Consider the following 72,089-nt stretch of genomic DNA (forward strand, 5'->3'; position numbering starts at 1 on the left):
ACTGTGGTATGGAATCTAGAATGGGTTACGGGACAGGGAAAGGATAAGATAGGCAGTGAGGAAGGGATGGGAATTCCTAATTGAGCATTAACAAGTTGGCGCTAAAAAAGGTGGCAAGTGTCTAAAAACACCTCTTGCTGTAGACAAAATTGAGGAAAGACTTTCATTCACTAAACCAGTCACAACCCTAACATCTCCAAGGAAATAATGCAGGAGGCTTAGCCAAAAAAAAATAGAAAAACATTAGTGAACAGCGCTCATATGTATCCTAAAATAACATCAAGGAATACGCAACCGGCTGTGCACCTATAAATCAACTCATGGAAACGCTAGTACAGACGGAGTTAATGCATATGAAAAAAGTAACATATAAGTGAACGGTACTTGCGTGACACGAAAGAAAAATAAAGGTCTGGAATCTTGTTCTTAAACCCAGCAACCAAACTGTAACAGCTGCGGCTGACAAGGATTATAGCCGCGAGTGACAGGAATATCAGCTGACTCTGACTGGAACTTGAGAAGCGGCTGACAGGAATCTAATGGGAATTGTAGCGGAATACTGAAAACTACGAACAGACTGGAAACTAAGGGAACATGGATAGAAACTAAAACTCTGACTGTAAATACGGAGATAACTAGGAATTTCTCTGAGGAAAACTCTGTGGAACTCGGAGCTTGCGGTAAGCATTGCTCTGCATAAAGCAGTCACGACCCGAAGCACGGACCTCCAGGGCGGCGGGGCTTATAAGGAAGGAGTGATCTGAAACCTAGACCTGCGAGATAGTAATACAGAGGACAATGCCGGCGGCCATGATGAAAGGACAGAGTATCTCTATTCCACATTAAAGCCTATGCCTACTCTGAAGCAGTTTGCAAAACATGCCATGCCAGAGCCCAACCTTTCAAGACCCTCCTATGCGAATTAACCCCTAGTGACCTGCCCGTGATCATGACAGGGCCATGGAGATCAACGAGGACAGGTGCCCCTTCTGACCCAAGGAAACCAGTCACATAGGAACGTGTGATGACCAGGTGATCCCCGAGCACTCAGCGATGTCACCAGGAAATCTCAGAGACAATTCATGATGTGGATACTCCTTAATCACAGCTGGCTCTTTTGCAGACATAGAGGCACTGGGCCAACAATACTAGCAATATGTTCTAAAACCTAGTTCCTTACTCAATGAGTACTTACTGTACTAGAGGTTGGTGCAAAAGGTACTTTATCACAGTTCGATGGACTTGGTTAGCATTGAGCGGATGCCCGCCACCCTGATCCTGAAATTCTTCCACGCTCCTGGAGCCTCTTGAAGCTGCCAGTCGGATGCCAGGTTGCCTGAACCGTATCACCTGCCACCACTGTATGTCAACAGAATGGAATCAAGGGATATCCATGTTCAGACTCAAGCTCCTTATTTAGACCTTAACCTTCTAGTTTGATTCAGCATCTTGTAGCCACCTGGCCACCAAAGGTACCACAGAACACCCTCTCTAGGATGAAGGCGAGCTGCGACGTGCCTGGCCTAATTGACTTGGGGGTCCTAATCCCTCAATGACAACTGTAAATCCTCTGGTTGAAGACCTACTGTCTGACAAGGATTTAAAAAGTCTTACACAGAAGCGAGAGCTGCACTTGTTTTCTGGATAGCTTGTTTACACGCCTCCTTAACTGGTAATGGTTAACATGTGTGAAATACTAAGGAGGAACAGATGGTTCTGGGCTGGACAGACTGAAAACATCAGTAACCAACAGTAAGCTGTCCACAAGCCAATCAAATCCTTGTCTCTTGCCACAGAGCAGCTGGCGATTAAAAGTCAGAGAAATCATGTTCACACAATGGGCATTCCAGACCTGTCCAAAGGTGGGCCTTTTGACCCCTGAGGCCTTGTGACTGATACATTTCAGAAACATCTCCTTGACCAACAACAAGAAATGTATCTGCTAAAGGATATCCAGCGCCCCCATTATAGGGTTTATAGTTAAAGTTTCGAAAACAAAGTTTGGAAATGCAATACTTTCGAAACAAAAGGATCTAAAAAAAAAATCGAATGCACTTTTTTTTTGGGGGTTGTCCCCCCTAAACCCCTGTTTTTTGGGGAAAACCCACACATTTTTCCTATACCAAAACCAAAAAATAAAAATACATTAAAAAAAAAAGCATTCAGTCATTTTTTTTCGATCCTTTTGATTCGAACGTATTGTATTCAACCCTTTTGAATTTGAAATAATGACTGGGCACCCATTATAGATATCAATCTTAAAGAAATTTGCAGCCGCAGAGTTATCCTGGTGACTTTTCCTGTTAAAAGCTGATTGGCTTCTCAAAAGCCTGAAGATTGGTCCAAACTGATGTGCACAGGTGAATTCAGTTACCAGATGCTGTTTATTGGGACCCCACCTGCTGGGTGCAGGCGAAGCATGGCCTGAAAAAAATATTCTTTCTTGGAACCATGAAACAGTGGGATGATATGTGACAGCCTAGAGCAGAATGCGGATTGGAGCCGGTCCTGAAAGTGTCAGGGAAGTTGGTGGGTACAAACACATGTTCATTCAGCGTTTTGGGGAGGGGTAATGAATGCCGAGGCCCACATTGCCCTTGAGCATATCACCCGGTGGCCTAATAGCCAAATCTCGACATTTATATGAAGAAGCCATCAACACCGGAGACATGACGAAGCAACAACAAAGCAGCATAACACGACCTGTGCAGGGAATGGGCCGGAACAAGACGGAGCGTCGCTCCGTCCCCCAGACCCAGTGGCTCCCAGACACGACTTTCACAGATCCTGCGTCTCATCGAGAAGACCGCTGTCAGAAGACTGGGCAGGAAGAGCTGCCTTTTCTTTGTGCCGAGTCGTTGTAGCGATGAAGAAGCACGAAGGCTTGTGAGGCAGTGATGTGGCCTAGTGGCTCACCTGTTTACCTTAGGAATTAGGCCTCATTACACGTAGTGCGGTAAGGGTTTACCGGTACCGGTAAGGGCACCGGTACCGGTAAACCCTTACCGCCTTACTACGAGGTCCCTTTGTGGGTTGGTACTTTAACGCCTGCTTTTTAGCAGGCGTTAAAAACCAACCCGCAAAGGGACCAGGGTGCTAATTACAGTACTGCAATTTGCGGCACCGTAATTAGCGCCTTCCCCATTCCCATAGAGCCCTATGGGCCAAAAATGGGAATGGGGAAGGGCAATGGGGGAAGGGGGAATTACCGCCCCGCCAACCTTGGAATAGGGCGGTAATTCCCCTTTCCTCCAAGGCGGTGCCGGTATTTTACTTTCCAACGCCTACCGTGTAATGAGGCCCATGGGCCTGATTTACAAAGCGTTTTTTCAATGGGATTGCGCCAGTGTGAGACACTTCTGTAAATTAGGTCCTTGGCTTATAATTTCAGGGTTGAAAGTTGATCACGCTCGTGGGCAAATCACGTAACCTCCTTGTGTCTCTAATTGTGAATATGTTTAATGTAAATATGTAAAAGAACAGCTGTACACTGTATTGTCTGAATTACATTTCCCTCTCGCATCCTGGTTTCTGTGATTGACAGGCAGGCAATTCATGAACAAATCGATCCCTTTATTAAATGATTCCTGTGAAGCACCCACTGCCCTTCATGCTGGGTCAATGCAATATTAAATATACGTTTAAAAAAATGCCTATCATAGATTGTGCAAAGCCTGCCGGCTTAGGTAAGGGTCCGAGGAGAGCAAAGGAAATGATTACGATGGCTGGATGATCGAGCCAGGGCTCGGCGACCTTTGTTTGCCATGCCAGATGTTTCGACATACAACTCCCATCTGCCTTTGTTAATGGTGAGTGATCATGGGAGATATAGTCCAACATATTCGGAGAGCCACATGTTGTAGCCCCCCGATTTAGCCCCTCTGTTGCATTGAGCCTCTCAACCTTCTGGCGACATGCTGTGGAAGTTGGCAGCCCCTTAGCCTGATGTGGGTGTGCAAGCGAGATGCCTGAGATAAGCGATATTTTTGACAATGATTTCATGCTACAAAGCGTGCAATGCAGAGGAATTAACCTTGCATATCTTCCATTGATAAGCAATATATTATTTGAGCAAATTTCATCTGGTTTGGCACAAAGGGAAAGAGGAATTTCCCGGTTGATGTTATTTTAGGGTTGCAAAGCGCTTCACTTCAGTTAACTCTCCTTCGATGCACTTTGACAAGGAAGTGTAAGAAGCACAGGGTTGAAAGATGTTTTGGTGGTTCTCAAGTTGAAACAGTTGCCCTATTTGTCCCTATTTGGTCATCCCAGTGGAAAGCTTGGAAAGCAGAGTTGCGGAGTCAAAGGTCAACATGACTCAAGACGTCGGAAGTTCTATGAGGCCTCTTTCCAGGTTGCACTGCCGCTCTGGCCTCCTTGCAAATCTCGTTGGTTTTAGTTCATAGTCTTGCCTGGAGCTCGGTATGCTTCAAATACACGATGTCTCCCCTTGTGCATGTGTTCCCTGTTACTCCATGCATTTCATTAGTCGCGTGCACAGGCATATATCAGACACAGTCATGGCAAAGTAGGGGAATGATGCCGCGCCGGCAGTAATGCGATGCGCCTCGTTCCTGCGCGCGCCGTCTGACAGCGGAGCATTATCCGCTATGGCTTGATTTCTTGTTACAGCATGTTGTCAGGAAAGAAAAAATATTTATTGCCACCCATTTTTTAGCAACCTATTCTTCAGAATACATTTCATGCTCCATCTCCCGCAAAAGTAAAACATTTTACTTATCAGCAGCAGAAAAAAAAATGCAGCAGGCCTCTGCGCGCGCGGGCCTTTGAGGGTTGCCATTGAATCTCTGCGGCCTGTGCACCTTGGAAGGGATGGTACATGCCGTGTCCTGGTGGTCAGTGGTAGAAGGGTGGGTTGAGTCTCCAGGGCCGGAATTTCGGTAGCGCACGGAAGGAACATGGCTAGATGTGACGGTAGCCTAACTCCAGAACTACTTATGCCCCCAGCACAGAGGCGGCGTTAGGGCCTTTCAAAGGTTTCAAATAAAAAAAGGGGCCTCAGGGGGGCCCCAGCAAATGCCCCCATGTTGCCAGTCAGCAGTATTGTAACACTGCAATATATTCCTTTCTCTATTTTATTTTGATTCTGGAGCTTTGCAGCACTCCAATTACAAGCTGCGTTTCCTGATGCCCTTCCTGACGTCACTTCCCACAGGACAAACAAAAGTGTTATCACCTCATTGCCTTCTAACACTGGTTCCTTCACATCAGCCACTTTCTGACAAAGAAGGCTTTAGAGCTCTTCAGTGGGCATGTCCTGTTTAAGTTCCAGTGATAATCGGTTGCTATTAACCGTATCTTTGACGCCATGTTATGTATGCACCCCGGGGATGCCTCTGACTGTTTTCGCAATAAGCAGGAGGCCCCCAACCATCATGTTGAAGCGGGCCGACAAATCTTCAGCCGGGCTTGGCCCAGCATTACAGTGTGGGAACAATAGAACTGTGGCAGTTTGATTACTACGTCAGCAATTCGTTTTGGAGTGTCCATGGGATATGGGCACCATGGATGGGCTTACGCACACCTCAGATTTAAATCCGGCCTTATTTAAATTTGAGTGAAATGGCGAGAAAAAAGATCCTGCAGAAGGCATGCAGTAAATGGTGGAAAATACACTTTCGCTTCTGTGATTATTTTGACCCATCCCTGGCCCGAAGATGTGGGCTTGTGGTTCATTTGTTGTTTTTTGTTTGTATTGCACGCTCTACAGTCGTCTCAAGTCGCGTACATGTGCTCAGAGGTGGCACAGTAATGGTGGGGGGGGGGGAGGGGTGCAGGCAAATGTGGCGGGAGGCACGGGTTAGACCACATTAAGCACGTTGTGGTCTATGCTCACTTTGCTCGCCAGGTACATGCCCGAGTACTTCGAATAATGTGACTCGTCAAAAGCTCGGTGGCATTCCCAAACCCAGCAATAGCATGCGTTTGCTGTTCCTTCTGGATCCTAAACCCCAACCAATACACTGGTGATATGGGAAAACCTTCTGTCACCACCACCCCAGCTGGCCTGTTTTTACAAGTTTGACGTTTGATCTCCCTGCTAGGCCCCTTACATGTATTGCAGGGGAGGGAGCCTCCCCTGGTTGCCGAGGTCACAGAAAATTGCCAATTATACTTCTGAAAAAAGACGCCACCGAGGCATCCAGGTACTGTCCCACAGGAATGGCGATCGCTTTTAATCCGTATATTCGGATTGTGTACCAGATACCACACGCTGACCCTCCTATGCATGTGCCGAATGGCCCCATGCAGTACATAGCCAACACGACCCAATTGCTATATGCCAGGTGGCCATGTTGAAGAGGGAAAACATGCCCCATTGCCAAACATTTAGTGGCCATCTTGAATGGGATCATCACGCCTCACTGCTGCCTACCTGACAAGCAGCTTCAAATGGGCAGTTGCATTACTTTGCTGCACAGCCGGGTGATGTTGTGAAACTGGCTTGTGCACCCAAATGCAAGGCCCCCAAATTGCCCACAAGCGCAGCTCCTGTGTGTCCCACCAATGCTTTTTGTGAAAACATCAGATTCTCATGGCTATGGGTATAGAGTGCCTCTTTGACCTCCCTGCACCCCCTAAGTCTGAGCAAGAAGAGTACATCGCTTCACAAAAGGATGCACATATATTGAGCAGCAACTGCCCTCAAAACTCCCACAATATATGCAAGTACTCACGCACATGTTAATAAAAACACATCACACAGACACAGTCTTGAGTTCCACAGTTGAAACATGCACATAGCATGCTACCTGGCCCAAAAACAGGAGGCAAGCTAAAAATTATACAGGTTTTTATTTACCACATTTCTCCCCAAAAGAAATCACAAGGCATGTCTCCCCTCATCATTCTTCCCCAGCACCCACATTAAGCATTCATATTACGACAGGTACATCATGCCCTTCCAGGCCCAAAATGTGTTTGTCTAGTCCTGGCAGTCCTGCACAACCCTGATCTACGCCCTTCTAATTACTGCACACCCTGCAACTCTTAGCCCAGACTGCCTGCTCTGACTTCATCTTGAAAAACTATTCTGCAGCCTGCAACATTCTTGACCCTATTAAGTATTAAGAAGAGATACATTCTACCGTGTGACTGCAACCAGTGGGCGTACAGTCCACCTTTTATCACGCTCTCTGGCCTATGCAAAAGATGTCTCTGGATATGAACTTCTGCCTATTCCAAGCTTGAAATAATGTTGTGTGAGGAATTAGACCATCTGCACGGGGAAAGTGCGCTCGCCTGGGCTTTCTGATTTTTTGATAAATGAAAATGTATGATAGGAGATCAACCTCTGAGGACTGTGTGAGGCCATTCCGCACACAGTTCATCGGCTTCCCACACAAAACGCATAGTCACATGTACTCTGGGAAGACACAGTCTACAGGTGCTGTCTTCTCCTGTCATATTCAGCTGGAATGTGACAGGCCCGGGTACATCAAAGCATATCAAGGAGGGGGAAGGCATACCTTCCTCTAGCATGGGCAGCCTAATTTAAATATCAAATGTTCCATGGATCTGCATTTCCTTTGTCTTCCGGCTGGTGGCAGTGCATACTAATGAGATAATTGAAGCAAGCCTAGAGGAGAGGCTTACACTAAACAAGTTGTTGGTTTATACACTGCGCATAGTCCAACAAATTGGCTTCAAAAGCTAATAGTCCATGTTCAAAGTCCTTCTAGATTATTGTGCACTGCTAGTTAGCACTCAGAATCCTCCTAGATTATTGTATACAATCTGTATCAAGAGTCTTAAACTTTTTCCAGCGTATATTTATTTGCTCACAGTGATTAGCTTATGCCTGCCAACACGTATTTTGACCTCTTTATGCACAGGTCTTCCTCCGGGCCAATACATCACCTTTCTCACATATTAATTGACCAATATTAAATGACAGATGTCCAAGTACATGCAGCAATCTTTCTTACATATTTTATTCATGGTGCTGGACAAATCCCACTGCCTAGTTGAATCTTGTGCCCTTCTTTACCTATATTGTGCTCCTAATAGCACTTTATGAAAATTCCCATAAAGATCACTGCATGTACGTGGATATCTGTCATTCAATATTGGTCAATTAATACGTGAAAAAGGTGATTTATTGGCCCTGATGAAGACCTGTGCTTAAAGAGTCCGAAACATGTGTTGGCAGGCATAAGCTAATCATTGCAAGCAAATAAATATATGCTGGAAAAACTTTGACTCTTGATACAGATTGTGTACCATAATCTAGGAGGATCCTGAATGCTAACTAGCAGTGCACAATAATCTAGAAGGACTTTGAACGTTGGCTATTAGTCCAACAAATTGGCTTCAAAAGCTATGCACAGTGGATAAAACAACAACTTGTTTAGTGAATACCTTTGGATTTAGACTCATTGGGGGGACCAGGTTTCTGGATTGGTAATCCCTGCATCTTGGAGGTCTATTTGTGTTTATACATTAGTTCATTATTAAGGAGCGCATGTTGAGCGGTATGCTCATCAGTGTACATGTCCCCCCTCCCTCAGTTTTCTGAGGTTGTCTGTTGTTAGAGGAGAGGCTTGGTTGCCGAAGAGACAACAGACAGGCGGGACTGACACCCTTTTGGTATGCAATGGGTCAACTTGAAGCTAGTTCCCACCTCTCTTATGAAAGGAAGTGAATGGCCGGTCTGGGTCCAGCAGTTACCGCAGGTGTCCCTGCAGAGCAGACCCCTTTCAGAAGGGGGAAGTATGTGGTTTCGGGGAGACAGGAAGTCTGCTCCCAGCACAAAATTCAAGGGACCCCAGCGCTTTAATCAAGAGTGACAGAGGGCTCAGTTACCCAGAGAGACACTTTGATCTACAACAGACAGGGATATGGGTGGGACTTGGGTATAAGTTGTCACCCCTTTGTCTGTCCTGTTGCAGAGCACTCTAGTCCTGACCTCATGCATAACAGAAGATTGTTGGTGGGGACCCAGGATTGGTTCATTAAGGTGGGCGTAGCCTGCACCAATCACTGAGGCCCATTTGGTCTTAAAAGAGGGCTGAACCATTCACTTAGCAGATCATCTAAAGACGTCGAAAGGAGTAAGAAGAAGGAGGACTCATTTGGACCCGAGCTGAAGGTATAGTCTACCTTATATCTTCCGCCAGTGAAGAAAGGCCAGTAGTTTCAAGAGAGAAGCAAGATCCCTCCCCTAAACATCTCCCAGGGAACAAAGGGAGATACGTGACTTAAAGGACCCAGCCAGCACACAGCGTGGTCTGCTAGGTTCTGCCAGCAGGATTCCTAGTTGGGAAGTTCCAGAGAATCTCTGGACAAAGGACAAGGTCATTGCCTGCAAACACTCTCCTGAGCTTTGGGCCATCCGACTTGAAAGGACACAAGCCCTACGAAGAAGCTAGGGGGTGTGCCACAACAAGTATCATCCAGTGCCCATCTTTTAAGGACATTTTCATGACAGTCGAGTCCTCAAACAGCATCAGGCTGCACTGCTGCCTGTTATCAGGCCGCAGTGACTAGAGCCGTCTGAGATGCCTCGACCAGCATTCCAGATCTGCCAACCAGCACAAACACAATGATTCTTGGCCCCAAGCCTCTGTGCGGACAGCCTGCAGGCGTCCTTCTAGCCTCGCTTGCCGAACTGCCTGCCACCTGGTACCTGCAGCTGTCTCCTGCCACTAACTCTGTCTCAAGGGCTGTGAAGCACCCTGTAATCGCCTTGATGCTGTCGAGCACCAAGAACCTCTTCAGCACCAGGTACATTGTGGTTCTGCACCCCTGGTCCTTCTCCGAAGGCCCCTAGAGATAGTTACGACCCTTTGCCCCCCTTGGTACTGAAACCGAATAACCTTGAACTGCAAGACTGATTACTTTACCAACTATCCTCCTGTCAGTATCCAGAGTGCATCTCTTTACTTCGTGAAACTGTGAGTCTTCTGTGTTGCTTTACAGGGTGGGTTGTATTTGTAGTGTTCTAGAACTGTCTGTTGTAGTAATAATAAAGCAGATATTTGTATACAACCTTGACTGGACAGTCCCTTTTATCATTGGGTAATAATTATATTTTCGCTGTGTTGCAACTAACCAAGGATGCATGACCTTACGGAGATAAGCCTGCCGTTCCGTCCTAGTTACCAAAATTGGACAAGGAGGTCTTATCATGTACTTGTATTCCAATCTGTTCGGATCCCTTCTGGTGTACTAAAGGTGTGGGGTTGATTGATGGTTTAGAAACCGTTATTCATCCCTGGACCACTGGTGCCCCAGAAGTTGATTCGTCACATGTTGACTATGAACCTTTTAATTATATAAATGCATGAACCTTCAAACCCCTTCCATGTCTAACTCAGACACCTTCCACTGTTGTGCAACATTGATAAACAAGACACCATTATTCGGTTGAAAATAATTTTGGTTGTAAAAACAACCGAATTGCCAAATGTTTAGACCCCCCGGCCCTTTGGACCCTGCACAAAATCTGCAACAACTCTAGAGTCCATGACATGTCAGCAACCCAAGCCACATATATTGCGGCACATTTCCAGAACTTGACAGCACCATCAAAATTAACTGGACGGCTGGTCAATCGTAGATACACAGCTCCAACCCTCAACAACCCTCTTGCACCCTTCAATGGGCTCGTCATGAAAGATGCACACGAATCAGCCAAAAAACAATGGAACAAACCGAAATATGCACTTACTCTGGAGTGAAGTACAGGCACAACAACCACTGTCCTCTACAGCAGTAGTTACATCTGGTCATGGACGTGGAAGACAGCACATCCAGCCTGGGAGGATAGCTCAGGGGCAACACGATCAACAATGCAGTGCAACGCGGGTTTGATCCCTGGTCTGTCCCTTAGAAGCTGGGGGAGTGTGGCATTAAGCCCGATATGAATTACTGAGCATTACAACTGAAATAATGCGTGACGTCCCGTTAGTGCCAGCACCACTAACCACCCAGTATTCGCTTGGCTATCAAGATCACAGTGATGATGACAAAATCTACATTTTGGGACTCGCAACCACACCCAATGTAGTGGCTACAAGAGCAAAGCCCCCGAGGAGGTAGACTGAATATTTGCCGCCTGAGACCCTCGTCCTACAGTTACCACGGGATGCTTCATGGAGACTGCTTTGCATGCTACATTCAGTAGTCTGAACCTTTTTTCCCTGATGTGCCCGCACATGACACAAGTCCTGGGGCAAAATGAAAAGTTCACCTGGTAGATGATAACTTCCAGACTTAGGTGTCCTTATTAGAAATGTACACCAATCCAAAATGGCTGCTGTAGTGAAACACATACTAATCATGTATCAGGGGACAAGTCCAAAAAATAAAAGTGGGGGTCTCATTCACATACCAATTGAATGTGGCATCACCAGTAATTAGCATATCAAGGTGCCTGCTGAAAAAAGTGGGGCTACTCCTGAAAAAAGTGGGGGGACTCAGTCCACCCGCCTGTTCTCTCGACTTGAGCCCTGTCATGTATTCAAAACACATGAAAGTAAGCAAAAGCATTACGTTCATCACTATTGAACCTATCCAAGCAGCAATTCTTCTCAGGTCATTTATGACAGACCCAGCGCCAGTACTGGAAGCAGTGGCAGCACTCGCTCCACCAAACTCAAAACAAACAGGAAAGGCAACGACTGCACCCCCCATTTTTTCCCCCTCCTTGTGGCTTGGCAAGGAATGTGTGCATCCTTGCCAAGCTACAAGGCGGGGCCGTCGCTTTATAAAATATGCCTGGAACTCCAGGGGAATGACAAGCGACAAAGGTATTTGAAAAATGGGAGCGATTTGAAGAGTTAGTTGCAGAGAGGGGAAGCAAATTTCTTAGAAAGAGAATGATCGGATTAAGGTAGAATTGATACATTTCAGGACCATGTTGTATTGAAAATATACAGTGCAGTGGATGTTTGTGTGCTTGTAATTAAATTGGTAAATATCAGTACTCACCTTCAGCTTGACCAAGTCAGACAAAGAACTCTGCAAAGTTTGTTGAGGTACCTATAAGATGCTTCTAAACGTCAACGGATGGTGAAACTGCTCTCACCTCTTACATAGTTACATTAATGTATGTTCTACTGAGATGAATGCAGATACATCTTCCCAACAGAAGAAGGGATGTCTGTTGGACCAAAGTCATCATTCATATATACCAAAGTAATTGGCGTTTCTATCAATCAATCTCTATTTAATTCCATACCTAACATGGCTTCTCTGAGCATCAAAAAGCATGCAAGGAACAGCCACGTGACCTTGTTCGACAAAGAAACAGACAATCAGACCTTCTGCAAAGGATCCCAAAAGAGGGTAAATGAAGGCACCTATTCTTCTGATGCTTAAAACTGCATTGGCTAAGGCAAGAAACCCCTGCTGTTCCAACCCATCTGACATGCAACAACTCAATATCCAAGAAAAGGATTTAGCTATGACTTCTGGCCACTCAATTCTCCATTGGACCAACCTGACCCAGAAAGGAATACATAATTTGCAATGCGCCTTGACCCACGGCCCAGAGAGGTAACTATTTGTTTAGCCAACTAACTACTCCGATGCTGGTGGTACAGGATTCCATATGTAAGGAAATCAAAACAACGCACAAAAAAATGGAGCAATGTCTGGATGACGTATCTCGAAACATAAACTATCTTAAACATCCAATTGCAATAATCGGCATCAGATAACCAAAATGGAGGAATTCAGAGGTTACTAAGACATTCTTCGTTTTCTTGCTTTTTTTACTCGCATTATTTAGCAACACTTTTGTTTCCTGAACCTACACAGTTTGGCCGTGTACCCTGGATTTTAGTTTTGGCTATTGGCACCATCTATCAATCAAAACTATTGCAGTGGAGTAGAGCTAGGTGGAAGATGACATGTGAGGCTGGACACACAGCTTGTTGGTTCAGTGTTGTTTGGTTATTTACCCACCCATTGACTGCCCATGGCCATTGTAATTCCTATGTCTATCCCCACCCACTACAGCACCTCCCCACCCAAAACACATCCCACTAGGTCTCTTTGAGCTATCACTATCAAGCAGTAAGATCAAATGTATACCTACCAGTGTTTGTCTGCTTGGAGCTAATGGTTGAATGGAATGGTTGAAGATGACATGTGAGGCTGGACACACAGCTTGTTGGTTCAGTGTTGTTTGGTTATTTACCCACCCATTGACTGCCCATGGCCATTGTAATTCCTATGTCTATCCCCACCCACTACAGCACCTCCCCACCCAAAACACATCCCACTAGGTCTCTTTGAGCTATCACTATCAATCAGTAAGATCAAATGTATACCTACCAGTGTTTGTCTGCTTGGAGCTAATGGTTGAATAGCAGCTACAAATGTGCAACTTGTGAAATAAAATATCTTAACCAAGTTTGCTTTTACACTCTTATATCTGTTCCCTACACTGCAGTTCTGTTAAAAACAAGCATTGACAAAGCCAGCAATTTTGGCTTGTGTGTCGGTATTGTATAGCTGTTAGACAGTGCCACCCAGATGCACTCTCAGTAAACTCCTATGCAATCTCCTTACACCTGTCTGGTGGTACATTTCAGAAACCTTCATGATGGTCTGTCTCTTTTCTCTTTCCTGTCTTTCCGTCTGTCTGTTTTTTTGTGTCTTCTATCCTAGTGCAGACCCTTTATATAGCAGCGATGACACCACCAATTTTACAATCTTGGGTAAGTACCCTGCAATAATCCCTGCCACTAGGATTGGACAGTTACCTTTCTCTCTCCTCTCAAACCCAGCCTCCAAGTCAGGATTGGTTTAGGTGTCTGGAGCAACATATGGCAATTCCCACTTGTAATCGCCCTTTGTTCTCCTTTCAACTTTTTGGCAAACACTAGTTATATATCACAACTTCATAATTTTACTAGCAACTGCCATACTAAAGATATTTTCTGATTCAGCTAATCATGGAAAATTAGATAAGCCGACCACTGGTACATAGATGGAATCCATCCGCTTTATGATGGATGAGAAAATGGGCTAAATAATAATAGTCCTTTAAAATTTATTGTGAATCTTGATGTGAGACAAATGGCACTTCTCATGCCTTCCGGCCATTTGTTTTTACTGAATCAGCCTGTACCCAGAGTTTTTTTTACCAGTCTCCTTTGTGTTGGAACCTTGCTCTTGGAAGTCGGTGCCCCCATTTTCACACATATTAGTCATGCTCCAGCCAAGGGTAACTTTTCTTGAAGTCAATGCTTTCAGAGCCAGCAGGTCTGGAGAACACTACATGTTGACACCTTTCGCAGGACATTTTATTGTGGTTGGTCATTAGAGGGGAGATGTAACACCCAGGCTCGAGGTGGGAGATTTCCTTGTGAAGTTTTTTTTCCACAGCCAGCATAAAGGTCTGCCTTGAGCTGACATTTTTCATGAAGACAAAGTGTCTCTTCAAATGTCACCAGAGTTTTGTGGATGAAACATAATATACCTTACTTTTTGTCAACCTGCACATTTTTATGAGAGCAGTGATATTTTTTTCACTTTGTCAAACTGCTTTTATTTGCACACACCTGTGCAGTCCGTTTTTGTTTTCAATGTTTAAAAATCCTGTTTTCCATGTACTAGGGATTTTTGATTCCTCCTTCTTTTGTAAATTAAAATGCTGCTTATCCATTGGTAGTGACAGGTAGGCCCCTTTCCACATTGCTCTTGTATTTAGCTTGAAAACCCTTCTTCCATGATTCTTTGTTGGAGAAGAGCAGGGCAGAGTGGGGTTTCATTAGGTGTAATTTCCTTCATCAGATAGTGGGCACTCCAGTCTCCCCTTCCATCTCTGGGTTGGGGGGTATGGCATGGCACCCTCTTTCTTCCTTCCATTCAAGATCCCTCGGGTTCTCACCGGACTACCCTCTCACCTCCAGGCTGGTAGTTAAGAAAGTTAGTTCTCTTATAAAAGATATAAAAAAGAGTTTCAATACTTTTTACACACATATTTCCCCATAAGATTTCCATAGAATTTACAACAACAACAACAAACAGTTATAACATGACATTTCCATTTCACAAAACACATTTTATTTATTTTCTTTGTTTGTACAATACACCAAGTAAATTACTCCCTGTTATATATATGTATATTCATCCAATTTTTTTCATCCTTCCTTTTCATGCTTCAGATGGTTCCTCTGCTCGACTTTCATTTGGCTCATCAATCAGTCGTAAAGCGTGTCTGGGATGACAGCTTTTCAACTGGTTGATGTGGACCCATTTTTCTTCTGTCTGTTCTCCTTTTGGGATGCAGATCTTGTAAGCAACAGATATTTTATGTACAATTTCAAAGGCACCACGCCAAGACGAGAGGAATTTCCACTCCTTGGCCTGATTCCTTTGAAAATTGTACAGGTACACCTTGTCACCTATTTCATTCTCTTCCTTGGTGGTCTTTAGATCATAGTTCCTTCAACTGATTTTTCTAAATTGCACAGAGCATAAGCAAAAGCATGCTGGAGGTGCTTCCTTAAATTTTCAATGTACTCATGAGTAGTGGATTCATTTATCAGTGTCTGCTCCTGCGTCCTATAGAGCAGATACTGCAGTAACACCATTATTCATCCGGTCATGAGCTCAAATGGAGACATCTTTGTTACAGAAGATGGTGCAGACCTAATAGCCATCAGGCTAGGTGGCAATCACATGTCCCAAATGGGCCCATAATCTGCCACAAAGTTCTTTAAGATACTCACAATTGTTTTGTTGTATCTCTCTACCCCTCACTTGAGGCAAGGTGGTAGGCAATGTGTAGTTTTCTTTTTACCCCTAGAATCTCCCACCTCTTCGACATCACCTCACTGGTAAAATGGCTTCCTTAGTACGACTCAGTCCTTTGCGGGTGGCCAAAACGAGAGAAGATGTGGTGGACCATTAGTGCAGCAGCTGTCTCTGCCTTACAATTTAGGGTTGGAAGACATTCTATCCACTTCGTGAACAAGCATGTCACGGTCAACAACATGTACTTGTTTCCTCTAGAGGAGAGAATCACTGGCCCAATGAAATCGACTTGCACATCTGACCAAGGCAGTGTCATTCCCCTTTTCTGTAGGGGAGCTCTGTTTGTGAGTGAACTGGCTTAGAATTGAGCACACACAAGACACCACTTTTGGTAAGTGTCGAGGTCCTGGTCCATGTGTGGCCAGTAGGCAACCTCGCGCAAGATTTCCAATGTCATATGAAGCCCCCTATGTCTGGCAGTGGCCGTGTCATGGGCATGGTTCAACATCAGGTCTCAGAAGGAGTTAAGTACCACCCACTGGTCACTGCCAGATAGGGCTCGCATTACCAATAAACCGTCTTGGATCTGGAACATCTTGGAAAACTTCACCAACACCCGGAGATTCTTTTTACCGGCATAATCCGACTCTGTTAGAGGAAAGCTTACGGGGTCTTCATTGTGTCAATACAGTTTTCCAATTATCGGGTCCTCTTTCTGTGCAGTGATCAAAGCTGCATCTGGGCTATCTTTACTCCACTGGGCTGTTGAGAGTTCACTGTTAGCCTGAGTTTGTGACCTAGTGATAGCTGCCATTTGGATTTCACCGAGTAGGGATTCCATTCCTATGAAATCCCCCTGCAGAGCTCTGGTTTTAGTCAGCTGGTCAGCCAGGTCATTCCCAGTCTGATCTGGACACTCTATGTTGGAATGACCTTTTATCCTCTTCCAATAGATGGTCATCTCATTGGAGCTCACCAGATCGTCGATTGACTGGATCAATTTGGCATGCTTTAGGGGTTTGTTGTTAGCATAAAGCACGCCGGTTCTGGGGTATCATTCACACAAGCATTCCCAATGCCAGTCACCGGTTATTTTTCCCCATTGTTATCAACATGGTTGGAGCACACATCCACATAAAGTGTGGGTATACCCTGACACATGTCTTCTTCATAGACCTTGTGTGAGGAAGTTAAGTACGCCTCCATGTTGTTGTTGGTCATTAGACTTTCGTCCTCAAGACAGTTTTCTTGAGCACAATCATGCAAGTCTGCCAACCCTTGCGCTAGGGGACTCTTTTTGTTTTGGCCACATCTTACCTCCACAGTAAAGCATGGAATAGACAGAATCCAGGAATTAATTCTGAAATTACTAACATTCTCCACCCTGATTCTGTCACTTTGTAGATATTGCAAGGGTTGATGAGGAGTTTCGACAATGATGTGCTCCCCCTGTATGAATGGGTGGTAATTTCTCAGCACCCACACCATTGACAGGAGTGCCTTCTCACAGTCATTGAATTTTTCCTCCACAGAGGACAAAGTCTTGCTCGCGTATGAGATGACATTGTTGACCTTGTCATGCTTTTGGTACAATACTGCTGTTAGGCAAGTATCTGAGAACCCTGTCTCCAAGAATAACTCCTTGTTCTTTATAGGGTAAGCCAAACTAGGAGCCTGGGAAAGGTTTCTTTTCAGTTGTTTAACTGTCTCAGATTGTTCTGGACTCCCACTTGACTCTGTCCTTTAATAAATGGACCAAGGGTCGAGTGACCTCTGCATAGCCTTCAATGAACTATTGACTATAATTAATAAGTCCAAGAAGTCTTCTTAATTACCGTGGAGTGGTAGCGTCTTTTAATTTCAATAAGGCTTCCACCTTCTTCGACTGGGGATTAAGACCCTAGGGTGTGATCTCGTGCCCCAAGAAGTTCACTTGGGTCTTACACCACTGTGACTTCTGAAAGGACAGTTCTGCTACGGCTTTCTGCAAATGGGTTAGAACATAGCAGATTATTTCTATATGTTCCTCCACAGTTGAGCTCATTAACATAGCAAATTCACAAGAGGGGTCTTGGGAGTCCCTCTGCCAGACATTAGTCCTGGTTACGAGAGACTTACCCAGAGTCTTTAACTCACTATCTTTCACAGAGAAGAAATATCCCAAACATATCAGTCTTTGTCCTGCCCTGGGGCAGTCCAACCCCGAAATGCTAGGCAATTCTCCTCTGAACAAGAGTGCCAACAGCATCCCCAGACACGTGTTTCGGTCTGGTTGGACCTCATCAGTAGGGAGGAGCTGTGCCTCTCTAAGAATAGTGAGCAAGGGGTCCACGTCTGGATTCCCCTAGTAACTTAGGATGAGACCCAAAGTTACTTACATATGCAAATTCACAAGGGGGGTCCTGGGAGTCCCTCTGCCAGACATTAGTCCTGGTTACGAGAGACTTACCCAGAGTCTTTAGCTCACTCTCTTACACAGAGAAGAAATATCCCAAACATATCAGTCTTTGTCCTGCCCTGGGGCAGTCCAGCACCAAAATGCGAGGCAATTCTCCTGTGAACAAGAGTACCAACAGCATCCCCAGACACGTGATTGAGTCTGGTTGGACCTCATCAGTAGGGAGGAGCTGTGCCTCTCTAAGCATAGTGAGCAAGGGGTCCACGTCTGGATTCCCCTAGTAACTTAGGGTGAGACCCAAAGTTACTTAAATATGCAAATTCACAAGGGGGGTCCTAGGAGTCCCTCTGCCAGACATTAGTCCTGGTTCCGAGAGACTTACCCAAAGACTTTAGCTCACTATCTTTCACAGAGAAGAAATATCACAAACATATCAGTCTTTGTCCTGCCCTTGGGCAGTCCAGCACCGAAATGCTAGGCAATTCTCCTCTGAACAAGAGTACCAACAGCATCCCCAGACACGTGTTTCGGTCTGGTTGGACCTCATCAGTAGGGAGGAGCTGTGCCTCTCTAAGAATAGTGAGCAAGGGGTCCACATCAGGATTCCCCTAGTAACTTAGGGTGAGACCCAAAGTAACTTAAATATGCAAATTCACAAGGGTGGTCCTGGGAGTCCCTATGCCAGACATTAGTCCTGGTTACGAGAGACTTACCCAGAGTCTTTAGCTCACTATCTTTCACAGAGAAGAAATATCCCAAACATATCAGTCTTTGTCCTGCCCTGGGGCAGTCCAGCACCGAAATGCTAGGCAATTCTCCTCTGAATAAGAGTACCAACAGCATCCCTAGACACGTGTTTCGGTCTGGTTGGACCTCATCAGTAGGGAGGAGCTGTAGCTCTCTAAGAATAGTGAGCAAGGGGTCCATGTCTGGATTCCCCTGTTAACTTAGGGTGAGACCCAAAGTTACTTAAATATGCAAATTCACAAGGGGGGTCCTGGGAGTCCCTCTGCCAGACATTAGTCCTGGTTACGAGAGACTTACTGTGCTGCTGGAAATGCATTGGAGGTACAGGGCCTCCGTATTTTTGTCCATTACTGCTTTTTATCGTGTGTTCTGTTGTGTTTTCCGCGCAGGAGTTCATGTGGGACTCCTGGCGGTGCAGCTCTCTCTCTTTTGGTTTGGTGAACGGACCCGTGGGATACCCTTATGGCACCCATGGGTGGGGGTACAACCCTGTGCCCCTAGTGTATGTTTTTGGGCACCTGTGGGTGGCCCACAGAGCAGGGTATGGGCTGGTGGCAGCTCCATGCTGAAATCGACAGGTGCGCGGAGTATCCTCCATTTTGGGATACCCGGGCCCTGCCATTGGGATCAGTTGATTCCTGATGGAAAACAAGATGGCCCCTGTGGTCTCTTGCTTTCTATTACCCATTACCTTGTTTTCCCAAAGTCCTGGGAAGCCCTGACTCTGTCCCTTCCCCCTGACTGGCTGTTGGATGGAAGTGCCATATATGGTGTTGTTGTGAAGGCCCGGCCAGACTAGCTGGAGCCTTCCCGGTGATGTATGTTGTGGGTACCTCCTGTGGGTGAGACCCGGGTGAATAGAGTGTGTGACGAATATGCATTCTGTGTTGTGGATGTCCGGTATCTGGTGGTTGACACAATGACTGAGACAGCCCTGCCCGAAACCGGTATGAATGCAGCTTGGAGTGTTGAATGGCTCGGTACTTTTCCCAATACACATAACTTGTTGTGAGTGTCTGGAGAGAAGTGAATGGCCTGAATACCTCGTGTGCCTGATTGGCTGCCTGCCTGCATGAATGCCCGGAGTCGGGATTGGAGGCTTGAGTGTGACCCAGCGGAATGAATGGGAGATCAACAGAATATCTGGGGACCTCTCACTGCTAGGAATCGTGTTCAGAAGCTGAAGTCCTCTACGACGAGTAACTGGAGTAACTGACGCTTGACCTTGAAGCCCTGCTGGACGAGAAGAATTGCTGTTGCTCTCCTTCACAATCTGAAAGCTGTTGTGCCTCCAAGAACTGACCCAGAGAGGACCTGGTAAGGCGCCCTCTTCCCGAGCTACGAGGGACCATTGTGCACAGCTGATCTTTGCCAAAGCTCCCTGGTAGACAGACTTACCACAGGCTGCCGACCCGATACGGGGACTGCTGGGGAACTCCAAGGAGAAGCACTCGACTGTTGTCCGCCACTGTTGACGACCGCTGTCGCCGACCGGAGCCGCCGTGCTCCCGTTTGCCTAAGATCTTCAATTGATCATCGGACGCTCTCGTCTGCATCGTCACCCGCTTGTCTCCCGCTGGAGAAGGCCTGACCGTTGACGCGCCGAGGAGCATCCACCGGTGGGTTTCTTGCCACCTAAAGACCACAGAGACGCCGACGACTCGACGCCCTTGCTGGGCCACAGTTCTTCATCATCTCTTTGCGGTCCAGAACTATCATCACCAAGGTTCCCCGCACGCCTCTTCCTTGCAGGACTCCAACGCTCTGTCGTCGATGAGCACCGCTAGGAACGAAGCTGTCACTTCCCTGCCGTAGTTCAACCTGTTCACCGTCCGACATTCGATGACCCGTGACTCCCGGCTTAAAGGGAGGGCACTCAAGAAGGGCCGTCGATTCCCTGACACCGAACGCCAAGTTCCCCGACACCTCTCGACGATCCATGGCTCCCGCCTGAAAGGGAGTCATTCAAGAAGGATCGGTCGACGCATCGTCGGAGAACTCTACTCCACCAAGTACATTGGGGGGGTAAAACCGTAATAGGAAGAAGTGAGACTATTGAACATATGGACTGGGCTTGTGCTATATATCTTTATTTACAGGTTGCCCAGGTGGGGGGATCTCCACACAGAACTGTGCCTCGTGGTAGGGGTCAGCATTCTGCCTACTGTTTCAACCATCTTGCGTTCCTTCCTATCTCTATTGCTGGTTTCTTCGTTTTTGATCTGTGTGACATTTTAACCATACAGTTGATGCACTTAAATGAGATTCGATAACATTGGTGGTACCACTTTAGAATTGTATATATTTATCATTATTGACTTCCGAGTACAAAGTGCGTTATTGTGATCGTGTACATACCTTTGAATATTAATTATATAAAAACTGTATTTTCAGCAATACAGTGTGTGGACATTCCTTTGTGGGCGTTCGGGGACGACACTGTACTTAAGAACCAGCCTGCATCACCTCCTGAGAAGCTAGGCCTTGATTGCTCGACCACGTACCAATAATAGAGAATCTTGGCTGGGGTCCTCTGTGCCTCTCCTCTACCATATAGAGAGCGGAAGTACAGACACCCCCTACCAGTCTTTAAACTTACCCAGAGTCTTTAGCTCACTATCTTTCACAGAGAAGAAATATCCCAAACATATCAGTCTTTGTCCTGCCCTGGGGCAGTCCAGCACCAAAATGCTAGGCAATTCTCCTCTGAACAGGAGTACCAACAGCATCCTCAGACACGTGTTTCAGTCTGGTTGGACTTCATCAGTAGGGAGGAGCTGTGCCTCTCTAAGAATAGTGAGCAAGGGGTCCACGTCTGGATTCCCCTAGTAACTTAGGGTGAGACCCAAAGTTACTTAAATATGCAAATTCAGAGGAGAATTGCCTAGCATTTCGGTGCTGGACTGCCCCAGGGCAGGACAAAGACTGATATGTTTGGGATATTTCTTATCTGTGAAAGATAGTGAGCTAAAGACTCTGGGTAAGTCTCTTGTAACCAGGACTAATGTCTGGCAGAGGGACTCCTAGGACCCCCCTTGTGAATTTGCATATTTAAGTAACTTTGGGTCTCACCCTAAGTTACTAGGGGAATCCAGATGTGGACCCCTTGCTCCCTATTCTTAGAGAGGCACAGCTCCTCCCTACTGATGAGGTCCAACCAGACTGAAACATGTGTCTGGGTATGCTGTTGGTACTCTTGTTCAGAGGAGAATTGCCTAGCATTTCGGTGCTGGACTGCCCCAGGGCAGGACAAAGACTGATATGTTTGGGATATTTCTTATCTGTGAAAGATAGTGAGCTAAAGACTCTGGGTAAGTCTCTCGTAACCAGGACTAATGTCTGGCAGAGGGACTCCCAGGACCCCCCTTGTGAATTTGCATATTTAAGTAACTTTGGGTCTCACCCTAAGTTACTAGGGGAATCCAGATGTGGACCCCTTGCTCCATATTCTTAGAGAGGCACAGCTCCTCCCTACTGATGAGGTCCAACCAGACTGAAACACGTGTCTGGGGATGCTGTTGGTACTCTTGTTCAGAGGAGAATTGCCTAGCATTTCGGCGAGGGACTGCCCCAGGGCAGGACAAAGACTGATATGTTTGGGATATTTCTTCTCTGTGAAAGATAGTGAGCTAAAGACTCTGGGTAAGTCTCTCGTAACCAGGACTAATGTCTGGCAGAGGGACTCCCAGGACCCCCCTTGTTAATTTGCATATTTAAGTAACTTTGGGTCTCATCCTAAGTTACTAGGGGAATCCAGATGTGGCCGTATTCTTAGAGAGGCACAGATCCACCCTACTAATGAGGTCCAACCAGACCGAAACACGTGTCTGAGGTTTCTGTTGGTACTCTTGTTCAGAGGAGAATTGCCTAGCATTTCAGTGCTGGACTGCCCAAGGGCAGGACAAAGACTGATATGTTTGGGATATTTCTTCTCTGTGAAAGATAGTGAGCTAAAGACTCTGGGTAAGTCTCTCGTAACCAGGACTAATGTCTGGCAGAGGGACTCCCAGGACCCCCCTTGTGAATTTGCATATTGAAGTAACTTTGGGTCTCACCCTAAGTTACTAGGGGAATCCAGATGTGGACCCCTTGCTCCATATTCTTAGAGAGGCACAGCTCCTCCCTACTGATGAGGTCCAACCAGACTGAAACACGTGTCTGGGGATGCTGTTGGTACTCTTGTTCAGAGGAGAATTGCCTAGCATTTCGGTGAGGGACTGCCCCAGGGCAGGACAAAGACTGATATGTTTGGGATATTTCTTCTCTGTGAAAGATAGTGAGCTAAAGACTCTGGGTAAGTCTCTCGTAACCAGGACTAATGTCTGGCAGAGGGACTCCCAGGACCCCCCTTGTTAATTTGCATATTTAAGTAACTTTGGGTCTCACCCTAAGTTACTAGGGGAATCCAGATGTGGCCGTATTCTTAGAGAGGCACAGATCCACCCTACTAATGAGATCCAACCAGACCGAAACACGTGTCTGGGGTTTCTGTTGGTACTCTTGTTCAGAGGAGAATTGCCTAGCATTTCAGTGCTGGACTGCCCAAGGGCAGGACAAAGACTGATATGTTTGGGATATTTCTTCTCTGTGAAAGATAGTGAGCTAAAGACTCTGGGTAAGTCTCTCGTAACCAGGACTAATGTCTGGCAGAGGGACTCCCAGGACCCCCCTTGTTAATTTGCATATGTAAGTAACTTTGGGTCTCATCCTAAATTACTAGGGGAATCCAGACGTGGACCCCTTGCTCACTATTCTTAGAGAGGCACAGATCCACCCTACTGATGAGGTCCAACCAGACCGAAACACGTGTCTGGGGTTTCTGTTGGTACTCTTGTTCAGAGGAGAATTGCCTAGAATTTCAGTGCTGGACTGCCCCAGGGCAGGACAAAGACTGATATGTTTGGGATATTTCTTCTCTGTGAAAGATAGTGAGCTAAAGACTCTGGGTAAGTCTCTCGTAACCAGGACTAATGTCTGGCAGGGGGACTCCCAGGACCCCCCTTGTTAATTTGCATATTTAAGTAACTTTGGGTCTCACCCTAAGTTACTAGGGGAATCCAGATGTGGACCCCTTGCTCCCTATTTTTAGAGAGGCACAGATCCACCCTACTGATGAGGTCCAACCAGACCGAAACACGTGTCTGGGGTTTCTGTTGGTACTCTTGTTCAGAGGAGAATTACCTAGCATTTCAGTGCTGGACTGCCCCAGGGCAGGACAAAGACTGATATGTTTGGGATATTTCTTCTCTGTGAAAGATAGTGAGCTAAAGACTCTGGGTAAGTCTCTCGTAACCAGGACTAATGTCTGGCAGAGGGACTCCCAGGACTCCCCTTGTCAATTTGCATATTTAAGTAACTTTGGGTCTCATCCTAAGTTACTAGGGGAATCCAGACGTGGACCCCTTGCTCACTATTCTTAGAGAGGCACAGATCCACCCTACTGATGAGGTCCAACCAGACCGAAACACTTGTCTGGGGTTTCTGTTGGTACTCTTGTTCAGAGGAGAATTGCCTAGCATTTCGGTGCTGGACTGCCCCAGGAGGGGACAAAGACTGATATGTTTGGGATATTTCTTCTCTGTAATGATAGTGAGCTAAAGACTCTGGGTAAGTCTCTCGTAACCAGGACTAATGTCTGGCAGAGGGACTTCCAGGACCCCCCCCTTGTGAATTTGCATATTTAAGTAACTTTGGGTCTCACCCTAAGTTACTAGGGGAATCCAGATGTAGACCCCTTGCTCCCTATTCTTAGAGAGGCACAGCTCCTCCCTACTGATGAGGTCCAACCAGACTGAAACACGTGTCTGGGGATGCTGTTGGTACTCTTGTTCAGAGGAGAATTGCCTAGCATTTCGGTGCTGGACTGCCCCAGGGCAGGACAAAGACTGATATGTTTGGGATATTTCTTCTCTGTGAAAGATAGTGAGCTAAAGACTCTGGGTAAGTCTCTCGTAACCAGGACTAATGTTTGGCAGAGGGACTCCCAGGACCCCCCTTGTTAATTTGCATATTTAAGTAACTTTGGGTCTCACCCTAAGTTACTAGGGGAATCCAGACGTGGATCCCTTGCTCACTATTCTTAGAGAGGCACAGATCCACCCTACTGATGAGGTCCAACCAGACCGACACACGTGTCTGGGGTTTCTGTTGGTACTCTTGTTCAGAGGAGAATTGCCTAGCATTTCAGTGCTGGACTGCCCCAGGGCAGGACAAAGACTGATATGTTTGGGATATTTCTTCTCTGTGAAAGATAGCGAGCTAAAGATTCTGGGTAAGTCTCTCGTAACCAGGACTAATGTCTGGCAGAGGGACTCCCAGGACCCCCCTTGTTAATTTGCATATTTAAGTAACTTTGGGTCTCACCCTAAGTTACTAGGGGAATCCAGACGTGGACCCCTTGCTCACTATTCTTAGAGAGGCACAGATCCACCCTACTGATGAGGTCCAACCAGACTGAAACACGTGTCTGGGGTTTCTGTTGGTACTCTTGTTCAGAGGAGAATTGCCTAGCATTTTGGTGCTGGACTGCGCCAGGAGGGGTCAAAGACTGATATGTCTGGGATATTTCTTCTCTGTAATGATAGTGTACTAAAGACTCTGGGTAAGTCTCTCGTAACCAGGACTAATGTCTGGCAGAGGGACTCCCAGGACCCCACTTGTTAATTTGCATATTTAAGTAACTTTGGGTCTCACCCTAAGTTACTAGGGGAATCCAGACGTGGATCCCTTGCTCACTATTCTTAGAGAGGCACAGATCCACCCTACTGATGAGGTCCAACCAGACCGACACACGTGTCTGGGGTTTCTGTTGGTACTCTTGTTCAGAGGAGAATTGCCTAGCATTTCAGTGCTGGACTGCCCCAGGGCAGGACAAAGACTGATATGTTTGGGATATTTCTTCTCTGTGAAAGATAGCGAGCTAAAGATTCTGGGTAAGTCTCTCGTAACCAGGACTAATGTCTGGCAGAGGGACTCCCAGGACCCCCCTTGTTAATTTGCATATTTAAGTAACTTTGGGTCTCACCCTAAGTTACTAGGGGAATCCAGATGTAGACCCCTTGCTCCCTATTCTTAGAGAGGCACAGCTCCTCCCTACTGATGAGGTCCAACCAGACTGAAACACGTGTCTGGGGATGCTGTTGGTACTCTTGTTCAGAGGAGAATTGCCTAGCATTTCGGTGCTGGACTGCCCCAGGGCAGGACAAAGACTGATATGTTTGGGATATTTCTTCTCTGTGAAAGATAGTGAGCTAAAGACTCTGGGTAAGTCTCTCGTAACCAGGACTAATGTTTGGCAGAGGGACTCCCAGGACCCCCCTTGTTAATTTGCATATTTAAGTAACTTTGGGTCTCACCCTAAGTTACTAGGGGAATCCAGACGTGGATCCCTTGCTCACTATTCTTAGAGAGGCACAGATCCACCCTACTGATGAGGTCCAACCAGACCGACACACGTGTCTGGGGTTTCTGTTGGTACTCTTGTTCAGAGGAGAATTGCCTAGCATTTCAGTGCTGGACTGCCCCAGGGCAGGACAAAGACTGATATGTTTGGGATATTTCTTCTCTGTGAAAGATAGCGAGCTAAAGATTCTGGGTAAGTCTCTCGTAACCAGGACTAATGTCTGGCAGAGGGACTCCCAGGACCCCCCTTGTTAATTTGCATATTTAAGTAACTTTGGGTCTCACCCTAAGTTACTAGGGGAATCCAGACGTGGACCCCTTGCTCACTATTCTTAGAGAGGCACAGATCCACCCTACTGATGAGGTCCAACCAGACTGAAACACGTGTCTGGGGTTTCTGTTGGTACTCTTGTTCAGAGGAGAATTGCCTAGCATTTTGGTGCTGGACTGCGCCAGGAGGGGTCAAAGACTGATATGTCTGGGATATTTCTTCTCTGTAATGATAGTGTACTAAAGACTCTGGGTAAGTCTCTCGTAACCAGGACTAATGTCTGGCAGAGGGACTCCCAGGACCCCACTTGTTAATTTGCATATTTAAGTAACTTTGGGTCTCACCCTAAATTACTAGGGGAATCCAGACGTGGACCCCTTGCTCACTATTCTTAGAGAGGCACAGATCCATCCTACTGATGAGGTCCAACCAGACCGAAACACGTGTCTGGGGTTTCTGTTGGTACTCTTGTTCAGAGGAGAATTGCCTAGCATTTCGGTGCAGGACAAAGACTGATATGTTTGGGATATTTCTTCTCTGTGAAAGATAGTGAGCTAAAGACTCTGGGTAAGTCTCTCGTAACCAGGACTAATGTCTGGCAGAGGGACTCCCAGGACCTCCCTTGTTAATTTTCTCATTAACATAGGCCATGTTTCCCCTTTTGCCCAAATTAGGCATGGCCTTATGTAGGAAGATGTTGACCTCATTGCCAGAGTTTATGTATCCAATGGGAGTTCGGGTCCACGTGTACTGCTGCCCCCCAAAGGTAAAGCAAGCTTGTACTGGTCTTCCCTACTCACAGGTACTGTCCAATAACCGTTGGTCAGGTCAATGGCAGTGTACACCTTTGACCCTTGGATCTGGGCCAGTCCCTGATCGATGTAGGGAAGGGGCCATGTTGACATGTGGACCCGTTGAGGATTCCTAGTACTGGGTTGTTGAAGGTACTGTGGGTCGGACGAATTATCCCACAGGATTTTAAATTCTTAAAAATATCAGTGAGTGACTTCCTGGATGCGAGAGGTGACTGGTATTGTTTCACAAATACTGGAACCATCTCGGTGTCCATGGGAATGGTGGTTGAATGAATGGATGTGCATCCACAGTCATATTAGTGCACTGAAAAGATATCGTGGAATTCCAGGAAGTCCTGTTTTAGCTTTTGTCTTTGCTCCTTGGTCTCACAGGCAGACCTCAGGTTTGGAAATTTCAGAGGTATCCTCCAGTTGAGTGGAGAGATGTCTTTTGATGGTGTTGACCTGGACAGGGGATTCGAGGTAGTGGTCTTTGACCCTGAACACTACCTCCTCCCTCCTAATGTTACAGGTCACCTCTTCCACACCGAAGGGGCATGAAGAGTACAACAGGAAATTCCCCCCATGCCTAGTAAAAATCTTTCCTGGAGGAATACTGTCACTGATGTCGAAACAGTTGTTTGGAATTGTTCCCATGATTTCATTACCTAAATCAATAGAATAATGTTGGGTGTCAACCACCATTCCAATAATGGTGTCTGCACCCAAAGTAATACTTCGAGGGTCGCTGTTATCCACCAATATTCAAATGGTGTTGTGTTCTAGGTCTACTGGAGGTGTCAGATTTAAATATTACTCTTGTTGTTGGAGACAGGAATTTAGATTTATATATGCGTCCTGATGTTTGAGGTTCTGTCCTTGCTTAATTTTGAGTGGAAGAGTAAATTGTCACACCTGTCCTGGGAAGGTACCCTCTTCTCGCACTTGAACTTCAACCGCATATGGCAGCAATTGAGCTGACCAGAATGCTTTTTCGATGTTGTCAAAGCCCATGGGGTTACTCCCCAGCTGGGACCAGGCTTTATTATTAATTAGGTCCAAATTGATTGCGAATCGGTTGAAAATGTCACTTCCCAGATAAAAGGCGGAAGGGACTGTAAAGACTGGAGGGGGTTTTCTGTACTCCTGCCCTCTATATGGCCGAGTAGAAGCACAGAGGAACCCAGCCAAGATTCTCTATAGAGTAGCAAAGGTCGAGCAATCAAGGCTTAAGCTTTCAGGGGGTGATGTGGGCTGGTTCTTAAGTACAGTGTAGTCCCCAAGCTCCCACAAAGGAATGTCCACACACTATGTTAGTGATAACATAGCTCTTTATATAAATAAGGTTTCAATTATATACACAATCACAATAACACACTTTGTGCTCCGACAATTATAAAATAGTAAATATGTACAGTCTCAATGTGATACCACAATTCTTAGATTCCATTAAAATGCATCAACTGTAGACAGTTTCAAATGGCATACAAATGAATTAATAAAGTGAACCAACAATAGACCTGAGGGGGAAAACAAGTGGGTTAAACAATTGGCAGAATACTGGGCCTGTACCACTAGGCACAGTTCTGTGTGAGGATCCCCCCACCTGGGCAACCTTTAAATAAGATAATAAACAAGCCCAGTCCATACATTGCCTACTAGAATCTTATTTCCTTCTATAAAAGTTCTACCACCCCAATGTACCTGGTTTAGCAGAGCTCGACGTCGGGTCGTCGATGGATCCTTCTTGAGTGAACTCCCTTTAAGGCAGGAGCCACGGATCGGTGAGATCCCACGAAGAAAAGGTGAATAAAAGCATTGAGGCAGCAGCTTCGGTCCTGGCGGTGCTCGTCGACGATCAGTCGTGGACATCCTGCGAAGATGAGGCGTGCGGTGCACCTGATGATGATAGTTTGTTGCAGCAAAGAGTCAATGAAGAACTTTGGCTCAACAAGGACATCAGGTCGTCGGCGTCTGGTGTCGGCGAACGGAACGTGACCATGGCTGGCTTCTGGATCTTCGTCGACATCTCTGAGGTCTTCGGGAGGTGGGAAACACACCAGCGGATTCTCCTTGGTTCGTCGGTGACCTTGACTTTTTCCGGAGGGACAAAGCTGTCGATGGTGATGAGCAAGGGAGTCCTTGATTCAAATGTCTTAGGCAATGAAGCGTTCTGGCTACGGTCGACGAGGAACGTCGTCAACGGTGATGGGCTTCAATGTCCGGGCGCTTCGCTTTGTGATTCCTCAGTGGCCCCCGTCTCCGGTCGGCCGTCTTTCGAGGACTGACTTCCAGGGAGCCTTGGCGAAGGTTAGCTGGTGCACGATGCTCCTTCGTAGCTTGGGACGAGGTCTCCTACTCAGGTCCTCTCTTGGATCAGTTCTTTGACAGTCACGCAGCTTTCAGATTAGTGCAGGACAGCATCAGCAATTCTTCTTCTTGCAGCGGGCCTCAAGGTTCAGCATCAAGTATCGACTTCAGCTTCTGAACGATTTCCATCAGGGAGAGGTCCCCAGATATACTGTTGGTCTCCTATTCACTCTGTTGGGTCACAATCCGGCAACCAATCATTCAGAAGGGCATTCAGGCAGGCAGCCAATCAGGCTCGTCGATGGATCCTTCTTGAGTGAACTCCCTTTAAGGCAGGAGCCACGGATCGTCGAGTTCCCACGAAGAAAAGGTGAACAAAAGCATTGAGGCAACAGCTTCGGTCCTGGCGTTGCTCGTCGACAATCAGTCATGGACATCCTGCGAAGATGAGGCGTGCGGTGCACCTGATGATGATAGTTCGTTGCAGCAAAGAGTCAATGAAGAACTTTGGCTCAACAAGGGCGTCAGGTCGTCGGCGTCTGGCATCGGTGAATGGAACGTGACCACGGCTGGCTTCTGGATCTTCATCGGCATCTCTGAGGTCTTCGGGAGGTGGGAAACACACCAGCGGATTCTCCTTGGTTCGTCGGTGACCTTGACTTTCCCTGGAGGGACAAAGCTGTCGACGGTGATGAGCAAGGGAGTCCTTGATTCAAATGTCTTAGGCAATGGAGCGTTGTGGCTCCGGTGAACGACGAACGTCGTCGATGGTGATGGGCTTCAATGTCCGGGTGCTTCGCTTCGTGATTCCTCAGTGGCCCCCGTCTCCGGTTGGCAGCCTTTCGAGGACTGACTTCCAGGGAGCCTTGGTGAAGGTGAGCTGGTGCACGATGTTCCTTCGTAGCTCGGGAAGAGGTCTCCTAGCCAGGTCCTCTCTTGGATCAGTTCCTTGACAGTCACAGAGCTTTCAGATTAGTGAAGGACAGCATCAGCAATTCTTCTACTTGCAGCGGGCCTCAAGGTTCAGCATCAAGTATCGACTTCAGCTTCTAAACGATTTCCATCAGTGAGAGATCCTCAGATATACTGTAGGCCTCCCATTCACTCTGTTGGGTCACAATCCGGCAACCAATCATTCAGAAGGGCATTCAGGCAGGCAGGCAATCAGGCTCACAGTGCATTGAGGGCATTCACTTCCCTCCAGACACTCACAACAAGGAATGTGTATTGGGACAAGTACCCATCCATTCAGCACTCCACACTGCATTCATACCAGTTTTGGGCATGGCTGTCTCATTCTTTGTCTCATCCACGCAGAAACCAGACACCATAACATGAAGTGCACATTGGTCACACACTCCATTCACACAGGTCCCACCCCAAGGGTGCACTCACAACATACAGTCATTGGGCAGGCTCCAGCCAGTCCGGCCTGACTTCCCCACAACACCATATATGGAACTTCCACCCAACAGCCAGTCAGGGGAAGGGACAGAGTCAGGGCTTCCCGGGACTTCAGGAATACGAGGTAACAGGCGATAGAAAGCAAGAGGCCACAGGGGCCATCCTGTCCCTATCAGGAATCCCCTGATTCCTATGGCAAGGTCTGGGTATCCCAAAATGGAGGATACTCGGAGTGCCTGTCAAATTCAGCATGGCGCTGCCACCAGCCCAGAGCCTGCTCTGTGGGCCGCATACAGGTGCCCAAAAACATACACTAGGGGTACAAGGTTGTACTCACAGCCATGGGTGCCATAAGGGTATCCCAAGGGTCTGTTCACCAAACCGAAAAGAGGAAGAGCTGCACTGCCAAGAGTCCCATATGGATTCCTGTGCAGAAAACAAGACAGAAGACATGATGAAAGGAGTAAAGGACAAGCATACAGAGGCCTTGTCCCTCCGATGAACTTCCAGCATCATAGGGACATCTCTCACGACCCAACAATTATGGTCTATACTTTTGTTGTCAATGGAAACTTTTAGCCTACACCTGCTAGGCAGGAAATGTTTGGAATTTTAGGTTTCCAGATCTACTGCCCATTTGTCAATCAATTTAAATGTGGGAATGGTCTGATCTTCTGGGAGTTTCCTAGATAATTCCTCGCTGATGAAGCTCCTTCCATTATTCAGGCATACTCGGGCGAGCGCCGGTTCCTCCCCCTCATTTACCTGAATGAGGAAAAAAACAGCTTGCTCTTTTTCTGAATGTCCGTTGGACTTTGAGCGGATTCTTCCTTGTCTGGTTTCACAGAAATCAAGGTTTGTTCTGATTTTAGACTTGTGTAACATTTTAGGGTATTCCCTTCCTGTGTGGATTGCCACTTAAAACTGGGAAGAAGGTTGATTTCCAAGAATGGAGAAGGGTTCCCATCACCAGTTTGTTGTCCTACAGAGATGACAACGGTGTCTGGGACTTGGTTATTTTTTAAATGAAACGGTACCTTCTCAGAGCATTGATCAATCTGTAAGTGGTTTCAACCCAGCACTCCACCTAAGTCAATGCCTAGCGTGTGATGCTCAGCTGGAACCCTTATTTATATATTTGTATGTCTAAAGTTCTTTTATTTCTGGACGATGTACCCTTATATAACGCCCCTCTCTTTGAATCCCCCCCGGTCTCAATGAACCAAGAAGTAGGTTGTTTTGCAAAGTTAAAAGATTTATTTTATGAATCGAACAATATATATATATCACACTTTTATGAATATGAACAATATCCAGATATCACACTTATTAATATTTATACACTGATCAGCAATGGGTGATATCACAACAATCAACAATCTCTTTAATCAATAGGAGTATGGGGGAGAAGAATAATGTAGCAGAGAATAACTTTGTGTGGGTTCAATGAAATGCAATGATATCAAATTAATGCAGCACAGAAACAAAACTTGATATGAATTCAATCAGAGACAATGTAATCACTCTTTCCCCCTGTTACCACTCAATCCCCCCTAATATGCAATATGAAGACATGGAATGAGGGAACACAGGTTTCAGGAATATCCAATCAACAATGCAGTTCAATCCCAATTCCCCCAGCAAGCTTAGAGAACAGGAATGATTTTAAACAGGTCAAATTCTTCTGAATGTAATTTGAAATAACTAGAAAAATGCTAAAATGACTTTAATTCGTTAAATTGATTCAGAACTAGGGAGAGCTGCTTTGGATTGGTTCAGGTAGACACTAGCAATGATTGTTGAGTGATTAGCAGATGGAAAACGAAATTCAGAAGTTGAAAGCAAGAAATAGCTATTTTTATATGGAGTGAAATTGAGCCAAATGCAAATCGCGGCAAACATTTCAGCACGCGAGAAATGCGAATACAGAAAAACTATAAGGAGTGCGGTTCTTAGTTTGTCTGAAAGCTGAGGATGTTAGCTTCAAAATGCCAGTTAAAATTAGTTCCTAGCATGTACAGTTCCAAAGTTACACATATTTTAGTAAAGGTCGATTTTTCTCAAAAGAGTCAAGATTTCAAATGAGAGATGCGCTTTTTGAAGATTACAAACAAGGATTTCTTAACACTAAGGGAGGCTATGAAGATGCGAGATACCAATGGTACAGCCACCAGTCAGAGGCACCTCTGTCTGATCTTTGTCCGCTGTGACACTTGCCTTCTTCAGCAACTATATTAGCGCAAAGATGATTTATCACTACAATTATCACAGGATTATGTGGATGAGAGAAGGATTCAGGATGGACAAAAGAGATTCTACAATACAATCTGGATATGTTGGAATGGGTTGGATAGGATTACTTAAAACTAAGAGATGGCTATGGACAGTTCTATGCTATATACTCACAACTATGGCTTGGGATAGGAATGGGCCGTCAAGATCCGGTCAAAGGTTTGGACGGGAATTCGCTCGCCACCGGACAGGTCTCAGGCGCTTGTTTCTGCTCTCAGCAAGGCACTCTGGTCTGCACGGCCTCTGGTTCTGGATCTGACGGGTTGGTTCTGTACACAGCTCTGCTCTACCGGTTTGGACCTCTGGGTTCTAGCAAGGGTTCGTGGCAAGAAGCAGCCAAAACAGCACATCCAGGCTGTTGAATTGGTTGGGCCCCGTGGAAGTTTGGGGTTAAAATCAGGTTGCAAGATTCTAAAGGCCTGCTGAGAAGGGTTCAGCTTTTTGGATTGGGCCTTTAGCTTCAGGGTTCTGGAGTCTGGATAGTTCTGGAGTCTGGATTCTCCTTCAGAGCGCTTCGCCAGTAGATCAGTGATGGGTGAATGTGTGTGTGTTTCTGTCCTCTGCAGTCCCTATTTATGTATTTTCCAAGGGGGTGGGGAGGCTGATTATACTATGCCCAACCCTCTAAGAATCTGATAGGTCAGAGAACTCCCTCTCCCCTGAGTTAAGAAGGGAACAGTGTGTCATGATGTGTCATGATGTGACAGAGTGACACTGTGTTTATGGTCCAGAGAAAAACCCTCCGCTTTGTTTTTACCCAGAAAATCTATTTAATTATAAAAAAACATATTTCCAATATCCCCAACTTGTTAATAATACATATTTACATTATAGATTAACTAAGATACGTTTCTGTCAAAGTCTCCTCTTCCTACGAGTTTTGGTTCACAAATGACAGTTTTCGCGCTTTTGGTTGGTTACCCGTTGTCGGATGTGTCCAATTTTTCTTACATATATGCACATAACATCTGAGTATATTCCTGTAAATTTTCATATTCCTAACATTATCACAATTGCTACAATCTTAACATTTGTGTGGTTCAGTTCCTGAACATCGCACAGATTCCAGATTAGTTTTACACTGTGAGCGACCTTTTCATTTTAATAACCTCTAAATTCCATATTTTTACTAGTCCAGCACAATTTGCTATAAGTCTTTTTCTCAAACATACAGTTACTTCAGTTTCAAATCCACATTTTCATTCTGGCCCGCCTTGAAGGCTTGGCTGAGCCAGAGAGTAACATGACCTTGTTCCTGCCTGGGCTGGTTTCTGCTAACGCCCTAAATTAGCATTTTCTTTCAGTCCAAGAAACCCATTGTCTCTTTACCAGAGCAGCAGAGCAAGTCTCCTCCTCTTCTCATTAGCATCCAAATGAGAGATCCTCTCCTTTTGGTGGGAAGGAAACGGGTGGTGTGTTCTCAGTGGGGGAAAACCTCTTTGAAGTGTAGCTGAATCAGGTTACCTTACAGTAAATTGTGACATGGTTCTTTGTGAAAATTAAAGTTACAATTTTACAAATAAGCAAACATATCTTCAATTCCAGCCTTTTCCAACATGAACATTGAGTAGTGGCAACCTATATTGCCTTTGATTGGAAGTCTCTTCTTTCCCCACACTTAGATTTTGAGACACACGTTTAACATGACAGGTTTAGAGATCGCCAGCTTCTGACACAGGCGAGTAGCGGTATTGCGCCCATTTTCAACATATTTTCCAAGCAAGCATCTTTAAATGTGGATTTTCTTCTGATAAATGTACTTCTGCTGACATTGTATTTATGTGGATTCTTGAAGTAGAATGATGTTTAACACCCAACAAGGAGGTTGGATCTTTTGTGTGGTTTGTGAACCATGATTTTTGAAAGTTTGACAGCCAAGAAAAACGGATTTTCAAACAGCTCTGTGTTTCTCTTTGCAATGCAGCATTACTTTTTCCAGTAGTTTCCTTTGACCTTGTGGGTAGCCCAATGATAGGTTTTGGCAGTGGGCTCCTGTGTTACCACTGACATAAGCAAAAGTGGATTCGCAGATTTTCCTGCGCACTTCTAGGTGATTATTAGCACGCATAATGCTTTCCGGTGGCCATTCTGATGTTCCTGATGCAAGCAGCGCACAGGAATGTTACAGGGCCTGGATTAGTGGGTTAAAACATCCCACAAGCTACATGACAGGTACCATTCAGGCTTACATAACTGGTACTCATTTTTAATTTCATAGGGTGGTTAGTCTGAGTCCAGAAGATCTTGTTTACACAGTCGATCAGAGGTGATAACCTCCTCAGGAGATTGTTCACCAGTAAACAAGGTGTGCTCTCTGGAGTCACAACGATCACCCGATGTTTCAGCCGGTGCCGTCCAATTTTTATGTCTAGATACGCAGTCCCTTCAACGGGAACATCATTCCCATTGAAATTTTGGAGTTGTCCGGGAAGTGGTGTGAGTGGAATTTGGTGTCCTCCCCCATCCTGAGTTTAGTTGGTCAAAGGCCTTTTTTGACTGGAGGTTGGCTTGGGATCCAGTACCCACCAGAGCTAACAATTCACCTTGACCTTGCACCTTAACCGGTGAATAAAATCAGCCTTCTTCAAAGAAAGTGTGAGTTATTTGTCAGCCCAGTGGTCATTTTCTTAATATTGAACTCCAACACTGTGTGATCTTGGGCAGTTTTCTGTGTGGGAGTTTGGGAACCTGTAAAAAAACCTTTGCAACTCACAATGGGAGTTGTTGGGGAATCCTCCTTTTACTCGGCACCTTAGCTATCCCCCATTACCTGGCAACAGTTCTCAGAAACTGTTTGGAGAAAGGACACCCCCTCCATTTCACTTCTGTTTGGCTTGCATGTTTGAGGTTGAATAGTTTCTGGTTCTGGGTCGGTTTCCATACTTCCCTTGTCCAACTCAGGTTCTTTTGGGATCCATTTTTCTTTGGGAGGAATCCCCCATTTTTGAATGTAGGGATTCTTCTCTTTCAAAGGGGATAATCCAGAGTTTCTCCACAAAGTGGGTTTTTCTTTGGCCTCTCCTACTTACCCTTTGCTCTTTGGGTTTTAACATTTTTTGGGTAGAAGTGCCTCTTTCATGCTGAGAAGTTTTTAGGGGTTCTGTTTGGATGAGAAAGGAAGCTTCCTCAAGGGCTTGGCGTCTCCCCTCCGCCCGGGCCCCCTCCTCATGAACCTGTGGTTTGTCAGAGGTTTCCTCCTGTCATTTCCCCTGGGGCATCAGACCTGGGTGTTGGGGAATTCTGGGAAACAGGGTTAGGTTGAGAGTTGGATTGAGCGTTCAGCATGCGCCCCAGATCATTGGTCAGTTGCTCGACCTGTTGCTCCAGTTGTGAGACCTTGTCTGGGTGGGAGGGAAGTCTCAAGACATACCTCTGTTGTTCCTGAGAGGGGTAGCTGCCCCTCTTCCGGAGTAGCTCGGGTACTGGAAATTCCCCCCATCATTTTCATCCTGAATCTCCCTTCACCTGGGTTCAGGGATCTATTGTCCTGGAACCGGAGAGAGAGAGAGAGGATTGTTTTGGAAATTATGATTTGGGGGATATCTGGAGAAAAAGTTCAGATTGGGAAGTGGAGTGTTACTTCTCTCCTGAGGGAAGTCTGGAGGGAATTTTCCCGGGGAAGTACTTACCTGATTAGTTCCCCCCCTTGAGCCGGGGAAGTGTATACATACCCCGGAATTGGTTTAGTGCCCTTGTACCTAGGATGTTTATAGGTGGCAGAGTCAGAGGGATCATTGTTCTGGGGTCCCGCCTGACTACCATTCGATTGAGCTGGGTTGGGGGGTCCCTTCTGCTCTCCATTTTCCTTGTTGGCAGGATGGTTACTTTTAGGCACCCCCATCTCCAGATCCGATGGAGGAGTAGTTTTTACCTCTGCCACCTTTGCAGCAGCAGGGGTGTTGGATGGTTTGGAGGTTTTGAAAGTATTTTTACTCTCAACAGTCTTTTGGACCCATAAATCCTGGTGGCCTGTTCAATCATCCAATCCAGGGTCCTATGCTCATGAAAGTCACGCACCAACTGAGTTATTATGTATTTGGGGAGAGCATGGAAATATGTAGTTATGAACTCCCTACTATTGGTGTTCACCCGCCGGGAAGTCTGAGCAAATGTGCGCTTTCGCTACTGCACAAACTCTGTAGGCGCCTGATCTTTCCCACACTACAATTTAAAAGCAGCCTTACGGCCTCTTGTGGGTTCTGATGGGTGGGAAAATGTTTCAATATGGCTGCCTTATAAGTGGACCATTATGATCCTGGTCCTCCAGTCCTGCAAAGAAACTGGAGTACTCAGGTGAGAACGTCCATTTAGCAAATGCTATACAATTCAAATAATTCCCTATCTGGAATGATGCCATCATCTGCTCATAAAGTTCTAGGTGTTTCCATATTGAATACTTGGCATTCTTGAGATATGGGGTCGGGAAGCTCTTTATGGCCTTGATTTGTCTTATTGGGTCTTTTACAAAATCCTTGCTCTGCTTTGCTGTCTTTTTCTTCCTATACACCTGAGTCCATTCACCTTCTGACTTAGATCTGCTAGTGGTACTCTGTTCCCTCTCTTCTAGGCACTCCCTATCTCTATGAGACTGCAAATATCTCCCAGAACCACAGGGTCTGGACTCCTCTCGCCTGGAACAAAGTGACCTCTCAGGGTCACCAACCCTGGATTTCCTTTCGAGCCCAGGATAGAACCCAGTTTCCTCAGCCCTCCTACCAGGGAGTCTGGTGAATCCCACCCCCTTCCCCTGAATGTACAGAGGTTTTTAGAATTCCCTTCCTAGGCTGAGGGTCTGGCTTTTCTCCTTCAGCGACGCAGGCAAGGTGGTCTCTTTGTAGTTGCATCTTCAGCCAATCTGAACCCCTGACGTTCTCCTCATAAGAGTTTTCATGGTCTGAAGTGCTTATATTATTCCTTAATTCCCAGGACACACTGGTCTGGCCACTTTCCCTTCTGTGTGGTATAGATGAATACTCATCAATATCAGCAAGGGACTGGCCTTCTTGATCAGTTGGACTAGGCCTCATGTCGCCCTGTTCTGTGTCGGTGGCATGCATGAGGTCAGTTCTAATTTGTGCATGAGAGGAATGACTGGCATGAGGCCCCTGTTGGGAAGGGCACCTCACCTTGATCAGAGGGCCTTGTCCCATATCCTGATTGGTCAGGGTGCCTCAGGTCTTGTTTATAATTTTCGATTTCCTTGGTGAGGCTCTCACACCAGTGTCTCTTTATTTATTAGCTGTTGGTAGTCAGAGAGCTGGCTTTTTAATTCTGACACTAAGGCCTGATTTTTCTCATGCACCCTGCTCTGAGCTACCAAGCTATCCTTTGTTTGCTGCACCTTGTGCTGAAGTGATTAATTTTCCCTCTGTGAGCCTTGTATGCTGTGCGTATATTCAGGGCCCTTTTCCTTCAGGAGACTAATCTCTCTCTCTTGCTCATCCCTACATTTTGCTGCCGCTAATAGTTCGGCCTCTATTTGCGTCACTTGCTCTATTAGCTCATTCATTTCTTCTCTAATTCTGGTCAGTTCCTGAGAGCCTGACTGTTCCTTTTCTACCTCCATTTCCAGCTGATTTTCCTCTGTAATAGGACGCTGTTATCCTGATTCAAGAGGTCTTTATCCTGAGCCAGCTGTGTCCTCTGTTGTTCAGAGTACTTACCTGCCGACGTCTTTGATCAAAGTCTTTTTGGAATCAACACCTTTGATAATGAATTGACTATTTTCAGTTTTCAGTAGTTTTATTTCTGATTGGAATGCGATAATGTCTCCCAAAATGACTCTATTATGAGCAGCTTGGTCATTTAGCTTGTGTTGCAGTGTGCTCACATTTTCTACACTATGTGCATTTTTCAGTGCAGAAAACTGTGTTTCATGCTCTGCACTCTCTTTCTGCAGTGTTTTCAGCTCATCTTTGAGTTGTTGAACACAATCGTGGGCCTGTGACAGGTCTCCAGCCTGATTCATCCTAAAAGCCTCACTATTTTGACTGCGCTCTTCCACTAACAGCAAATGAAAATATAACCGAGCAGTTAGCTGGACCATTTGTATCTGTTCATCACAAGCAGTTGTGGTCATATAAAATGCCCCGGTTCTTTGTGCAATATTCTGGCTTCAAGCCAAATATCATTGATTACCGAGGTAAGCTCTCGCACAATTCTGATTTGCCAGCTTCCAGCATCATCCTCAACCCATTCTCCTTTAAGAAATAATTTAGCTAGGAGATGCACCCTGGCTTCACCAATTTTTACAGTTGTCATTTTCACAATTGGCCTTTTGCACCTTAGTAAAGCTTTCTTTAGGAAGGGGTAAAATCGCCCTGTTCCTGGTTGATTTACTCACTCAAATAAATTCTTAAACAATCTTAATTCTTCCTGTGCACCTCCCTGGAACTCAGGGGTCAAGTCCTCGCGGCATTTTAACAAAACAAAGATGACTTTCCCTCCACCTTAATGTAATTGCATCAAAATGAATAGACTGTCACAATGTACTTGTCATGGTTTTGGAACACGTGGCTGAATCCCGGCTTGAGCCCCCAATTTGTAACAGTTTTTTGAGAAGCCACCTTCAACACGGGGAGTTTCTTCGCTCCCCACTGAGGTGGTTAGACAACAAACTGTTTAACAGAGTTGTTTCTTTAGCCCTATCTCAGACACATACAATGCCCCTTGGATCCCTCTCCCCTGAGCTAACAATGAGTCAAGAACCAGGCCTGTGTACGGGAAATATATTGGTATTTATTTAAATTAAAAGAAATATAAATGAGCAAAAAAATGTCAAACACCACCTTATCCGTGCAACAACACAATCAGCTTCTCCCAGTATAAATAAATCACAAAAGTGATTTAAAAAGAATACAATCACAATTCTTCACAAATTTCACTTCACAAAATAATTACACTGATCAATAACAAATGCACTTATCATGTAATGATGTGCGATTTTGATTTTCCTGCAGGCTTAAAAGGCTAGCAGTAGGACTTCAAGATTGGTAATTATGATTTCGCCCTCACTTTTGGTTTAAAATAAACACTGGGTGATTTATCGGTTTGTTTTTCAGACTCCCCCTTGCTTTGGTCTATGTTGCGAAGTCAGACAGAAAAATTGGAATGCTTTGGGGAATTTTGGATTTCAGACCCCCCCTTACTGAAAAGCCTGTATTGGGGAAGCTGGATAAATAGGTTGGACTGGTTTAAGAACAAAGACACCCCTCTTCCTTAAAGAAGTTGGGGGTCAGCTGGACAACAAGGATTAACCAATTAAATTATAGGCTATAGTTTTCTGCACACACTGGTAAGTGAGCTTTGTTAATTTCATATTTTAACAAAATTCACCCTGTAGTGTTCTGCCAGATGGGGAATTAATTAATTTAATATTTTTGTTTGAAAAGGCTAAGGATCTACACAGTGTTGCCCTCCTCCCGCTGACTACAAAAGGAAGGGATCCAAGGCAAGCAGACTCACCCACCGTTTGGTTTCCCAGGGATCAAATCTAATTACATAGCAAACCTCTGTTTAACGTTCAGGAAAGCCAGCTGCATCTCAGGACACTGTGGAAAGATAGGGCAGGAGTCTGGTCACTCCACTCTCAAAGATGGCCTCCCACTCTCCATCATAGGACCCAGTCAGCTTGAGGCCTTCCTAGACATAGACAGCTCCACCCAGATGTAATCTTAGCAATCTCCTCTGGTGTTTCCTTACAGCTGTCAGATGGTAGGTTTCAGCAGCTTGCCTGATGGTCTGTCTCTTCTCTCTGTCCTGTCTTTCCGTCTGTCTGGTTTTTTGTGTGTCTCCTTTCCTAGTGCAGTCCCCCTTACATAGCAATGATGACAGTACCAATTTTACAAGCTTGGGGAAGTACCCTTCAATAATCCCTGCCACTAGGATTGGACAGTTACCCTTCTCCTCCAAATCGCCTGGAAATTACATAAAAATGGTACATAGATGAAATCCATCAGCCTTATGATGGCTGAGAAAAAGGCCTAAATGATAATAGTCCTTTTAAATGAATTATGAATCTTCATGTGAGACAAATGGCACTTCTCCTGCCTTCCGGCCATTTGTTTTCACTGGGTCAGCCCGCACCCAGAGTTTTTCTTTATCAGTCTCCTTTGTGTTGGGTGCTTGCTCTTTGAAGTGGGTGCCCCCATTTTCACACATATTAGTCATGATCCAGCCAAAGGAGACTTTTCTTGAAGTCAATACTTTCAGAGCCAGCACGTCTGTAGAACACTGAATGTTGACACCTTTAGCAAGACATTTTATTGTGGTTGACATCCGGGCTGGGAGTGGGAGATTTCCTTGTGAAGTTATTTTCCCACAGTGAGCAAAAGTGTCTGCCTTGGGCTGATATTTATCATGAAGACAAAGTGGCTCTTGAAATGTCACTGGAGTTATAATATACCTTGCTTTTTGTCAACCCGCACATCATGTTTTGGTTTCCTGTCATTGAGCAGTGATACTTTTTTCACTTTTTAAACTGCTTTTATTTGCACAAACCTGTGCAGGCCATTTTTGTTTTCAATGTTTAAAACTCCTGTTTTCCATGTGATAGGGATCTTTGATTCCTCCTTTTGTAAATTAAAATGCTGCTTATCCATTGGTAATGACAGGTAGTCCCCTTTCCACATTGCTCTTTAATTTTCCTTGAAAAACAAAAATAAAGGCCAGGCCATTTTTATTTCTGTGTTTAAAATCTTGCCATTCATGTGGAAGGGACTTCTGTTTGGGGCCTTCATATGCGCCCCAGAGTGGGGTATGGTGGTTATATAACTAGAGAGGATCCATTGCTAGGAGACAGAGGAGTGCCACCTGATGGGACCAATGACAGAATAACAGTCTGACAGATTTGACAGTTGGGCTGCTGGTGAGAAGGTGGCGAGAGAGATTCTGTGGTTCCCTTGCCCCAGATGTGGGGAGACCCCAGCATACAATTACAGACTAGCCATATGGTGTAACTCACTGTTTTCTGAATTAGGTCACCCAAGAGGGAGACTGCCTATGGACTTAATAAGTTAAAGCCCTTGGTTGGACTTGGGTGCCAGAGAACTGTGGGCATTGACATGACACACTGACTGATAGAGAGGGGACAATGCATGCTCTAATCAGAGGCTACGGCCTGTAACTTCTAGAAGAAGAATGTAAGCACTACAAAGAAGGTGAGGGTTTTACAGCTCCATACAACCTATAACACAAGAGAATTTCTATTAAGTGGGTGAGGGTCCTACAGCCTACATTATTCCTCAGTTTATATTTTCATTAAGCAATTATGTTAATGATAATGTTAAAGGCTACTTGTACCGTGCACTATCACCACCGGAACGGTCCCCAGGTGCTCTGGTGGATCTGAAAAAGGACGGTGTGAAACAGGGAGGCTGTGGGAGCAGTTAGTAGGTTGTAGTGGGAATAGGAAAGTGAGATGTGATGTTATGTTGGCAGCTTCAGTACAGTGTGCACTGTTCGCTGAGCTTAGGTTCAATTTTCGAGTCTGAGCGATTCCCATGTGCTGTTGTGCATGGTTATGTGTTGTTTGTATGTTGTTGCAGTGTGGTGAAGTAGGTGTGGGTTGCTGTGCAGAGATGTGGTCGTCTGACGTTCTGTAGGGGAAGAGTTTGCAGAAAAATGTGTTTTTAGGATTGGGTTAGCAGGTTTTTTTTTCTTACCTCTTTGCATTGGATTCCGTGGTCGGCATCTATGACCATCCTATGTGCTTTGATATTGTTTGGCATCCTAGTCAGCAGGTAACGTTGCTGTGTGGCAATTATCTGCTGTAGAGGTTTAGCAGTATGTGGACATGGGTCGTGGAGTTGTGTTCGCCCCCCCTCCCACACTAGGGTTAGAGATGATTAGGTTAAGAAGGTTATGGGTCTCTCCTTTGACTTCTAGTCTGCCTACTCTTGCATTCCTCTGTAAACTTGGTGGTATGTGTGAGTATGCGAGGTCCAAAATGTCCTCCCTACGCCCACCAGGTTTGGATGGTTGGGAAATGGAGTGTAGGTCCATCCCTGGGCTTCCTGTTTCTGCCAGAATTAAAGATTCCTACTCATTCCCTTCTGATTCTGGAGTGAAGAGCCTAGTTTTTTGTCATTTTCTGAATTCCAGTTGATCCCTTATATTGCGTATGTTTTTTGGTAGTAAATTTCATGTTTTAGGATCCAGGTGTGAGAAAGATGCTCCTCTGAATTTTCTTTTATTGTATGGTTTTGATTCTAGACGGATGCCGTAGCTTGATCTGAGTGGTCTTGCTGGTCTTGCTGGGTGGTAGATGGTTATTTTCTTCTTTAGGAACTCTGCTCCTCGGCCGTGGATTGCTCTCTGCGTAATGCACATTGTTTTGAAGCTTTTTCACTGTTTTATTGGTAGCCAGTGTAGTATTTTCAGTGGTGCGCTTATTGTTTTCTTCGCGGTAGTTTGATCAGGAGTCTGGCCGCTGTGTTTTGGATACGCTGAAGTTTCCTTAGTAGGCGTTCTGGCATTCCTAGTTATAGGCTGTTGGCGTAGTCTACTCTGGACATAATAAGTGCAAAGATGGTGGGTGGGATTTGTAGGTGAAACAGAGGAGCAGTAGGAGTGTTTTTACTGTGTGCAGGAGGAAGAGGCATTTCTTGATTATAGCATTTACTTGTGGCTCAAGTTTTAGTTCATTGTCCACCAGGACTCCAAGGTTCTTTACTGTTGTTGATGGTGTTGGTGCTCTTCCTAGTTCTGTTTGCCATGGGATCTAGTTGCTGTTTTTGGACATAACCATTATTTCTGTTTTGCCAGGGTTGAGTTTGAGTTTGTGTTCATCCAGCCGTAGAGTTCTTGTAGGCATTCTTGCAGGTTAGTGTTTTCTTTGCGTGCGTTTTGTACTTTGTAGATCTGTTTGTCATCAGCATAGTTATAGCATGTGAGGCCATGTCTTTTAATGAGCTTAATTAGTGGAGCCAGGTATATCTTGAAGAGCAGCGGAGATAGGGAGGATCCTTGTGGTACTCCACAGGTGGATTCTCTTGGGGTGGATTTGAAGGGTTTGATCCAGATGGTTTCTGTTCTATCTGTTAGGAAAGATATAATCCAGCGTACGGCTAGGTCAGTGATTCTTATAATCTCCCGATGAGGATGTCATGGATGACTGTGTCAAATGCTGCTGAGAGATCCAGAAGTATTACAGCTGTGCTTGTGTCTGAGTCTGCATTAGCCTTCAGGTCGTCCCAGATAGAGAGCAGTGCTGTTTCTGTTTCTCTCATTGGTCTGAGCCTACATGTGCCTGGTCCATCAGAACGTGTTCTTCTATGTAATCTTATATTGTCCTATATACATAGGTTCCGAGCAGTTTCGCTGGATATGGGATGTTTGTGATGAGTCTGTAGCTGTCAAGGTCTTCCACTTTGCCTTCTGTGTCTTTGTGGAGCGGCTTGATGTATGCCGATTTGAATTACCGCTGTACTTTCCATGTTAATAGGGAGTGGTTGAAAAGGTTTCTGTAGTGTTCCATGGGTGCTCCTTGTGTGTGGATTGATTTGTGTTTGTCTGGGGCGGCAGGCATCGATGGGGAGTTGGCTTTGTTGCTTTTTCTTACCAGCTTGACGAATGTCTCACTGATGTTTGGGAATAGTTTTGTAGTTTGTTCTGACAATCCTCGCCTGGCATGGTATGATATGATATGATATGGCATTTGTAACGCGCCTATACACAAGTGTTTGAAGGCACGACGAGGCGGGGGAACAAAGGGAGACAGACAACGATCCTACCAGGCCAGGTGTCATTCAGATTGCGCAAGTGCAAGGGTAGGGGGACTGGGAAAAGTGCAGGGGAAAGGGAGAGGGGAAGTGCAGTACATGGTAAGTAGAATACAAGATAAATAATAGGGCTAGCTGGTGGCAAGTGCAAGGAAAGTGTGGTACATGGTTAATAGAATACGAGATAAATAATAGGGCCAGCTGGTGGCAAGTGCAAAGGTAAGTGCCGGGAGAAGGGGCTGTAGGATACAGAGACAGTACCGTAGTGCATGTAGGCAGTGCAAGGAAGAGTGGCTGGGCCAGGACATGAGATCGGTGAGTGGTCCAGTTGCAGATTCAGTGCAGGTTCAGTTGCGTGTTGTGGTAGATTGGTCTGCTTTGCATGATTTGGTGGATGGTGCTGATTTTGTTCTTGAAGTGATCTGCAAGGCCATTGCATACTTTCAGTGAGGGCATGGGTGTGTTGTTGCAGCCAGGGTGGTTTCTCATTTTGGCCTTGTGGATTTCATTTTTGTATGAGTGGATTTGTTGCTGGAATTGTAATTTCTTTGCCAAGTCGTATTTTTTCTTCCACTCTAGTTCAAGCATCTTGTTTTGTCTTTTCAAGTCGCTGAGAAGCGGGTTAAACCATAACACTGTTGCTCTTTTGCATGATGGGGTGAAAGGTTTTTCCTTGGAGATGTCGTTGATTGTTTCGGTGATCCACTTGTGCAGTAGTTCTGTTGAGGTCAGCTCCGCCCCGGGCCATTGTCGGTGGGTTTCTGATTTTCAGTTCTATTAGGTTGCTAGCTTTGATGGTCCTCCAGTTTCTTTTCATGATGGTGGTCAGTTTGTCCAATTGTTTAGCTGTTGTCCTGTGTAGCGTGATTACGAAAGGGATGATGAGGTGGTCAATCCAGAGGATCTGTATTGGTGGTGCCATGGTGATGGGGTTTATGTTGCCGAAGATTGCATCTACTGAATCCACCGGCTTGGGAGTTGCTCCTGTGACTAGCTGGTGTAGTTTCATTGTCTTCAATTGTTTTGCTAGTGATTTTTGTGAGTTAGCAGTTTCTTCTTCAAACCAGATGTTGAAGTCTCTCGAGATTATCAGGTGTTTATGCTCGATGGCTAGGTTGGTAATGGCTTCTATGAAGGCGTCCACGAAGGTCACATCATATGTCAGTGGACTGAAAAATAGAATAAATTTGAGGTTTGTTTTGGGGTTTGCTGTTAGGTGAATGATTAGGGATTTGCAGTTTCGATGCTTAGTGGTTCATCTGTTTTAATTTTCAGGTGTTCCTTGTAAACTACTACCAGTCCTCCTCCTCTTTTATGTTTTCTGTTTGCCTGTGAGCACTTGAAGTTGTCAGGGAGGCAATTGTGGAGTGTGATTTTGTAGTTTTCACCTAGCCAATTTTCGGTTATGAATAGGATGTCAATACCCTTGTCGCACAGCAGGTCAAAAATCTCTGTGGCATGTTTGGGCATTGATCTTGTGTTGATTAGGTTACAATGGATCTTTCCGACAGTGTTATGTTTATTATTTATTTGTTGTCTGTTTTGTCTTGCAGTAGTTATGTTGAGTTGCTTCTGTTTTGCTTACTCAAATTGATTGGAGCTTTGTGGGCTCTGCTTCATCGTTGAATCATTCTGTTAGATTGATCGCTGTGTTTGAGAAATCTACTACTTCATCTTCTAGGTTTTAATGTAGTTGTTGACGCTGCCCTTGTATTTTTGTGATATAGGGAGTGAGGGCGTTGATTTCGTTCCTTTCTCTTCTTGGATCTTCTCTTCTTTTCCTGCGAGGTTCCAATAGGTTTTGTGTCTGCCTAGAACTGCCAGTGGCATTGGGGTGTTGCAGTGTGGAGGCAGTTGTGAGGTACAGTGTTAGATATAGGGATTTTTCTCTTCCCATGATGTTTGTTCTGTTGGTCGTGGTGCTTGTAGGGGTGTGTTCTGTATTTCTGGCATTTTTTACTGGCAGGGGGAGTGGCTGCATTGGGATTGTTCATTGTTTCTTTAGCGGCATCCTATTCTGTGCCGTGGCATCTTGTGGCCCTAGCTGGTGATAGGGTTTGGATTTTTATTTTTTCCTTTTTTGTTTGGGTTACAGGCGCTGTAGCCCACCTGTAGGATCTCTTGTGGTTTGGATCGTGTTGAGTCTTGTCCTTTTGCCTTGTGATTGCGCGGTGCACTATGTGGCCTCACTTCTTTTATACATAGTTATAATTCGGGGTTAGTTGTGGTGTAGTTGTGATATAGTTGACTGCTGTTGTAGATTGGCTGGGTTGTCTGCGTATGAGTGATTTTTTAGATCTTTGGGAGATTCTGGGCTTGTGTTGTTCTAGGGTACAGGTAGTCTGCAGGGGGTTTCCAAGGTCGCTGCCTAAATAGTGGATTTGGGTTTTGTATCTCTCTTTCCTGTAGGTGGAGTGTCTACATGCAGTGGTGTTTCGGATATTAAGCGTTGGAGAGACTGTAGGCAGTTTGGTTATCGGTCGGTTGTGGGAGGTGAACGACCTGACCTTGGTTCCAAGTTAGTTGGATAGTGATCAAGCTATGGTTAGTTGCTTTCAGCGGGTAGCCGGATGTTCCTGGATGGTTGGTGAAGGCCAGGGTTCCACAAAATGTCAGATATAAACACTTCCAAATTTGAGATTCCTGTAATGTGGGAGAAGGGCCGAGGCTTCAGATAGGGGTGGATATTAGCACACCTAAATTTGAGACTCCTCGTCAGTGGGAGAAAGGCCTGGGTTTCACAAAATGGCAGCTATAAACACAACTAAATTTGAGATTACTAGATAGTGGTGGAAAGGCCTGGGTTTCGCAGAGTAGCAGATATAAATCCACCTACGTTTGAGATTCGAGAAAGGCCTAATTTTCACAGAATGGCAGATATAAACACAGTTAAGTTAGAGATTTCTAGGTAGTGGGAGAAAGGCCTAGTTTCACAAAATGGCAGATATAAACACTGCTGAATTTGAGATTCCTAGACAGTAGGTGAAAGGCCTAGGCTTCAAAATATGAAGGTCATTTAAGTGCTCTTGGATTCCGACTGGTCTTCCCAGAAGATATCGCGGGCATGTGTGATTGGTGCAATTATTGCAAGTTAGTCACTGGTGGAGTGTCTTGGTCACCACCCAGATGAGGGAGGTGGGACGCAAGCTAGTGTTACCGTTGTCTAGATGTGATGCAAGCTAGTGTTACAATTGTCTAGCTGTGTCACAAGATAGTGTTACAGTTGTCTAGATGTGACGCAAGCTAGTGTTACAGTTGTCTAGATGTAATGCAATGCTATTCTTCACAAATCTTCTATCTGAGTGTGACACATGGCTAAACTTCACCAGGAAAGAATGTGAATGCCTAAATTGGAGGTACAGCAGAATTGCAAACACATAGATATGAGGTATCTGAATAGATGGAGAATGCCTAAGTATGGGACAAAACAGTGAATATCACCACTGAGTTTTTGTTACATAGCACTGAAGGGATATTTTAACTAGTTTGCTGATTTTGGTATGCTTATGTTGTGCAGGTAATAAGAGAGGAAGGGATTTTTTTGGAATACAGTGATTCCTGTACTCCCCATTCAGACCACACTTATCTTGTCAGTTGCTGCTGGTTGACGACTGGTTACTGGCTTCTCAGTCAAACATGGGCAAAGACAGTCTGAAGCTGTTTCTTTGGGAGCTGCCCTTTGCCTTGGGGCCGTTCACCAAGGGGCTGCATGGGCAGTGGGTCGCCCTAGGGGGTGTGGTTAAGATCCTTCCTCCTGGAGGGATACAGCCAATCACAGACAAGGGGCAGGGGAGAGGTCACACAGGTCTGGCAGAGAAATCGAAAAAAGTCCAGAAGGCAAGTGGAAGTGGCTGCCAGGAACAAAGGCAGAGACACGTCTGACTATTCCAACCAATTGCAAGGGGGAGGGTAGGGACAGGAAGAATCCAGAAACAAACAAAGGACTAAACACCAGGGACTGCACACTCTAAATGCAGGCTAGCTCAGAAAAACAGGGTGAGAAGCCACAGAAACACAAGAGAACCCCACCAGATTAGCACAAACTCGTCAAAAAACGATTGAAAAAAGCACACAAACCCATCCACTGGAACACATGAAACAGGCCAAAAACGGATTACAATCAATGTACAACCACTCACTGAGCATCAACCAGCCCCTAAGGCTGCTTTCCAAGTGGTTTCCATAAAGGATCCTTTGAGATTGCAGTCCAGAAGGCAAGTGGAAATTATGCTGAGTTTGTTTCTTCTGCACCATGAAGAGTCAGATGTAAAGCCAAACAAAAGGGTCTCTTTCATGTGATTTTAAGTAAAATTAAAAGGAGTTCCTTGTGACATCCTGAAAGGGAAACATGTATTTTCTCTTTTGTGGTGGGCAATCTGAACTCCCTAATTGAGCACTGTTTGTCTGTTTCGGTAATCAAGCCATTCCATTCAGCATTCTTTACAGCATGGGTTGAACTGTAGCGCAGGCTGATGTATGGGGAGCCTTCAGACAAAATAGATGCCCCACAAGAGTCCTAAGAGGTGTTTGTTCAGAGGAAACGGATGCCTCTCAAGTGCCCCATTAGGCACTCTCATATTGCCTCGACATGTAGTTAGCAGGTGTTGCACCCTGCAGTTCAAAAGAGATGTGGTTGTGCTTACCTGTATTATAGCACATGTCAAATGGCCAGGTGGTGAGATCATGAGAGCACAAGTTATTACCAATACCCACAAGTGAATGCTAAAAAGTATACTCACAATACCAACCTACCAATGCTGACATGAGGATTTGTGGATACATACATGCTTAAAAAACTCTTATGCATCTGTGATCCAGCTTTTTATTCATGGGTCCATGTTTGTATAGTTTTGTAAAAGCTAAATGAATAATAAAGCCTGCTTGATAACTGTTTTATTCATGTATATGAAAACAGGTGTTTGTGTTTTGCTCTGAGTTTCTGACATTACTAAGCTTCACGATGAGAGGGGAAGTGACTGCCATTTTAGAATCATTCTTTCATTCATTCTCCTGGCTTGCTCCCCATTCCCAATTAGTTATATGGAGGCGCTTTTGTGATTTCCGCCAGACAGCTTGCTTCATAGATGGGGAGTGTGATGGGATGCCATCTGCGAGGGTGTAAAAGCCTGATTTATTTATTTGCAGCTTCCAGATGATGTGAGTACGTCTTTTTCTGAAAGTGAGATCTGCTAATGAGATCCCACTTTCATAATGCTCTATGCCAAAACGCATTATGCAACAGATGTCCTGCAGTGGAAACAGGGCAAGTTCAAAGGCCACGTGCATTTCTGAACGCAACTCCTAGAACACAAAGTTCCAACAAGCAAAGGTGGCTTTTTAACCATCACACCTTGGGTTAAAAATATTATAACTGTGTACTCCTATCAGCCGGGTAGCAGTTAATGAAATTTATACATTTGCTATGTCTAGTTATGACATGGTGGCTACTGATGTTACACAATTATACAAGCATTGGATGTAATATTATTGTCATCCTGGTGTGGTGACTCATTCATGATAGGGCTGGGTGTGTATTACCTTTCTGGCTTGGGCGTATTCCGAACAACCGTGTTGGCTCAGGCAGCCTTCTTTGATACCCCTAAGGAGAGTAGTCAACACATTCCTCCATTGAACATGAACCCTCCCTGGGATATTCTCTGGGAACGAATGCTTCAAAACTGGTCAGACATGTCAATGGCCCTCTCCAACCAGGGTGCTCATTACTAGAGTCCTTTTGAATTTAGCAGCGAAAGGAAGGGGGCAGAGTGAGAATAGCTTAGAGGAAAGGTTCAAACCACATGGAGTGCTCATGATCTTGGATTTTGCTAGTGATCCCCTAAAGTCCTGCCCCCTCCTCACTTCCTGCATACAATGCACACTAGGAATGACATCATCAGGAAAAGGACACCTGTCACAGCAGCCTGGATTGAACCCATGACAACAGGATTTTTCCTGAGAAATCTGCTGTAGCTCCCCTTTGTTGATTCATCTTTGAACTTCAAGACGAGAATGATTCACTTGGAGCTCTTTTGAGGATATAGTCCATTCCAAAGTCCTCTGCCATAGAGGTGAAGACAGAGAATTCCAAGGAGGAAAGCTCTTCTCCATAGCCATCTACAGGGCCTATGTAATATGGCGAGCTGACTGAACAAGGCCGTGTGCACCCGGGGCACTGCTAACCAGGACCCTGCCACTTGAGATGATCAAATCCCTGCAAATGCCCTCTACAAACCCTGCAGCCTGGGAAGGGCAGATGAAAGGACTCACATTGCCCCTAAAACTTTAGACCTGGTCTCCTGGTGACTGGAAAGCCCAGAAAGGAGGTCAAAGCCTGCTTACCAATTCAAGATGCTTTTTGAACTGGCATAACCATGCTCGAGTCAATTCGAGCCACTACAGAACTTCCGGTGTTGCCTTTGGCACTCCAAATACTTTTTCATTTGCCAAGTGTGGGGCTGAGTAGGCACTTCACTGCCGTCCTTGTACTCCTGCAGAGCAGTAATGATTTCGTCACAGGGAGATCACTGTGGAAGCTCAGGTGGCTTATGCCTTGCTTTTCTTTTGCTGCCAATGGGTGGCGCCATTCTCTCACACCCTAATAAGAGTTTTCTTGGAGTTTTCATTGATAAAGTAGTTAAATGTGCTCTTTGTTTTTCAAAAAAGGTGTTGTTCTGGTATAGTGCTCCTGCTGCTGGAGGCTGCCTTGTGGCGTTTGGGTCTCTATTGGGCCTGCAATCATGCATTAACATGATTGCCGTCCAAGCTGATTTTGTATTATTAAAACACGTATTTATTAATTTATTTATTTCATTTGTATAGCGCGCATAAACCCCGTAGAAATTGTGGCACTATACATCTACAGGGGACAATGCACTCAATATTCGGACCATCTCGGGGTTCTCTAAAATCCTTGGCCTAGGGTCCCTTGTCTGGAACAAGATCAGTCGAATGGACGCTGTCAGGCTCCGGCCAGGAGACCTACTGGGGTTTTCTCTTTTCCCTACCTTGTCCTTCTAGTTCTTAGGTTGTTCTGAGAGTGAGCGCTGGCACAGACTATTCAATGTTTGCACTGGCCTGGCGTAATGCTGAAGACCATGCCCTCGTTATGAGGCTGCGGATTCTTTTTTAGAGAATTGCCACACATGCAGTAATTACCATGAATACATGCTGTCATTCTAGAAATCTAGCGCATTACAACAAACCGGCCGCACATATGGTAGCGGAACATTTCCAGAATTCTGCATGCATTCTTTTGCTTATGTTTCATCCATTCCCACCCTCATTTTTGAGGATGTCAATAGATTGAAGCGCTATGGTTTAAGGCGCTATATAAATAACACATCATTATCATCATTATCATTGTATAGCAGGATACCGCTAGGTTTTTTTTAACGCACCGACAATGTCCATTCGGCTCTTGTTATGCATTACATGCTAAAAGTGGTGAGAAGGGGGTACTAAGAGGCGCACTTTTCCACCTGCCGTGAATATCCCTACAGAAAAAAACGTGTTTGCTGTGTTGAAAGAAACTACCTGCAAATTACCTTCAGTACAGAAAAGAAATGTTTTTAAAACTTCAGGAGCGTTTTTTAAAATGTTTAGTGGGGTAAAAATTGGAGTTAAAAAATAAGGTATTTGACCTTATAGCGCAAAGGTCATTACTGCATGCGCTATTTTTATGGACTACTTACCGCGCGAGTCAATTCTGCCAGCGGTAAAAGTAGGTTGTATTTCGAAATGCGATGTGGAATGGGGAACTTGAACGGACACAGCAGTCCTATTTCCAGTGTCCCCCGAGAATTATGGGGCTATAGCTTGGTAGCCCAGTGTTTTCCTAGAATGAGAACAGGGGCCACGAGTGCCAAAAAAAGTCAACAACATGCGGGGGAATAGAGCTGGCGAGATGGGTGAAGGAAGAGTCCGATGGAAAGATACGCACTTGGAAGGACTGGCCGGAAAACAGAAACGTCCACAGAGGCCCGGGGGGACCCTTGAGACAGCCAGCTGATGGAGCTCTCTTCAGAGAGCACTTGTCTGCAATAAGAGGCTTAGCTGCTTCTGCCCCGGGCTACCGAGGGCTGCAAGGGGGGCAGAGTAGGGTGGGGGGCAATGACAATGTTAGCTCTTGTGGGCCCACAAAGAGGGGAAAAGCCACCGTTTTTTAACTAGGGAATAATGTGTGGTCTTAGCAGAATGCATTAGACCCCGGGGTGCTTTAACACTGAAGTGTCTTCAAGCTGCTGCGGTTTATGTAACAAAACGGGCCCTGAATGGTCTGACAGCTGAGTCTGCACATTACACAGCCTGATAATTGAAAGCCTGTTCTTTGATTTCTGGCGCGCAGGCCTCGAGTTCGGTGCTCCAGCGGCTTTTCCCTCTTCAAGAGTCCAGGCTTCATCCGTGGTTCAAATGATAGATACAAGCGGGCACACATGCCTAGACAAACCCGCTGCCCTCACGCGCAGTTCTGCGAGCAAGTCCGACGTCACCTTTGACGCACTGACGTAAGAGACTGGCCTGATGGCCTTTTAACTGGCTGTCCATAGCAATCTTCCCTGTTTATCGCAAAGTGTCACAATTGTGTTTTTAGTTCTGGCCGATGGGGCATGGGTTCTGAAACTTGAAATATGCATCGTTAAAGCTAATAGGGTTTTTCAGAGGACTTGTTTTTAATCTTCGAATTATGTTAACCAATGCTTTTAAACGCAAACACAATTTCAACATGTAAGAATCTCATTATTTTCTTAATTTCAATTTAAACTATTATTTACGTTATTTAAACTATTTTCTAACTAGCTTTCATAATGGTTACTATATTCGCGCCACAGGCTCAAAAACGTGAAACTATTTGATCGGTCCTTCTTAAAGTTTAAACATGACGTACGTATAAAGCGTTCAAATATGTTACCCATTTGTATGTTCAAAAATGTTCAAGTATTTTACAAGTATTTTAAATGGCGCTGCTTAAAATGTATAATATTTGCTCAGAACTCTTGCTCTGTTACTTCTAGAACATGCTAGTTGGACAGATCCTGACTGTGTTATCGCCCCACTCATTTTAATCCTTACAACTGCTGAAATATATTTATTTGTTATTTATTGTTTGCTTGTTAGGCGCGTATATAATAAGAACGTACTGTTTCAGAGCACACACAGGGCTGGGAGGGAAGGAGAGAGGGATATACATTAAGCATTACAATGTTTAAGACCAGAGGGGGGAGAAGGTGGAGGGGGGAACCTACTATGCCTTGTGAGTAATTCAGAAGGTGCAGTGCAGAAAGGAAGAGGGAATAGGGTGTAAGTGCTAGGGAGTTTGAGTCCATGGGTGGACCATGGACGAAGTGCTAGAATGTTGAGTGCTAAATGGCCTGGGCAAAGTGCGAGTCTCCAGAGTGGAGGGTATGCAGATGCCAAATGCTATGGAAAGACAGGAGTTGGGAGGAGTTAGTGTGGGAGGTCAAGGCCTGACCTTGCATAAGGGCCAAGTACACCGATTCAGCAACTGTGAGTTGTCTGTCATGGTGCTGGGACATACATTGTGCTAGTCCTCTGACATAACAGAACAGATAACATAACACAACACAGTATATAACATATTACAACACAGCATAAACACTACCAATCGTGGAATCAAGGAGGCCTGAGTTCTACTGAGGGCTTCATTAGCACATCAAATTGCGTGATTTTAGGCGTCAAACTCCTTCTCTGTTAAAACTGGATGTTTTCAAAAATCAATTCATAATTCCCTCCCCTGCCCTGCTCCCTACCTGCTAGGCCAACAACACAGTATTAAACTGAGAAGAACAAACACTGCACTTGATCTTAGCCAAAAGGCAGAGAAACGATCAGCAAAACAGGATATGGGCAGCATATACAGACAATATAGTCATTGTTGACCGCGCTGAAGTGGGGCTTCAGAGAAGCCTGGAGGGGATGAAGAAATATGCAAGGGAGAATAGATTTGTTAATAATTCGTTGAAAAGTGAAATCATGATATGTTGCACCCAAAGGAGACCAAAGGGGGAGATGACCTTCTGGGTTGAAAATAGAAAGTTGGAAATAGAGAATTTCTGTCTTATGTCTTGTTCCTTTTTTGACAGGTAACAAACCCAGCAGTGTTTTACCGTTAACTAGATTCTCACTTTCGTCAGGTCATACATTTTTGCAACTAACCTTTTCCCAGAAATCCCTCACCTGTGAGCATCCCGATCACATGTTCGAAAATGGTTTATAGTGACTTTTCCGACAGTCACTATTTCGAAATGCCAAAATGTCGAAACAAAAGTGCAGAAAAAAAAATTCGAATGCCTTTTAAAAAAAAAACTTTTTTTGGGGGGATCCCCCCAACCACCTGGTTTTTTTTTAAAAACCTCTTTTTTTTGCTAACTAAACAAAACGAAACCCTATAAAATCAAAAAAAATAACTTCAAAGACATTTTTTTTGTTTTTGGGCACTTTTGATTCGATATTTTTGGTATTTCGAAAAAAAATTTCGACATATTGACTGGATACCTTTGAAAATATCTTATATTGCCAACAATTGTATTACCTGTTTTCCGCCATTTTAGCTACCACTACCGGTGTGATTTATGCCCTTATTTTATGTGGAAGAGGCTCCATGGGGCCCATAAAAATGATTTGCTCAGGATCACATAATGTGTGAAGTGAGAAAGGTGGGGATTTGAACCCTGTCTTCCTGGTTTCACGGTTTCCAGTTTAGACAGCTGGGGAACTTCACCTTTACCTACTCCATTTTCAGTATTAGAGCCAACAAAACTCTTTCTGCAAAATTATTATTTAAGGGCTAAACAAGTACGCAGTTCAATAATTCTGGCTTCCAAAGCATCAATCCACATGATAAAGCAACCTGATAAAATGTAAGAGGTTTCTTAATTGAAAAATGTGTTCATAAAGCAAGTATACATCACTTTGTCAGAAAGGAAAGGGCATGAACCATTCTCACAATCTGGTGCAGTGCCATGAAGGTCAGCAAAAGATCTCAGCAAGAGGCACTCAATCTGATGACCTACCTTTTCAGATGTGTACCTCTGCCTTATTAACTCTATTTTCCTTACACAACACCCCGCAGAGTCTTCCTTTTAACTCGATCCTCTATGCCCATTTCTCCCCTTCTTTACAATTAACATTTAGACCTTCATTCCCCTTTTGCTCCATACCACAATCCTCAACTTAATACCCACACATAGCTCGCATCCCACCCCTTTGCCCTTATTGCTGTCACCAATTCCTTGCCACTCAGTGCCTTACATTGCTCTAACTCACAAATAGGTACTAGACCACCATGATTTACCCAGCAGCATTTGCCAGCCATGAAAAGAAGCTGTGTTTGGGGTGTTGCTATGTGATCTGCACTTACGGTGGTCCCAAGTTGCGCTTTTTTTTAAAGTCACCTGCATATTTAAATTCCTGAAAGCAGAGGGAACTGCGAGGGGAGTTCAACTTGGATCTGGTGATGGAGCAAGAGCAAGTGTGACCTACTGTATTTGTTTGTGTTTTCAAGGAAGGTGGAGTGTGTCTGTGTGCATGTGTGTTTTGGTTTGTGTGTCTGTGGTGATGGATTGGAGTGTATTTGTGACTGTCAAAGCGTACTCTGTATGTAACCCGTGAGCTACTATCATGAACTAAGCTTTCCTTCTTGCTTTCCAATTTTATGCAACAGCGCCTCGATGCCTTTGGACTGTAGTGCGCTATACAAATACAAATAAATGTATAAAATAAAATAAATACGTGGAAGAATGTATCTGTGTACATGTGCATATGTTCTTTATTTGTATGTGTATCCTTAGTTGGCCACAAAAGCCATCACAGACTTAAGCTGGCTCATTCATAAATTGGGTGATAATGGTAAAATCTGCGTTATTTTGGCAAATACCACCGATTTTATTGTCCACGCAATTCATGGTTGGATCTGATACCACCAGCAGTCTTCCATAGGAATACTGGTGAAAGAATTTGAGGCAGTCTTCCTGCCAAAAATCTGCCTAATTATTCCTCCACAAATGAGGTGGAAAAAAAAAATCCAAATTTGCCCCAATTGTTCCTAAACCATTTTTTACTGTACAGAAGAGATGCAAAGATGCTTCCCTTCAATAGAGTGAACAGGGTTTTTGCAAAGGGCCACGGTAAGGGTGTGAAAATGTGGGCATTTCTGATACTCCCCTCTCACCACCGTACCCATGTAATATCTGAAGGTATCAAATGTACCCTTGTGTTCTTACCAAAATGAACAGTAGTCGGATGAGCCACCGTACGTAATCCATTACCTCCTTCAGATTAAAGGCGGAAATGGCTGAAAACAATGTTTACAAAAATACCCTTTTACGTTACCGCCAGCAGAGTTGGTGTTTCTGAAATGCCTCAGCAGTATTCCAGAAATACAATCTCCACTGTTGGTAAACTCTGAATTGGTTGAATTTTCAGAAATGCCACCGGCAGATATAGTAACTTTCTCCAGTGATACTTCATAAAAAATACATCCAAATGTGAATGACCCTTACTTTGTAGTCTAGTAATAATTAACACCCGAATGTTACATCATTCTGTGCAGATCTTTCAAAGTTGCCCAAATGTGAGTACTACAAACAATCCACCATCCATTTCTATTACAACCATGCAGTAACATTTATGGGTGCTACTCAGGGTGCGGTTATACTCTTTTGGTAATGAACTCACCAGTGATAAAACAAAATCACCAGAACACAGGGGCAGCATTCTCACAGAATGAAACTAAGGACGAACTCTAATAATGTTTGGGCACTTATTTCCTTGGCAAGTTGGAGTCGTGATAAACTGTTGAGGATTGTAACAGGCCGATATTGTATGGGCTACACTGCTGCCAACATTATCATCCAGGGTCACAGAATCTGTCATTTAACTGTGTACCTTGCAGATGGGCAGGGGTCAAGTCCTACAAAAAAGTGAGGGGACTCATTAACATACACAATGAGATGGGAGTCATCAGAAATAAGCATATCAAGGTAAAATATGCACATTTCATTCAATTGGCTTTGCATAAATATACAAATTATGCAGTACAATGGGCATTTGCTTATCATAAAATCAGCATACACAAAAAAAGGATAGTTTCTTCTAACAGCGTGCACGTTTTAAACCCCAATAATCAATGCCAATGTTATCCCTGGAGAGTGCAGTCCCGAAATGTGACATTTCACCTTTCGCTGTTCGTTGTTTTTCACCAGGTTATATGGGGTAGTGATAAAATGCCTGACTTGTGAGCATGGCGACCACGGTTCAAATCCTCAGGTTGTGCTTAAAAATCCTAATTTCGGTAAAAAAGACAGTCAAAGAGTCTTGCTTTACACATGGCCTCAAAAGGCCCTTGGGGATTGTGTCCACCCTCTGAAAAAAGTGGGGGGATGCTGTCCACCTGTGCTTACCCTCGACTTGGGCCCTGCTGATGGATCGCATGAACATGCATCTGCGGCCCAGGCTCCTCTCCCTCACACACTTACTGGGTTGGCCCACTTGGGGGGGGGGCAACCAGGCACATCTGTAACACCATTGCTGACATCATTATGAGTATCCCACACCATCCACATGGAAGCCGAGCAGGCGTTGCAACCCTCCGTTCCTTCAAGGCAGGCTGGATTCTAAAGGATTTGCTCTTTTTCAATATTTTCTTTTTTATTTATTTGTATTTATTTATTCAGTTAATATACATTCAACCACATGGTTTTGTACATAAATATTCACATTAAACAATTTTGCTCACAATACAAAAATATAAAAGTAAACAACCAACAAATACATTAAAATCACTGTTATAAAACTGTCTTGTTAACCTAATTCAGTTCGAGTTCCATACGCTTTCATGATCACTCATTTTATCATTTTAAAAGTCACAAACATTTCATTCTATTAAAATAAACCTTCAGAAAGTTGATTTTACATTTGAATACACTTCCAATAAAATGTTGTTATAAAACACATAAAATTCATGTCATTTTCATCCATGAAGAGCGACCATATCTTTGAATGCTCCTGGAATTCATTATCACAAGCTTTCAAGTAGCTATTTCTGATAGTATGTAAACTCGTAGAGTTAACAAGTAGGTGTTTTAGCGTTTCCAACCTATTTTCACTGCATAAACGGCACCAACGTCAGGAATGCCTAAAATTGCGCCATTTATCTCAAGCGTATCACAACAGTCGAATTTCATCAGCATGTATTGTCGTATTATTTCCAGGCACGGATATGCTGTGACATAGGCTGCAATGCGATTATGCCTCATGTCATATTTTACATATTTTCTACTGTTATTTATTGTGGCCAACTGCACAATGTTTGTTTCAGTGTTACGCTCGTTACATGTGTTTTTCAGCCATTTTCTTTTTACCTATTGCAGCTCCAGAGAGAGCAACATCCCAGCAAGCCTGGGTGGCATTTGCCCCTTTGCCACCTCGCCCCTGCTCATAACAAAATGGAAATCGTTCTGATTATAACACGATTCAAGGCCACTGTGGGCTGTACTGGGCACATGTTTATTATACAAACTCAATACAAAGAGGGCTTGGACCTAGGGTGTAACTGACTTGAGAAGGTTTATCTGATTCAACAAGCATTTCGCCATTGCCACATGCCGTTCCCACATGACTGTCTCAATGTTGACCGAGTAACGATTGTTCTGAGTATGCAAAATACTAAAAAAAAACATACAATTAAGACTACACTCACCTGCTGACATGAACTCCAATACTCGCATACAGTGAAATCTCAATTGATTCAGCCGGCACACTGTGAAGATTAGAGGGTAGCCACGTGTGACACTTGGGTGACTGACTCATAGATTTTCAAACATTGTAGAGGATACCCACAGTAGGACCAAACAGCAAACCTCCGATCAGGAAAAAAGTATTGCAATGAGGCACTGGGAACAAACTGAGTGAACTCTCCTTTCTTCTACCAACACCCAAGATGCAGGTAATGGACCTCACTGGTGCAACGGAGCCTCAGAGCTAGACCTGACGAGTGTGATGTCTTCCCCATGCTAGAACAATGCACACCATAATTCTTCTATGCTCATGCCACAAGCATGGAACCGGTTCACCCCATTGCTCGGCCACACTCTAGTTTGGTTAAACGTTAACTGGTGAACTGTGTTTCTCCAAATGTGTACACGTCGGCTGGCACCAGTCTTTCTATGTCTCATGATTCCTAATTCTGGGCCCTTCAGGCCCTAAATGGGCATGCTAGATCTCGGACTCTATGGCAACCATGAACTTGCAAGAACTTTGCAACCTAGAGTGGTTATCACACAACCACAGATGATAGCATATATATGGACTTCGCAGACAGGTCTATGGGGTTACAGGCAAACTCAGAAAGTATGTTTTTGTTAATATGACTGTTTACTTAAATTAATTCAAATACAAACTTCTATCCACTTTCTGTTCAAATATACAGGTTTTATGTGTACAAGTCTTCTACTCCCATTATGGACTTGCATTTGAGTATCTGACCCAAACTAAAAGCCACCATACCCAGTAGAAAGATATGTTTCTAGTCCTAGTTGAAGCCCATCATTGAACGGTCCTAATTGCTTGCACTTTGCACAATAGGAGTCTTCCCTTTCCAAGAAGGATACACCATCCTCATTGTGATGTGCACATTGAATATTGAAAAATGCCACCCTTCAAAATGACGAAAATGTTTGGAATGGCGTGGAATGGAGTTATAATGCTATCTAAATGTAACCTCTCTAACACTTGCCCCACTTTTTTGCTTTTTATATTCAGCTGTAAAAATCAGACCAGTCCCCCGGAGCATTGGTGTGGCTTAACTTTAATTACACGAAGATCATGAAATACATATTGTTTAAAGTCAGACACATGGGTATTGAACAGGTTAATTATTACATTTTGACTTAAGATGGCAAATTTGTGAAGCACTTTTATGTTGCTCAAATTAATTGCTTTGATGAGTGGCTCATGTTACAAAAGTTACTTCAAGATGTCCGCCACATTTACATGATGATCAAGCATTACTGTTATCGTGGCAATGATTTTTAAATGAAGAGATTCAAACCACATGACTGAAGTTCACTGCAACAATGAAATTAGAGGTGTGTTTTCTTCCCTTTTTAGGTAACCTACCAGGATGCAATAAATGCCTTTCACTTTTTAAATTTTAATTGCAATTTTATATAGTTTTCTATTGCTGCCACATGTTTTTTAGATTAACTGTGCACTTTCTCAGGGATTCTATCTAAAGTTTAAGAATATGTGCTACAAAGTTAGTTCTCCCTGTCCTGCATTACAATGCTCAAATCCTAAGCTCCCACACTCAATACACCACCCAGACATTGCAAAGGCACACCCTGAGTAAGACACATCAGACCTCAGAATGCTCCACCTCTTCAAGCAATGTATGTCGCACAACCCCACCCAGCACATCCTCGCACGCCAGGCACAGGAGTCTCGGTAATCTAAATGTATTGCCTATCTAGTTGTTCACAGACTTTATTAAGAGCAGAATGTGTGAAGCCCATGTCGACTGCATTCTTTGGTAAATTCATATTATGTGGGTGGAACATACCCGATGCCCTTGGCACTCAATTGTGCACTGCAGTTTTCCCTTGAATGGGATTTGGAGTAAAAGACTAAGGCGGTAGTTTAAGCTTTCCTTTTTGCTTCACTTCATTTCACAGCCACCCTGAGCCATAGGAGGGCCGAAAAGCAGAGATGGCGTCTCACCGTCTCAGGGGTGCAGCGACCAGGGTCGGACTGGGACCAGAAATAGGCCCGGTCACCCAAAAAAAGTAGCCCACCCCTCGCCTCAAAAACGTGTCCCACCCCTCGCCTCATGACCCTTAACCTCTGATGACATCACCAGAAGTGATGTCATTTGACCCCGCCGCAAAGTGACATCCCGGTAAGCGATGAAACAAGACCTTTCACCCCTTGACAAAACAGGAAGTGGCATCAAATAGCATTGTTCCTAAGTACACTACAAAAAATATGGTTATGATTTCTAATGTGATATACATTTCATACAAGAATGGATCACCATATGTATCATTAATATCTGTGTGTATAGATCCATATTGTCAAATTACTGTGAATCCAAGCAGACGTCCAAGGCCAAATGATAATATGTTATTGTATAGCACTTAGGCGTAAGCTCTTTTTTATAGAACAAATATGCATACAATATCACCCAACCTGTGTTGGTACTCATTTATCGCCCTAAGAAGGATGAAAGGCTTTTTGGGGGGAAAAAAAATAAATAGAAAAAAAATGTATATTTTTTTTCAATTTTTTTTATTTTTCAAACTGGCCCAGGCATGGCCAGAAACCGGCCCCCACTCCCCATGGACGATTTTGGCCCGGCCACGGGCCAAAAGGCTGGGGGGCCAATCCAACCCTGGCAGCGACTGTTACGCTTGCACTGCATTTTCATACAGGCTTAAAGCAAGGATTCCACTGGAATATTTATTTTATTTTATTTATTTTTACCTTTATAAAGCGCTCACACAGCCCGCAGGCATCGAGGCGCTGTTACAAGAATTGTTTGTTTTTCTTAGTTGCTAATTATGTTTTACTTTTTTGTCTTGGTTACGTATTTATAACGCGCTTAAACACCCAGAGGTTTCTAAGCGCGGACCCGGGGATCGAACCTGTGTTGCTTCGTGTCGTCTTGCTTCCAAGATGCGCACGCTGCCGCTGAGCTATCCTCCCGGGAATATGCCTCGCTTTTTCCACCTGTGGCATAGCAGGTGGATTCCGTTGGAGTGCATTATTAAACACTGTCTACAAAATTTATTTGTAGGTGGTGTTTTATTTCTCCCAAAGCGCAGAGTAAAAGTGAAGAGTAAAGGTGATCTCACTTTCAATTACTTTTCACGTTTACACTTCACTTTAGGAAGATTTAAAATTGCATGCAGGGGACCACACAACAGGTTACACATTGATTGAAAATGACCCCCTCAGTGCTGAAATCTGTGTGCATCTTATACCTCGAGCATTAACAAAAGAATATGCCGCAATTGGAAAATGCTCACTTTATAAACTTTATAATAAAAATGATATTGTCCTCCTTTGTCAGTGCTCATTTTACTGATTCAGAAGGATGAAAGGCTCGACTGGCCTCTCCGTTAGTTGCACCTACAGGTTGCACACTGATCCCACAAGCACATCCCTTAGTTATCTTAGAGGGGATCACACCATTTTATGAACCCCTTTCTTGATTCCCCTATTTCCAGGTCATGCCTTTAGTAGCCCAGAAAGGAGTTCCACAGCTCTGACCCAGTGGAAGCGTGCCAGCGGACCTCCCCTTTATGTACATAAAGTCAACTGGAATGACGAAGAAGTTTGCTAATTTGTCTACGGTTCGGTAGCTAAGGGTGTGTCATAACCAAATCACGGCCTGCATATATGAATCAACAGTTACCAGGTGAACGGGAATGTGGTAGCAGCGTAACAACATGAAGGCCTTTCTGTGTGGATCAAAGCTCACCAGGTCAACAGGAATAGCAAAGCAATTTCGATAAGGTTGGTTAGCTAAGTGCTTGGTATTTGATAAGAAAATCAAGAACTTTCTTCTTGGATCTAAGTTCCTTGCATTCGGGATGGTACAAAGAACATCTGAAGTGGCGGAGACAAATGAAATCAAGAACCGTTTGCCGAGAGGAAGAGGTGGGTCTTCAGTGCGTGTCTGAATCTCACAGGTCTTTCGCCAGTAGTAGATGTGAGTTCCAAAAAGCAGGGTCTTAGTGATGTATAGCTCTACCGCCGCAACCAGGATATTTAGACTGGTGCAGGGCCATTAGATTCTGGATTTAGGTGCCTGGACAGCTGTTTCTGTGTGTTTATACTCCTAAATTCATAAATTAGGAAAAGAAAAATACATATAATTATTTGGACTCACCGACACAGTGAGTCAAACCTTTCTCAACCAGCTCACACCTAACAAAAGGAATCCAGTAGTACCATCACAAACAATATATTGAATTTTATTACACAATTAATTAAAAGACGTTGTAGATCTACATAAACCCGCTACAAACACTGCATGCATGGCACAGTACATAAAAAACATATACACTTTCAAAATGTAATACACCCACACTTGGACAACCAAACACATGTGTAATGGTCCAATTTATGTGGTTATAGTCAGCCCAACATGTTTCAGTCCCTACTCAAACAATTACTGGGACATTCATCAGGGGCTATCCAACCCGGAATAGCTACGTTTTTGATAGGTGAGCAAAGATGGTCTACCATTCCATGAAGATGTTTAGAAACTGCTCACTGCGCATCATATCCTCCACAACGGCAAAAAATGCAAACAAAGTCCTCTCATTTTTGTGTAGGTCTCCTGACCAGCCATGGGTGAAATTACTGCCGGTGAAACGGAATTGGTGAAAATCGCCAACTATTTCAGTACCACTGGTTGGGCCTCGTCCTATGTTTTCTGCCATTTTTCTTAGCATTTTGGGGGGTTGGAATTTCGTTTTCCCCATAATAGCATTTTTTGAGGGTCAAAAACATACACAAAAACCAAATTTCGGGAAGAAAAAGAAATTTAAGAGGACAAAACACCAGAAATGTAGTTATTCAAAAAATGAACTTCTGGGCATGAAAAGGCCACACATTGCTAATTCCGCTCCGCGTATTTTCATGTGGAACGAAATTGAGTCATTAGGTGCACACCTACTCCCCACCCACAGAACCCTTGCTCAATCAGCAGAATTCATACACTAGGAGTTTCATTTGGATGCAACTCCCGCCTACCTGACCCCCATCCCCATAGCACCACCTTTCCCATCTGCAGTGCTAACATACTTGAACCTTAACTCAGCTGTTATGACTTCTTTACCCACAGCACTCATGATCCCACTCGGCACCCACTAATTGCAGCCAGGCCCTGGAACTGCATTTCACTGTGCATGCTTCCTGACCCAGCACCCATGCTCCCTTCCACACCACTCATTCAAAGGCATTTCTGCTTATTGTACGTATCCTCCCCTGGCATTCAAATACACAGAAATATATGAAGTTTTCTGGAGACCAGATTAAGCAACTAGGCCCAAGCACCAAGTCCTAGACTGCTCAGAAGGTCTTTGGACAGAGAAATTACGGTGGCAGAATAGGGAATAATATTGTTTCTGTTTTGCCATTTTGGTGATGGATTTTTTTACCAAACTGAGGATGTGGCATGGATATGGAATACACCGTGGCAATAAGACCCGAGGCGGTGGGCCAATACCGCCCCAGGTAATGCCCCAGGGCTGTAGTTACAAAAAAAATGTAGAAAAAAATTGCAGCCGGCAAATGGAAAATGTAGTCCATTTTCCCTTTCCATGGCGGCCATCGGGAGCGGACGTGCTGGGAACAGAAGTGTTTCCAGCGCGTTCGCTCCCAAGAAAAGAAGAAAAAAGAAGGTAAGTGGGGTGGGGAGCGGATAGCTTTGCGGGGGAGGGAGGTGGAGGAAAATAAAACGTACCCGAGTCCCCGGCGGGGGACGAAGGCAGTCTCCAGCCATGGGGAGGCTCGGAGCGGGGATTGCCCCGTTTCAAGCCGCCTCATTGGCTAAGGGGCTGCCACGCCCCTCGCCGGGAACAGAGTACCCGGCACACACTAAAGTACATGGGAATACCGTGTGGTATGTCTCGGAAAAGAGCCAATCCACACGTTGTATTCCCGGTACTAATGTATAGTATTGCTGCGAATATAATATTTATAATACATGGCAGCAGAGGCGCTGCTCGGGGGTGGCTGAGGGCGGTATAGCCCTGGATCTTTTGGTTGTAGCCCCGGATAGAAGCTCAGGGGTTACAACCAAAAAGGCTAGCTAGACCCCAGTCTTGACAGTCCCAAAATTAGCATAGCCCCGTATCTTTTCGAGACCTAGCAACACCCCTGTGTGGCGGCTAACAATGGCTGCGCTACTGGGGAAAGATGTCAGCCCAAACGCTAACTACCCACACACTGCTCTCGAGCTAGGTCTGTGCCTTAAAAAATTAAAAAGATACAATTACAACAAAAATGCTCTCAATAATGTTCTCATTATAGTCTACTTATGACATCTCTACTCGCCTGTAATAAGAAAATGACATCACTACTGTAACTCTAATGACTTTTTGCTGCTGTTACTTGGGCCGGCACAGAGCATAACACCGGCTGCCAATGGAGATCTTAATTGTAACTTGCTCTGGAACTTTTCTCGTAGTATGTTTATTTTTTTCAAGACATTGTAAACTGCATATTGGGTTTTTTTCTTCCAGGAAGATTCTACATTGGCTAAATATAGCAACAACTGGACGATCTCTTGCATCATTGTACGCCACAGAGCAGCAATTAGAAGGGATGATGGATCATCAGGCATGTATTATTAGGGTTAAAATACTTCCTTCCATACATAAAAAGGATTTTCCAAGACACTGCAGAGTTCCCTAACCTTAAAAGCCGGACTTTCCGCCTCGATCGTCTATTTAGTCACAAAGCAAACCCTTCTAATGTACAGTAGGCAGTCCTTTAGCTCATACATTTTAATGTAATGTTGTCATTTTATTGTATTTATATGTGGAAAGTTATTCCTAGGAAATGTAAAATGTGGGATTCTGTGTAAACCATAAAAAAGCAATATCCAAATATTTTAAAACAGAAATGCAGAATTTAAGAGGGAGAGATTTTTCTGAAGCGAAAGAGGGCAAGTGTACAGACGTACCACTTTGAAAATACAACCCCCTAGTGCCGTAGGTAGCAACCATCCCCATGCTGCGCTCTTCAAAGCTGAGCTCCGCGAGCTCTTTCCACGCCCCTCTTCACTCAACGTGAACCTGGACCTTCTGACACTGGAAGATCAGTTAGTCGCGAGAAACGCCTCCTACCATTTGCCGGAAGCAGGGACAGGTGCTGGGCATTTTTGTTTAGCCCTTTATGGAGTTTGTTTGCCAAGTTCATTTCAAATCCATAGACCTTGAACCCCACATGCACGAATTGCTCGTTGCAAACGCACACGGATACACAGTGGAGCACGGTCTGGATAACTCCCAGAAATCGCTCAGTGTCCATTTTCCCTCTGAAACAGGAGGCCCCAGTAGGGGAAGCTCCTCACCCCCTTGTAGTCCCCTTTGCAGCTTTTTAAATTAATTAACAGAGTTGGCAAGAGTGGAAAGAGAGCACAATGAGCAACGAAGATGAGCCCGGACAGGGACCTATTTTTAATAATGTGCTTTTGCATTTGTCCTAATTGGCGAAGAAGCAGTGACCTGATTGGAAGAGCCAGGAGCCGTCTCTTTTTATGCCCTGCTGCTTTGTTTCACTTTGGGTTGACTCTGTGACAGAGTGTGGGGGAGCTACACAAGAGGGTGAAGGGCCAGTGTACAAAGTAAAAGAAGTGAGGAAAAGATTGCACACAGGCTGACCGAGAGGCCTGTAGAGTGGGGGTGTCCACATTCCACCTAGAGTCCTAGCGTACCCCTCCGTCCTGTCATCAAGAAGAGTTGGTTTATTTGGAAAATGGTAACTCATATTCTGAAGCACAACCAACGTCATGCCTTTTTCTTGGTGGAAGCCACTGTTGTTCCACCAAAAGGATACATTCATCCAGACCGCTTGCGACGATAGATATGCCTGCTCTTTACGCTACCGTAGATTTCTTTGAATACCATTTCACCTAATGAGACTTCACCGAATCCATTTCACCGAAAATGGTATGAGAAATGGTATATGTGTAATGCATAAAAGATGGGGCATGGAATAAGTGTATACATTAGGTAGGGTTAAGGGGGCTGCCGGGGGTTACCCCCGCATAAATAAAAAAAGAAAAGTCAAAAGTAGATTACCGTTTTTCGTTGAAATCTCCATTAGGCGAAATATTTTAGAAATAATCACATACATCCTGCTCTTTAAACACCTTATTGGTGTGTACGACTTCCTTGCTATCCCTGGCAACATATTTGGGAAAGGGGTTAAGTTGTCTGAGGTCTGGATTTCCCCACTTGACCAATTTGTGTTTCTTTGTGAGAGTAACTTTATTTTCTGTTTCTGCAGTGTGGTGTTAACACCCACGTTTGCGGGCGTGTTGGGCCAGTAATTGCTTGCCAGCCCCATCCCATTTAGGCCCGAGCAAAGCGATGGCCTCAGCGAGGGTTGACTTGCGGCCCATTAAAGGCCAAGCCCACCCATGAAGGTGGGTATTAATGCTGTTAGCTCCTCAGGCTCTCTGTGGGATGCTGATAGATGTTCAGTCCTTCCTTTTTATGGAGAAGCGGTCATGTGTTGTGCTCGCACACGTCTCCCAATAAAAAAAAAGAAAAATGTACAAACAAAAATGGCTGCTGGAAAATGTTTTAAAGGGACATTGTCCCTTTTTAGTTTGGGACATTACTTGGACTTAATAGCCACCTATAAGATAAAACTAATGTAATGGGGTACAGGTCGGAGGGAGATGGCATATGAGGAGGTACACAGAGCTTGTGAGTGTTGTTTGGTTATTTACCCACCCCTTGACCACCCATGGCCATGCTAATCTCTATGCAAATTGTCAAGGGGGGTCCTGGGAGCCTCTCTGACAGACATTAGTCCTGGTTACGAGAGACTTACCCAGAGTCTTCAGCTCACTATCTTTCACAGAGAAGAAATATCCCAAACATATCAGTCTTTGTCCTGCCCTGGGGCAGTCCAGCACCGAAATGCTAGGCAATTCTCCTCTGAACAAGAGTACCAACAGCATCCCCAGACACATGCTCACTACCGTCCCCTTCCTGCCCAAAACACATCCTCCTGGGATCTCTTTGTGTTTGTTCTTTCAAGCAGTAGCATCAAATGTTAGCCTGCCAGAGTTCTTTCTAAACAGTCTGCTGAGAGTTAATGGCTTAGTTGCAACTTTAAAGGCTACTGATGTAATACAAATGCCTTAACCAAGTGGGCATTCCGCCACTTGATTTATATCTCTTCCATGCACCGAAATCCTTTTAAAAACAAGCAATGACAAAGCCAACATCTTAGCCTTGAAGTATCAGATAGGCATTTGCCAGGTACTGCCATCATATGCCCAGGTAATCATTACATTTTTCAATGACTGCGAGCTTATGGCCAGGAAATATCATTATATTAGTGCCTAGCAAACGCCTATCCCATACCTACACTCAAAAGCCCAAATTGTTGGCTTTGCCAGTGCTTGTTATTTTCAGGACGTGAGGTGGCTGACAGAGATGCAGACCCAGTGAGGGAAGTGGCAGCAGGCAGGTAAGCGATTTGGGCAGGGGAACAGTGGCATATCCCGCAGGGGCCATGGGATGGCTGAGGCAAAGGGGAGGGAGGTAGCCAGGTAAAACAAAGGCGGATGGAGAGAGGCTTTGACAGGGGACTGTATCATGTGTGTGCTTACCAGAGATTCATGCCTGCATTCCAGTCCACCTGTTTAGCCAAGGATTTGGGTGGTTTGACCAAAGTGAAAAGATTTGCTGTGGAGCTGACCGTAGTCAATTTATTTGCAAATCGGTTTTTACTTCGGCAAAACAAGAGTCAAATTTTGCCATACACTAAACCCCCACCTCCTCCCCTACTTACCTTATTGCACCCCACCACCACTTCTCCTGCACCCCTGCAGCATCAGATCCATCCCTGTAATGTGGGTCGGATCTGACACCGCTGCGTCCCTTTTTCTTTTCCTTTTTTTTGGGTCCTCTGCTTCCATAGTCTAGGAAGTGGGAGGGAACCCATGCACCCTCCAAAGCCCAAAAATACTGAACATGCGTAGCGGGGGACAACCCCGCCACCTCTGCTCCCCATGCTCGGTATCTTGGGCTTTGATTTACTTGTAGTGGCCGAATTCGGTCAAATGCTCCATACGAGCATTTTTTATTCTGTCAACTTGGGTGTTTCCTTTAGCGAGCACTTCACCACAGGTGCAAATTTACAATATCTGCCAAAATGAAGAGTGACATTGAAACAGTCTAAAGACCAGAATTAAGCATTGTCTAAAAGCTTGACCTTTGTCAGATGTCTATGCCCAATGTTTGTATTTCTATTTATTGAGTGTCCCTGATGTTTCAAACAGAAACATTTACAAAAGGAACCAACAGTCAATGGGGCAATCCTGAGTCAGGAGCAGTACATAAGTGGGATAGGCAGTGATCAAGTGACCGTTAGATGGTGGGGAATACATTGAACAGAAACCAGGGACAGGGCAGATATATTACATTATTCCAAAGGGATTGAATGTATACAGGATAGTAGGTATGGTGGAGTTAGTTGCAGAGTAGTCAGGAAAAGGGAGAAATGTGTGAGTAAGTGGGAGATGTTCCTCTTGGTTTAGGAGGTGGCGCTTTAGGGTAGGTTTGTAGGCGAGAACAGTAGTAGGGTTTTTTAATGTCAAGAAAAAGGGAGTTCCAGTGGTGCAGGTTAAGGAAAGAGAAGGAGCGGAAGCAAAATGTTGTGCAGGGCTGTGGAGGAACAAAGAAATTGAGGAGGCTACTACAGCTTGGGGTATGGGGAGTTGTGACGAATGAACTTCCGTGGCACCAGTGGTCCAGGGATGAATATCAGTTTCTAAACCATCAGTCAGCCCCACACCTCTAGTACACCAGAAGGGATCCGAACATATTGGAAACACAAGAAAATTATAAACCTCCTTGCTCAAATTTGGTAACGTGGACGGAACAGCAGGCTTAGCTCTAAAAGGGATCATTGGTTAGTTGCAACACAGTGAAAATACAATTATTGGACAATGATAAAAGGGACTGTCCAGTGAAGGTTGTATATAAATATCGACTTTATTTTTATCACAGCAGACAGTTCTCACACATTACAAAGTACAACCCACCCGTAAAGGAATTTAGAGGGCAGACGTTTCAAAGAAGGAAAAGGGATGCACTCTGGATACTGACAGGAGGGTAGTCGGAATCGTAATTAATCAGAATAGTTCAAGGACGCTTGGTTTCAACAGAAAGGGATCAATGGATCATAAAATATCAACAGGGGCCATTGATATGATACGACATGATATGACCTCCTCTTGTTACACAATTCGACCTCGGAACAATAAGCAGGCATTGGTCTTCCGATCTTACAGCCCGAGTGGGGTGTTACCGCTTTAGTTTATTCACCAAATAACTTAGTGCGAGTCCCTTTAGGCATTTAAATATTAAAGACTCGATCTTAACACTGACGCAGTCTTCCCCCACTAGCCAAAGCAGGGAGCGACGCAGGCCCGAGATTGGAGTATTTTTTGATACACCAAACACCAGTACAAAAGGAATATATATTTATTAAATAATAGGTTCAATTCATATTTTCTCACAGGCCACTTTCTCTGTGGCACAAAACAAAGCTTCAATACAAAGACTCACTTTTTGGAAATCAACATTTGGGAAAAAAAACAGAAATGGCATCCCATGTGTGTTTTCACTTTTGTTAGTTCAAACCTTCTAGCACGCACATCCCTTAATGCCAACATTAGACGGTAACTTGCAAGATCAGGAGCATTAGCATCCCTTGATAAAGTTTAGATTTAAATCTATTTTCAAAAGCAATTTTACACACGCAGCGCTTTGTACATAACTTCCCTGCCCACTTGAAAATGCTAGCAGTTTTGAAAGCACAATAGACATTTGATGATACTTTGGATTGCTAGAACCCTTCTTCCTTCGCCCCTATGCAAAGAAGAAGCTCTTCTACCAGGAGTCACTTTCTCACTCTCTGTAGAGAATGTACATTTCAATTAGGGAATTCACTTTATTTCGTTTAGTAGGACACCTCTCTGCACGAGCACCAAAGATCCTGACATTCAGTGTACATTTATCACCCCTCTACTTTAATGCCAGATATGAGGAATGGTGAACAATTAGGAATTTAGTTTTTGACAAGGACACCCCCTCCCTTGGGGGAGTTTTCGGAATGAAATTAAGAATACCAATTTACTTTAAATGACTATATTTCTTATTCACTCTGGGGCGGTTTTGTTAGTTTCGAACTTTAACAAAATCACTGTGTGTTATTAAGCCATATTAAATTATTATTTGTAA

The 72,089-nt window shown here is 44.7% G+C and overlaps 1 pseudogene; it reads right to left on the reverse strand.

Annotated features, from left to right (window-relative positions):
• Nucleotides 1–54,746: 54,746 nt before the first annotated feature.
• LOC138474956 (U2 spliceosomal RNA) lies at nucleotides 54,747–54,918 on the reverse strand (annotated as a pseudogene).
• Between the last annotated feature and the right edge of the window lie 17,171 nt (nucleotides 54,919–72,089).

The sequence above is a fragment of the Ambystoma mexicanum genome, chromosome 8 (genome assembly GCF_040938575.1).
Source record: "Ambystoma mexicanum isolate Mex_15411 chromosome 8, UKY_AmexF1_1, whole genome shotgun sequence".
Lineage (NCBI taxonomy): Eukaryota > Metazoa > Chordata > Amphibia > Caudata > Ambystomatidae > Ambystoma > Ambystoma mexicanum.